Source organism: Callionymus lyra, chromosome 12 (assembly GCF_982586985.1).
Source record: "Callionymus lyra chromosome 12, fCalLyr1.hap1.1, whole genome shotgun sequence".
In the NCBI taxonomy this organism is placed as follows: Eukaryota; Metazoa; Chordata; class Actinopteri; order Syngnathiformes; family Callionymidae; genus Callionymus; species Callionymus lyra.
Genome location: NC_141829.1, coordinates 24,141,234 through 24,194,131, shown reverse-complemented (window position 1 = coordinate 24,194,131; position 52,898 = coordinate 24,141,234). Strand labels below are relative to the sequence as shown.

Sequence of the window (52,898 nt, the reverse complement as noted above, 5' to 3'; positions counted from 1 at the left end):
CTTCCTGCCACAGCAGAGACAGATCAGTGATGAGCCATGTTGATTAGAATAGTTGTATTGGTTAGGAGGCCATTTTAAATATGGGCATCTTAAAAGTAAATTCCAGTTTAATTTCAAGATGGTAGACGCCGAGTTCAATTACTCACTACTTGTGAGTCCTCTTGTTAATACATCTTGCACGAGATTAATTCATACTTCCTGGCAAGATTGCACCAGTTTTAGAAGAAACTGGAAGTAGTGCTGTACTCAACACTGTCGACAATTACGCAACTTGTAAAACCTGTGAAAACTGCAGCTACATAAAGGAGCTCCAATGTTTAATGCAGGAGGGAACCAGCACTGGAGGGTTGAGTAATTGTTTGACTCTAAATTATTAATCGTCGTTATGAAATTTAACATGGGCCAAGAAATCTTTTTGATGAATAATGGAGCTTTGGGAGAAAAGGTGTGTGTTCAACTCCCGCCTCAGCTTAGAAGTGGAGATGAAGCCATCATCTATAAAACGATGTGATTCTTTAGTCAGTAAATATATATTGTAGCTATTACTATGATTTAAAAAAAAAGCATTGAATTAGAAATGAGATCTTCTTCAGCCATCAATGTTGAAATGGATAATAAGAGTTCCATGTCCTGTGAAGGAATCAGAGGTAGAGACAGTGACGTGTGGTGAGGTTCATGGTAAGTGAGGCACTGACTCCTTTGGTGTCAGTTTTACAAGGATATGAACCCAAAAGGAAAACGTATTCCATTGGCTACATTGGTTATTTCATATGTCAACAGCATTCTTCACACATGCATGCACACACACGCATGGTCTTGGGTGAAATCTTTAAATTACGATTTCTATGATTTAATTAGACTGATGTCCTCACCTCTATGCCAGTTATAGCATAAATCTGTCATCTTGATATCATATGACGATGGTTCGGAAAAATATGATTTAACTAATCATTTCTTCAATCTAGTTTGTCCATATTGAATTATCGTGATATTTTTTGTTGTGATGTTAGTCTACATCCTCTAGATCTATGGCAGTCATCGATTGTGGATAAATATTGATTTATAGCTTCATAAACTTGACAACCTGGACATTGACATAAGAGTCATAGCTGAAATATTACATTTATCAATTTATAAAAAATGCTATATTAAAAATCTTTAACCTGCCATATGTAATGATCTGAGACCTTTCAATTGGCTGAACACCTAAATCTAAATTTGTTAATAAATAAATAATAAAAAAAAAAGGATAAGCAAACATGGATTTAAACAGTATAGAATAATATGACCGTGATAATAAAGGATTACAAGGAAGGCGCCGCTGATTCAATGACACTTAATTTGAAAGCCGAACATTTATTTTCTCCTACTGTGGGGAATTTACCGTACAGTTTAGCGAGAACTCTCCAAATTGAATTTTAAAATGTTAAGTCACGATGACTCAATCACGTGTTGTTGTATCTTATACTGTAATGAACGATAGATCCGCCTTTTGTTGCTTCTGATTAGTTTATATTGCGTGATGACTTCTGTGATTGGCTAGATTTGCGTAAAAAGGACCAAAGTCTATTATCATGAAAAGATAAATATTGAGTATTTAATGGGTCAATATAAGCGGAAACAACTAACTATATTTTATTTAAGGCCAAAGTGTAGTTTTTAAATATTCTATTGTATTTTTCTTAGTCTTACCTCTTTTTTTATACGATTGAAATTAAAAACTGTTTCTGGTTACCTTTATCGCAGTCAAATGCTATTATGAGCTTTAATGGGTTCATCTAAATAATATCACACTTTAAATCAAATAGTTGGTTGACCAACAACAACAAAAAACAACAAATAAAACTACACAACTTACCACAACTTACGATAACACATATTCAAATACTTCTGACTTAATAACCGAACAAATGTTTAATCTGCTAATCAAATGGCACAAAATGTATTTCTCCTTTTATATGAAGGAGTCTTTAAACTAGAATGTGTGCAACTTGTCTGTCATGTTTATTTTTTCCCCCTTGTAAGTAAGCAAGTAATATTTATTTATATAGCGCTTTTCCAGAACAGGGTCACAAAGCGCTTAAACAAACAAAACAATACTCAAAAAAGTATATACACTTTAAAGATCAAGATAATACTGAGAACAACACAGGAGTTCCAGAAAATCAAGGAAAAGCCTGAACAAATAGAAACGTCTTAAGATGTTTCTTAAAGGAGTCAGTAGACTCCATCAAGCGCAAAGAGAGAGGAAGATTGTTCCAAAGCTTAGGAGCAACAGCCTGAAAAGATTTCTCTCCTCTGGTCCTGAGTCGTGTGCGTGGAACTATAAGTAGATTCTGATCCACAGACCTCAGAGCCCGAGCTGGGGTGTAAGGCTGGATCAGATCAGTGATGTAAGGAGGAGCCTGACCATGAATAGCTCTGAAAGTAAGAACCAGAATTTTAAAGTTGATCCTGAAAGAAACTGGAAGCCAGTGAAGAGTTTTAAGGATCGGAGAAATGTGAGTTCTTCTACTTGAGCGGGTTAGAATTCTCGCTGCAGAGTTCTGAATCAACTGCAGGCGAGACAACTCCTTCTTGTTAAGACATGAAAACAAACTGTTACAATAGTCCAGACGAGAAGAAACAAACGCATGGATTACAAGATCAAGATCATGTTCCGACAACATTTTCCTAAGTTTAGAGATTTTTCTCAGTTGAAGGAAACAGTTTCTGGTCAGTTTTCTGCAGTGTCGAACAAGAGACATGTCTTTATCAAATACAACACCCAGGTTTCTCAGGCTCAGTTTGACAGACTGACCTAAGTCACCCAAGTACTGACCAGTGTTTCAGTTTTGTCCACATTTAGCTGTAGAGTGTTTTCACTCAGCCATTGTTTGATTTCTAGCAAACAATTGACTAAGCTGTTCAGCCTTTGGGGCTCAGTTGGATCAAAAGAGCAGTAGAGCTGGATGTCATCAGCAAAAATGTGATAAGAAACATCTGAATCTCTGAATGATTTTACCGAGGGGAATCAAGTACAGCAAAAACAATAAAGGACCCAGAACAGAACCTCGAGGGACTCCACACAACAGATCTGCCGATTCAGACCTCATTTGATTGGCAGATACACTAAAACTGCGCCCAGAAAGGTAAGATGAGAACCATTCTAACACAGACCCAGACAGTCCCACTTCATCCCTCAGTCTTTTCAGCAGGATCTTGTGATCAACTGTGTCAAAGGCTGAGGATAGATCCAAAATAACCAGAACAGTGAATTTACCAGAGTCAGCCGACATCATGATGTCACTGGACACTTTCAATAAAGCTGTCTCCGTAGAGTGATGTTTACGGAAGCCAGACTGAAACTTCTCATGGATGTCGCTCTGATCCAGGAACAAAGACAGCTGCTCAGACACCACCTTCTCCAAGATCTTGGACAAGAAAGGGAGCTTAGAAATAGGCCTGAAATTACTGAGGTCAGTCGGGTCTAAGCCTGGTTTTTTGAGCAGAGGCTCCACAATGGCATGTTTAAATGCATTGGGAAAAACCCCTGTGGAAAGGGAGAGATTCACCATATTGGTAACCCAGGGGCCAATTACATCAAATACTTTGATAAAAAGCCTACAAGGAAGGACGTCATCTGAGCAAGAGGAGGGTTTCATCTTGTTCACTAGTGCCGAAATATCACCCAAAGATACAGCAGTGAAGGAGGACCAAGAGGAGGCGAGGGGCTCAGAGACAGTAGGGGTTCCATACAAAGGGGGAGAGATTTTCTCTTTGATCAATTTAATTTTGTCAATGAAAAATCTCAACAATGCATTGCTGTCAGCTTCACAGAAGTCAGGCGTGATTTGAGGAGCAGGAGACACGAGAGAATTAATCGTGTCAAACAAAACTTTGGGATTTTTCCTATTTGCTGCTACCAGTTTTCTGATGTAATCAGATCTAGCAGTTTCTTCCATCTAATTGCTTTCACTTCCTGTTCTTTCTTGTCCTATTTCTCCTGATTTGACTAATGGCACATGGCTAGACCTCATTGACAATACATACATCTATTTTAACCTTCCCCAGAGTGTTTGTGTCAGATCCTAGGAGCAGCATCCTTACCAACACAGGATGCCTTTGAGTGCTTTAGTTAGTCACTTAATGTTCGAGAGTGCTGGTTTACATTTGTTCTGTTTTAAACTCTGTGGGAACCTGTCTGATTTAGATTGTTTCCCCTCCATAGTCTGAGTGATATCACTTAAACAAAAAACAGTGTTGTGTTATATAATACTGCAGGATGAACAATAATTATATATTTTATTCATAAAAAAATTTAGATTGGTACCAAGCATGATTCAATCATTAATTTTATTTTTATTTTTTTAACTACCAAGAACTCATGAAAGGGATACTAGAGACACTGATCCAGAATCAATGTTTTTTTTTCTCCATCAAATAAGTGTTCAATGGTTTGGGTTTATGGACACTATTTTGACAATTGCAGTAAAAAAGAAAAAAAAGAAGGCAAGTGATGTTTCAAAACGTTTATCTCTGTAATGACAAAATAACAAGAAAGTGTACACAGTGTTCATGTAATATACAGTAGATAACTTTCATCAACGGTGCAATAAGTTGTTTGAATATTTCTCTAAATAATATACATTTTATTGTGAACAAAGATGCTTTCAAACAGATGTAAAGTAAAACAACACATATATCGCTTTTATATTTTTGGCAGAGGGTAATATGCTCGTAGAGTCTTTATTATAATCTTCTCATAAATTCTTCCTTTACAAAATAAGCTATTGTGTACACAAGGCATTGTTTTCTCTCACTTTGCATTGTTTACACACAAACCTCTATAATATGGCTTTCAAATCAGTAACCCGAACCAGACTATTTACTGAGCATCTTTGTCACATAGTGAGTGAGTGTGTGTAGAATAGTGGACATGGTGGCTGAGTGACGCGTCAATGCGCTCACGCTCTGCTCGCTGGGTGAAACCACGGCAGCTTCTTCGGCAGCTCTCACCAGACACACGTAGTTCAGGATCACCTCGTCCACCATGGCGACCGCCTCCCGTCGCTCACTCTCCACATCCAGGCCTTCCAGAAGTGTCATGCAGGCTTGTGCAAGGCAGCAGAGCGTGTGGAAGCTGTGCGTCAGAGTGAGCAGCAACTCCTCCGGGCTTCGATACTCCACCGTCATCCGACTGCAGGAGTTGCTCAACATATTGGCCTGTGAGACGAGCAGCTCCGGAGCTTGAGCGCCGTCCTCATCGACCCCTGACCCCTCACCTCTGGGCACGTGGCCGACACTGCAGCGCACCAAGTTCATGATCTCTAAGGCATCACTCCGTGCAAGTGCAAATCCTGTCTGAAGGCTGTAGGTCTTTCCCTTCATTGAGCTAACACGTGATAACCTGTCTTCCAGACTCAAACCCGCCACCGCACCTTTTCCCAATGCGGCGCAGTTCTCCCCACAAGTCGATTTTTTCTCTCTGCTTTTGTCTTCTGTATTTTTTTTGCTCCATGTAAACCAGCTATTGAAAGGCCTGTGGCGCCTGCACTCAACTCTGTCCTGTCTCAACTCTGGAAGGGCAGTGGACTCCGCCAGCCTTGATGGGTCGAAGGTTATCGAAGCTTGGAATGAACTCTGGGCTAAAGCCTTGGCAGAGAATATCGTCTGAACTTTTAAGGGATCTTTAGCCGACACTTTCTGACCTTCTTCTCTTCCTGCTCGTGTAGCTTTGGTCTTATCTAACAGTGACTCGAGGCTCCTGGTTCCTGGTAAGATGGTGCTCCAAGTCCTCCTGAGAGTGCGGCTCTTGCACGGCCTTCTGAGGCTGCTGGCTGTGAGATCACAGGAAGATTTGCTTGCGGGAAAATCTATGCCGTGTCGGTCAGGCTCAGGTGTAGCCTCTATCTGCCTGCCAGGCTGTGTGCTACTTCTTGATGACAATGGTGGCATGATTGTGACGGTGGTCTCGTTACAGCGAGGTAAGGGTGACTCATCCCCAACTTTCTTGAGCTGTGTCGAAGCTACACTAGGGGCAGCAGGAAAACAAAGAACTGTTAAGCATCAATTGACAATCATTTACTTGGAGTAAAAGGAATCATATAAAAAGTGACTCTCAAGATGGGCATTGCCATTTCCTTCCTGGTATTTTTAGATTAAGATGACAAGTACAAAAGTCTATATCAGATGTGGTGTGTAGAATAAAAGATAAAGCTAATGAGGAAGTGATCCTGGTTCCTCTTTACACATTAACTTCTGCAGCATTCTTTTGTTTAACTCTACTTATTTTACTTTGTCTTTTGTTTGTGTAGATCAGATCAATGTGTTACAGACACAATCAGCCAAAAAGCATAAATATTTCAAACCCTGGGACAGGATTGTCATTAAGGGGTTCAGTAAATCCAAGGCTGCTCTTGCTTGAGTGTCACTTTTTAATTGAAGATGTCAACAGACATCTCCAATTTGGTTTTACCTGTGGTTTCCTTCATCTTCTTGTGCGTGCCCTCCCGTCCAATCGCCGGATCTGCACTGGAGGCTGCGTGGATCTTTCTCAACTTTGTGGGGTCTACAGTGTGGCTGGCCCTGCCTGCCTTTTCATCAGCCGTTGCATAACCTAGCCCCTGCAGTGATGACTCTGACAGCACATGCATGTTGTCCGTGGTACAGAGAGGCGAGTCCATTGGCGTGACGCAGCTACTGCTGCCTGTGCTACACCCGGCATCTATGGAGGAGCATTGCGAACTCTGGAGTGAATGCACACCCTCGCTTTGGATTGATGACATACGCTTATTCACATGATAGTCGTACAACCTTGTGGCCTCTTGCTCCGAGTGGGGGATCGTGACCTGCCTCGGCTCACTGCCCTGTTGCGAGGCGTCGTCTCGCTCGGCTGGAGGTTGTCCTTTGGCAGGAGATGGGAGATGTGTATGTAACTGCTGGCTTCCTTCCTCAGACTCCTGCTTCTCCCCCCGCACTGTCAACCTTTTTGTGTGGGAAGCCTGTGACTCATTCGCACACTCTGAAGCAGGATTCTCTTCCATTTTGTTGGCGGCTTTCTGTTGCCATTGTTGATTCCCTTCCTTAAAATGCGTTCGTCCTAAATCCAGCTGGTTCATGTAATAGGCGTCTCTCACTGTGAAGGCATTATACTTTCCAACCAGATGTGGCGGCTCCTCTCTAGGTGTGTCTTGACAAGTCGGATGTGGTCTGTCTGAGGAGTCTCGCTGAAACCTGCTCTCTGGCTCCCTCTGCTTTCCCCTCTGCCTGCTCATCATGGAGCTCATATGCATCTTTGTATAGAATTCACTGACTGATTTGATTTCCATCGTTTCTGGTTCCATCTCGCCACCGTCAGAGTGGCACAATTGGGAGGAGGCAACACCGCTCGATTTGGAATCCTCTTGATTCAGCTTGACATTTCTGGCGGCGCTATCGCACCTGACGTCGGACCTTTCTTCGTTTCCCTGGTATACCTCTGCCATACTTGCACTGAGCCTCAGGTGGTTATCGGAATGTCGATGGGCGGCAGCCAGCTCTGAGCTCTCCGTCATCTCGGATGAGTTTGTTTCATTCCCAGAATCTGACGACTCGGGACTAAATGCTCGTGATATTTCTACACCTGCGTATCACAAAGAACAAACACTCAGTTAGTATACGGTCATTGAGAGGGGGAAACAAAGGTCTAATGTACTTTAATGGTAGGGGTGTTAAACTAAATCATGTGAAGGGTCGAAAATGTTTAACACTATCATTAGGAGGCTAATTTTAACATTTGAACAATCAGAACAATTGTTAGTTAACATGTAGCTGGGTCATGAAGTCCTATTGCTAGTTTGCCTTCAATTAGCAATAAACTTCATTCTGTCCGAAGTATATATATCCAAAGCTCACATGAAATTATTTGACTACATTCGCCCCCGAAAACCTGGGTTTGACACGGTACTTTTTGAGTCATAAGGAATGAAAATGAGAGATAAAATGATGACCTACCCAAAAATTGACAACAACAACTAACTAACCCCTTGATTACATGGAAAAGCACCTCCTTTGTATTACTGAAAAATTGTTGTCTTTATTCTACTACTCTTTGTTTCTAACACGACGCTTCAGTAACGCGACACTTCAGTAAAGCGGCGCTCTAGTAAGGCTGCGCATCAGTAATGTAGGACTTCAGTAACACAATGCTTCAGTAGCATGATGTTTCAGTAACGCGGCGCTTCAGTAACGCAATGCTTCAGTAGCATGACGGTTCAGTAACGCGGCGCTTCAGTAACCCAACACTTCAGATTCAGTAACGTGTTGTTTCAGTAACGCGACGGTTCAGTAACACGAAGTTTCAGTAACACAAAGTTTCAGTAACACAAAGTTTCAGTAACACGAAGTTTCAGTAACACGAAGTTTCAGTAACACGAAGTTTCAGTAACATGACGTTTCAGTAACATGACGTTTCAGTAACACGACGTTTCAGTAACGCGACACTTCAGTAACGCGGCGCTCTAGTAATGTAGCGCTTCAGTAATGCGGCGCATCAGTAATGCAGGGCTTCAGTAACACAATGCGTCAGTAGCATTTCACAACCCTTTCATAATACGATTCTTCAGTAACACGATGCTTCATTACTGCAACTACAGTAACACGCCACACTTTCATAATATGACGCTTCAGTAACACCATGTTTTATCAACTCAATGCTTCAGTAACACAACACCAGTGCTTGTGATTAATTCGAGGGGTAAGTGTACGTCATCTAATTCTGGGGCAATGAAATGGAAAAACACAACAACAACAAAAAATGATAACTCAACAATTGGAATAACAAATGAAAGGAAATACACAAATGAAGAACAAAATGGGCTTTATTGCAAAACATGATCATGAAAAGTGGATGGCGGGACAATGTGTCAGTGAATGAACGTTACGATAGTGTAAGGAGAACCTGTGCTGCTCTCCGACTGTGCCGGACTTTGGTCCTCAGATGCGGCGAGAGCCTCTAGAGCCTGTAAGGTGGACACCATTGCAGTGTCCAGTGGTTCCACGTGTCCCTCAGCGCAGTGGGTGGGCACTGAATCTATGAGAGACACCGGGATATCGTTACAGGCGCCCTGTGGCCCTCGTTTACCGGCCCCTGGCTGTTCATCTTCATCTGAACTGTCCCTAAATCCAGGGGGAGGTGCAGCGATGGCCAGATTAAGAGAATCCAGGAGGACGTCATTGTCCTCCTCGTCTGCGCCCTCTGGAGGTGGGGGAAGGGAAGTCAAGTCAATAATGTCGTCACTGGACCCAGACAGTGACAACAAGGGTGGCTTATCAATGTCACTCATGAGGTCTTCCTCGCAGCTGATGTCGTCATCGTCCTCTGCGTCGTCTGTCGTCTCTGCATAGCAGATGTCGTGCAGAAGCGGCTCCTCAATGCACTCAGAGGGACCAAAGATTTTGGTGGAGTATGGATACCCGTCTTCTATGGCGTCCATCATCTTAAAGTCCTCCTCTAGACGTCGATACATGGGGCTGTGATTGTCAAGTATCTCCGAGCAGTCGTCTCTCAGTCTCTGATAGCCCAAATTCTGAGGGTTTACAGTGTCTAAAGAAGGATCTCCAAATATGAAGGAGACTTTTGCACTCGAGGAAAAGTCTTGGGTATTAGTTCTTGGAACATTGAGGTATGTTTGGGAACAGGCAGCCCGGCAGCACTCTGCTCTCTTTGCCATATGCATGGAGTGCTGAGGCTGGTGGAGCTCAGAGATGTATGCATGCTGGCCGTCGTATCGCCCAACGTCTGGATATTCTCCCTCCTGGTCTGAGTAATCCTGACTGCACCTCTGGATGTTTCTGTCTTCGTAGCCCTTGTGCGGGGTGCTGTATGTGCATTCGATGGGTTGGTAGTTCTGCTTTTGTTTTGTGGCTTGGCCTGGAAAGAGGAAGCAAAACTGAAAACAGGGTTTTGACGTGTAAACCCTTGTTTATTTACAGTGCAACTCCAGTACCATCTGTAGTCTTGGACATGTTGAATATGGATCGCCGTGAGTCCACCAATAATTTGTAGTAACCTGCGGTCAAGCACGCCAGGTTCATGGCGTCCACTGATTGCATAAGGAGAGTGATGGGCTGTGAAGGAGGCAGATGGCATTAAGCATAATATAATTAAAAAGTCGTTATGGTGGCTGCTTAAGAGACGGCGTATTCCACAACTTCTATCATAGCATAGTCATTTAGAATTTATGGCTGTAAATATATATAAAAAAGAAACATACATAGATTATGGATTCTACATTGCTGAGAGTTTTTGACCATGTTCAGGTGTTGAAACTAACTAGAATTTCTTTGTGCTGTTTTTAGACAGACTGAAATATGTGAAACAAACCAACTAGTCTCATAACTACTATAAAAAATACTTACAAACTCGCTTTCTGACTCAATCCTCACTCTACAACTCACTGCGTACTTGTATCACAACTCCTCTCACTCCCTCTTAGTGAACTCCCCTAAAATGTACTGATAATATGTACTGTATATACCACTGGGCCCCCCCTTTTTCAGGTATTGAACAAAACTATTTGAATTGTTTTAATTGCATGAACTATTAAAGTTATTTTCTAGGAAACAAAACACTAGCACAACTATTGCGTGTGCATGTGAACCCAGTCAGTGTTTTTGTGATGCTACTGCAATAGTGCTTGGTGCTACCATGATGATGGTGATATAAGCACCAAGCTCCAGTTCTCAGCCTTCAGACAGTGTTTGAATGGTCTAGTCCAGATAAAGCTTCGAGCAGTTATGACTCTTTCAAGAATTCACACAAAATCCTGTCCATGCATAAGGTATCGTCTGTAAAGGGTTAAAATATATTATTTATGAACCAAGGCAGTCTGTGATTCATCTTCTCTAACCTTCACATCGAGGACGTGCAGCTCCACTCGGACTCTGTTCTCGTCCTCCGTGTACATCTCAATCCTGTTCACGTGACTGAAGTCGGCCAGAAGGGCCACCAGGTTCGTCTTGGTGTTGATCACGTGACTGATGCCGTATCTGGGCCCGACAAGCAAGGTCACCTCTGTGTGCTTTTCTCCTTGCTGTGCAACAAAAAATACCTTTTATTAAGAATTCAGGTTTTATGGTGAATTAGAAAAAGAAAGAAAGATGAACTTACGATCAGTGTGGACTTGAAGACTCGGCCTCCGTAGAGCCTCAAGTCGCTAAGATACTTTAAATAATGGACTTTAGCCTGCAGGGCCGTCAGCTGTTAAAGTGAGAAGGAAATGTAATTTTAGGTGAGAAAGTCAATTCAACATCCCAGAGATTGAAATGTAGTCTGTTACATGAACTGGTCTATCTTTAAGACCTGACTAATGAAAAGCAACAACCCTATGACCCGTTATAATGGTATGACTAAGCTATCGGAAGCGACATACTTTCAAACCCTTTAGAAAAATAGATTCTGACCTTTTGATTTGAACACAAGCCACTTACATAGCAGGCAGATGTGTCACCAAGTGTGTCAGTATCACAATTCTTTTCATTGACTGTAGAGGCTTTTGGAGAGTATTTGTCTATTTTTATTGACATTATAAATTTTTCTGTTAGGATAAAATTAACTCCAAATTCTGGAGTAGCATGATTGGCTGAATATATCAAGTGGGTGACCGAACAGGAAGTAGCGCGGACCAATTTTGCACTTAAAATATTCACCTTCCAGATGTGTTGTTTTTCGGTCATTTCAAAATAGAAAAACATCTAGTTTGTCTTGGTAATGCCCACAATGCCCACTAGTTAAGAACCACTGGTCTGGTATCTTTACTCTCATTGAAATATAAAGCTGGATACAGATGAGAACATGAAGAGGCACGTGATCTACCTTTTTACCAGGTGGCACCAGGTTCTGGTTGGTTTTGAGGATGTGAGTCAGCGCTTTTTTGATGTTCTTCTCTTTCATGCTCGACAGCACTGCAGGAGGCAGGAACAAGGCCAGGCCCCACTCTTTCCTGCAGACAGATTCCACAATGTTGATCCTTGATTTTCAGAGCAGCGATGACCCCACACACGATTTGAAACTCAATCCACTTACTCAATATATTTGAGGGAAACCTTCTGGGAATGCTTGGTATTAATGGTGAGAATATACATTTGCAGGGCAGCCAGACGGAGAGCCGTGTCGTACTTCAGCTCCGACCCGAATCTCTCCAGCACCACATCGTTGCAACTCTAGTAAAGAGAAAAGACAGCGTCACTTTTCTCTCAGTTGCACTTTTAAAGTAGTGTGTTAAAATCAACATTTTCATTGGCTAAAGAATGACAACATGCCAACTTCTGCCTGTGTATATCCATGATGAGAACAATGTTCACCTGTTCTTACAATTCAGGCCATCACAGTTGGTCATATAAACATAAAATAATCAAATGTAAAATAAATGCGTGTTTACAACTGAATAAAAAAAACATCATGCAAACATTGTTTACTAAATAAATTATCATCAACTTTTATAAACACGATAAACAAGATATTTTTCATGTTATGTTTTCATGACTGAACATGCGTCTTGAGAAAAAGAAGACAATTTGGGATGTTTTTCCATTCTATTGGTTGGCTTTGTGTTATGATCGGGGGAAAAATCTGGCAACCCTTTTTGGGAAGGGAAAGCTCCTTTGGTCTTTTTATCGTTTGAGAACCTGTTTCTGCCAAATTTCACAGAAACAAAAAGTCTCGAATCTCTACTCCAATTGTTTTCTGCGATTAAAAAAAAACCTTATTGTGTGAACAAGAGACAGAGATATCTTTGTTTCCAACGTGGCAAAAATCTCAAATGTATCCAGAGGATTCACTAAACTAGACGATTGCGATCATGATGTCGGATTATTAAAAAAACATTTTGGAAACAATTTTCCAATAATACATCCATTAAAGATGAAATATAAAATAAGGTTTGCTCTTTAAAACTGAATCTTACCTGGACGTAGAGGTACTCGAACGCGACTGCGTCTCTCCTGAGCAGTTCTAAAGGATCCTTTGGGACAAAAGTAATTCTGAAAAAGCACTTCATCTTGTGAGAGCCGGGCCTCTGAGTCACCTGGAGAATGAAAGATGAATCACATTAAAATGACAAAAGCATCTATAATTTCATTTTTTCAGGCACATTTTAGGAGCGACTTGAGGGCAGCCTGTACAAACCATACATATTCCGTCAGGATAACTTTGGTCACTCAAGTGAAAGAAAAAGTTGCTAAATCTGGAGCTAGATGAGCAATATGATGGCAAGATGCTGAGTCTGAACAACAAACTTCTCCAAACAGCAGCACCGATGCCTCAATAATTCATGTGCTTTATCTCACTTTGACTCGCTGCTGACCCAAAAAACACAAACTCAAGCACTTTCTTGAGGAAGCATGTGTTGGCACAGAATAAAAGAGCAAGTCATCACTGAGGGAAGTCGAATACGACAGGAGAAGATTTTGATGAAACACCCTTGTTCTCAGTCACCATTATCATATCTGAGACTTGAGAGAGCTTCACCTGAGTTAACATTTCCTGTTCGTGCAGCAGCATGAGCTTGCTGGCCGATCCTTCGGCTCTGTGCTCCAGCATGAGAGAGAAGTGCTCGATGCTTTTAATGGACAGTTTTTCTTGCAAGGTCAAGATCACGTCCTGTAACAGACACACACACAGAGTTACTAAAAAAGAACACAAACATGCCCCTCGCACTTCGATATTGAGAACTCAATCTGCACATTTCATCAATAATTCAGATATTATCTGGTGCATGTCAGGAAAGGGACATCTAGTGGTGGGGTTGAATGTTGCAGTCAAGTGAACGACCTAACTACTGTAGTTACTCTGACATTAACCATTTTATATGCAGGTCGACAAACACCTCCTTTTGGTTGTAGAACTGTCAAAAATCTGCAATACTTTTTTCTAAGATATGTTACATTTTCAATATTTGTTATTCAGTGTCACTCGTCGTAACTTTCCTTCCTGGACTTATATTTCTTCATGATGGTTCTGAGTGAGACTCAATGATGTGACTGAACAACTGGTCTATTTAAATAAAATAACTTTTACACTCAATAAACACACTCACATTTGTAATACATCTCTCTTCACCTCATACCGCCTCATTGAACTCATCACTACCATAAATTAAGCCTCAAATTAATTCAACTTCCAAATTTTGGCGATTTGCAATACATGTACTGTATATGTCAATCAGATTTCTGTATTTTAAAAACAAACTTCCCACCTTAGGTCAGGTAGTGTTAGGTTCTGTGACATATGGCATCAGAGGTGGGATGGTAATGGGTGGGGTTTATATTTAAGTTTGACCCAAAACGTTTTAGGTTTGAGACATTCTCCACATGCTGTGACAAATGGCATCCCAAGTGGGATATATAAAGGTAGTTTGATGTCTTGCCATGGAATTGTTGAGGTTTTTCCATGAGCAACACTTGAGACCGGTGTCTTATATGTGAAGAATGGTGCCAAGAGTAGGATTGTAGTGTGAGCCCATTACAAGCGTGTATGCCTGATGCTTATAATAGGTGCACAAGAGGGCAGGTTAATTCAAAGATATTTAAAATGCAATTGCTCCTCTCTTTGACAGACGCTGTCAGGAGTGGGGAAAAAGCACTGTGTCAAATTGTTTGACCGGTTCACAAGAACCACTTCAATCCCTGTCAGAGGCTTGTTTTCAATTAAAAACTTGGCCTTGAAGTGAGTTTTTGTCAGGTAAATGGATCAACACATTCATTTTCTCACTTGTTTATCAAGAGTAATGTCTTCGGGATCGATCGTACCCCCTTAAGAATATTAACTTGGCCCCAGATAAGATTTAGTTCCACAATACTGGATCGCATCTCAACACAGTTTGCGAGTCAGGGTTCGTTCCAGCGCCTTACCTTAATGGATGTGTTGCTGTCAAACTTAAAAGATTTAGTCTGCCCGTTCTCCAGGTACACCTTCAGAACATTTGGCATGAAAAGCAGGGAGTTGTCCTTCACCGTGTCCTGCAGGCGGAGGTAGAAATAATATCTGAATAAATCATCCAAATAAATGAGTAAATGTTGCTTTCAAAATGTCTTTGTTATTCGCTGCCAAAGAGGTTATGTTAGCTTCATCCTCATCTGTATGTTAGCAAAATAACTTCAAAATTGACTTCAAAAAATTGATTAGATCATGGTGTTTCATTCGGATTAAAGATGTTTTTTTTTTAATTACTATTAACCTGTGTTGCTTCTAACTTCTGCTGAAGTGCATAGCTTTGTTTAGAACTAGCCAAAAACAGCAACAAAAACAAAACAAATGTATGTATTTAGTGGTTTCTTCACTTCCTGGTCTAGGACCAATATTTTTTTACATTTTTCCACCATGTTTAGCTGTATCAAATTATTGTAATTATATATATTAATATTTCTTCTGTTTGGATTATTTCTCTTTTCATTGTACATCTCACTGACTACTTTGGGAGCCACAGTGTCTCTAACAATATTAAGTAAGTAAGTAAGTAACAATAGTAAACAATTTCCCCGAAGGAGACCTCCTGAGGGATCAATAAAGTTCTAACTACCTAATGTCTTTAAGAGTCTAAAAGATTTTTCTTGAAGGAGTCAGTAGACATCAAACACAGAAAGATCGTTCCAATAAGTTCAATAGGTCACTAGGATGGACGTCTTAGTTACGTGAGCGCCAGAAGTCCCTAAAAAAGGGAATGAATCCTGACTGACTTACAGGGACTTGGCCGTTGATGATGACCTCCTCAGCGAAGCGGACTTTCACAGGGTTGGTCTTTAATTTGGCCTTTTTGGCCGCACTGATGAACGCCGATTTCGGCGACTGTTGAAGAGAAAGCAGGTGGAGTTAAAAAGAACATTTTGGATGAGTCATACTGTCCCAAAAGAGGAGCTTCTTTCCTCTGAATTGTGCTGAGACAAGTGTGTAACCGACACCGTCTCTGGGGTTGTAAAGAATGGCCTAATAAACAAAGCAATTACCGTCTGGATTAGAAGCGCCCTCAGTCCTCTGGGTTTTATTGAAAATCACACGCTCTTATTTCTGTTTTCAAGTTCAGTGGCTCGGTAAGTGGCTGTTTTCGCTGAACACAAGCGTGTGAAATGGGTTAATTGCAGATAATATTTGCCAAATCTTTTTGCATGAGGGGAAAGTGCTGCGATCGTGTCGAGCCTGATCGGCAAGGAACAGTGAGCCAACACTCTCACAGTGTTGGCTCACTGTTCCTTGCCGATCAGGACAAGCGGTGCGATCCAAGACGTCAGGTGCTCGATCATAAATGTTAATGTGGACGGCTCATGTGACAAGAAAGTCACGATTGCAGTGCAACTGTCATCTAAGGGTTAAATCAGGTCTCTAAGTTACTCTCCTTTGTCTGCAGGCGATGGAATGCATTGGTTTAAAACTAAGTACCATCTTAAATTAAAGTGTAACAAAGATTGAATCAACTATTGGTTGACATCTTTGCAATATGAAACAACAAATGCAGAAATTTCTCAAAAGCTGGAATTCGAACAAATAGAATTTGATGTACGGTTTGTTCTTCACAGAGCAAGTCAATGGATAATCTAATGCTAAAATAAGCTTCTAAAGCACGGCTGTCAAACACGCAATGGGCCAAAATGGCAGTCATGGGCCGAACAAATTTGTCTATTCTTTGATCGCCCCTCCTCTCACAGGAACCCTAAACAGTTGAGATAATCTAACCTGCTTTCACACAAACTCCAAACCTCAATACATGCAGTTTTCTCCTCTTTTTTTTGGATTTTTTCAACTGCATTAAGTTTACGGATTAACTTTGAGCAAGTCTTCAGCCGCTTGAACGGCAAAACTTTGAACAATCAGTTATGATATCACCATATTGGTGATCTATTTATTGGTGCAAAGCAATATTCATTCAATCTTTTTTACCAACTTTCCTCCTTCAGGCTGCATACAATTCATTGCCATGTTGAGCTCGGCCTCTTGGCCCCGAGTTCCACATATGTGCTCTGAGGATTCAAAGCGAAGACTTACTGGATACGGCTGGATCACGGTCAACAGAATGGACTCTTTGCAGCTCCTGGAGGGAAAAAGAAGATACTTTAAGACAGCAGTTTGAAAAATACTGTAGATAAGGCCGCAGGGTTAGTCAGTGTTTCTTTTTTCTTTTTCATTGCAAAAAGTTAACTTTCTTGGTAATAAAATGACTTCTAAACACTACTGAATATTTTTTCTTTTTTTACTGACTTTCAGTTTTTCTTGCATATTAAAGGTGATGTAGATGTTATCCAAGATGTTGTGAGCACGCCTTTTCTTTTTCAGTATTAGTTACTTTCTTCAGATTTATTGGCAGCATATTATTCCTCTCACTTGTTATCTAAAGTGATAATTCACCCCAAATTCTCACTTCTTCTTCTTCTCACTGCTTCCTGTCTGTGTTGGCTGTCCGGCTAGCAGCTGGCATAGCAGCGTCCTCTAGAAACGAGCCTAAATTTCTAATTGTCGAGGCTTCAATACAAGATGGATCTTACAGACGAGCAGTTTGGATCATTTAAGTATCTTGTTGGACAAAGATGAAGACGAGGACAACTGAGCTCTGGTCGCTACATTAAAATGAACAAACATTTTTGCCTATAACTGTAAAAAGGAACCCGATTACGATCCCAATAATCCCAACGTTTGGGTGAACTAACCCTTTAAGTCTTTTTTAGTGATGCTCTTTTCAAGTGTTACACCTGTTTCAGAAAAAGGATTAAATGGTGGGCAAATACCATCTGATCCAGCGTGATGTCGTACCTGACAAGGTCAATCACCCTCTCCCTGGGCGCCGAGCTGACCGGCTCATCATTAATCATGATGATCTCGTCCCCCGCGACCAGCTTACCTTCCGAGGGACCCCCTGCCGACAGCAACAACAACAGGCGGATTCAGAGGAGACGGAGCGGAGGAGTGAAGTGGCGCTCCACTCCAATGAGAGGAGATGACTCAAACTACAACCCGTCACGTTTATGCCGACAGTTTGAGTTGTGTTTGCGTGAGTCATGGTTTCTGGAGAGTCATCTTACCTGGCGTGACCGAACGCACCACCACTGGTTTCTCACTTCCCGCGACGAAGCCAAAGCCGAGCACAGGGTCTCGTCTCATCTCCACCTTCCGGGGTGCTGGGGGCACAAACTTGTCTCCATCGAGACGAACCTCCTCCAGGGAGTTGCTCTGAGAGACGTGACTGCAGAGGAGAGAAGAGAGAAACTCGTGTTCGGATCGCGTGCCATGGAGACGACATGTCTCCCTTTGAGTCCGCTTGTTGAATAACATCAGAGAGGAACAAATTGGCTCTTCTGTCGACTTGTTACTTTGAAAATCCATCTCATAAATGCATATCAATATATAAGAAATATATTATTTTATAGTTATAGATAGTTTAGACTAACACTAAAACTAACAAGTTTTCCAACTTAACCATTGACTGGCGGCGAAGAGGCTTCCTTAAAGCAACACTACGTAACATTTGGATCATTTTCATATTTTCCTGGGTTGATCCATGATTCATTTTGAACACTTGTGACACAATCAAACTTTCTAGTTGTATTGTTGCAACTTCACATCCACAAGGACGACGCTGCTTTACATCAGAAAATAGGGATGGTGATTACATTTATTTACATCATGGCTGAAGTACCCCAAAATAGTATTTTGAGACTTTTAGGGAGAGAAAGCATGAAGATGTTTTTTATGATCTTAAGTGGATTTATAAATCATGGATGTTGTTAAAATGTACACATAGCTTGTATTGACATAATAATTGTATTTCTTCACTTCCGTATTGAAATATACAGTATATTTATTTTTTGCATGTATTTAGTTTACCCTTAATCTGTCTACATTCATTCTGTTTATCTATATTTTATTTTATTCATCACATATTTACTTCCATATTGGTATCTGCATTACTTTTCTTAATTTCATGTGTCTTTTCTAACTAATTAACCAGAAAACTATACCTTAAGATAAACCATTTTGTTTTGGACCCGCAGCTAAGGGTAGTAACACATTTGTCAATGATTCTAACACAGATTTTAAGAGGATGAAATTATGAAACGGGTCCATCGGTGTGAGTTTGACATTTAATGTACTGTTTAATTGTTGACTAAATTAGCACCAATTCATCAGAGCAGAAGGAATAGTAATCTGTGATGAAGTTAGGCATAAACACAACAAATAGCTTTTGTCGTTGCTTATGTAATAAAGCTAATGTAGCTAAGCTATAAGTGAGTCTCCAATAGTTAAAAGGAAAATACTACTATAGGTTTTTGTGGAGTGGTACTGAACCAGCCTTGATAAGTTGTGAGCTGACATTTATACTCCACCAAAGAGATTAGCTGTTCGATAACGTTGTTCTATCCATCAAGTTGAATACGGACAAACTACATTTTTTGAAAATGCTGCTGTCCCATTGAGAACAATTGACTTTGACGATATCAAATGATCATAATTAAAAAAAAGTATTTAATTAGATTTGAAAATAAAACACTGGCGAGTATATCTCAATCCGTCTGTTAAATGAACAGTTTTAGTTCGGAACATTTTCTTTTGATTAATTCTTACATTCCTGCTGGCTGTGTTGTGGCCCAATAAGGCCACACTTCAACATTCGCCAAAGGGACAATTTAGTGAATTAGTTCCTATAATTAAAGCTTTTTTCGAAATTGCTGTTGCGTAGAATTGCTAATATCGCAAAACAAATGTGTTCTGATGTAGTACTCCATATACAGTACGAGTCCACTAGCTAATCAGATGTCGGATTCAGTCCATGCATTCTTAAATGTGCGCCAGTAAACAGGAGACAAGCTCTCTCATGCTGTGAAGAAGGTTATTAAAAAGCTTCATGACATTTAAAAAGCAGCTTTGGAATTATCAGTACGAATCAAATAATATGTGAAGATGAAAGATTTCTGTGACAGATAATGAAAAAAAAACCTCATCTTTAATTAAAATTACTATTATTTTCTTCATTGTTTTATTTGTAAAGGGGGAAAAACTCATTAAACAAAAATATTTCATGAGGTATATTTAGCACAGAAACACAGTGGTCACAACAAAAGCTGGTCACTACAGGTGAGAGTAGGAAAGAAGCTGAACTGATGGATCAAGTCATTTTATCCCATCACAGACCGATGAAAATGAAAAGCATTATTCAGAAAAAAAATCATTGTTGGTTATTTTAAACCATCTCATAAATCTCCTCCCAACATGGAGCTGGTGCAGCATCCAAGAGATTGTGCAGTTGACAGTGAGAGCGGCTGCACTGCTTCTCCGTATGGTGCCGACACTGTTGGTTAATTAAAGCTGTGGGCTCCGGCAGACAGTGTGTAATTCACAGTTAGTCTTGACACGTGTGCTTTTCCACCACCAAATAATAACAATTAATCTCTCACGGCACAAAGACGCCGTCAGACGTGTCACTCGTCGCCTCACACAACAGCACCACTGACTCCATTCAGAGCTGCTCGGAGGAAACACAATGGAACATTGGTGTGTTGGCTCCCTCCATCTTGATTTATGTGGCTGTTATATTATAATAAGTATGAACGCTGTTGTGTTGTAAAATTAACCTCTTGAATAGAATGTCCTGACACGTTTTACCTGCAGTTACAGTGACTACGGTTATTTTAGAAATAAATCATTGCAAGATGTAAGTAATATATATTAATATATATATAAATTACAAGTGATAGTCCCGTAGAATAAAATAGTTATTTTCTATCCTTAATCCTTGTGTTGTCTCTGGGTCAAGATGAACAACCTCCCTGGCTTCCATAAATACATATGCAGTGGTGGAGGTCGTTCATCTTGACCAAGAGGCAACACAAGGGATACCACAAACACATTTGTTTTCAGGCCTCCGGGTCACCTTGACCCTGACACAACACAAGGATTAAGTAAGCTTGTTAATTGAAAGTACAGAAAAACAAATTTGCTCTGTAGAATAGAAATGTGGCAGTATTTTTACTAATTCAAGCTATAATTTCAATTATTCATTTTGATTATTATTATAGACAATTATTATTATTTTTTTTATATACATTAATTACTAGTCAATTTATTCCAACAATTATTACCTCAGTTTTCCTAAAAATAAATGTAATTCTGTTCAGTGACTCTGTCCATACATTGGAAATACTGTAAATAGGTGTTGAATTAAATTGTGACCCAACAATTAAAATATAAAGCTCCCATGGGAGAAAAAAAAGATTTGTCTCGCCAGATTCCTTGGGTTTGTCTTGTTTTACTCGGCTCTAAAGTGAGAGAAGAGACAAAATGGAGGATCTAAATGCAGAAATATATCATTACCTAATGTCATCATAATCGAGGCTCCTTTTCTTTCATTTATACTGACGCTCAACATTTTTCATCTGTTTATGAATCCTATTAAAGTGATTAATTGTAAACAACATTGTTTATAAACTCTGATATGTAAAGAACATAATCTTATAATCATCCAGGAGAAGTCCTAGTTTGAGAGAACAACAGTGGTTGCAGATCCTTCACACTTACTGAATTATATCAACACATAAAACAGCTGGATTCTCTCAGAAGTATTTTTTGTCTCTGCCTTCAGCTCATCTTTCATCCTGTGTTGGTGCAGCCCGTTAGAATCCCGTCACTACAGCGTCTGCAGCACCAAAAGTCTAAGCAATTAAAAATAATGATCTCAGATGTGTTGTTTCTTTTCCCAGGATGGGGTCCAACAACCAGCTCAACCACCGACACACCAGGACCTCAGGCAACACACGGAGGATAGAGAGGACGAAAAAAAGGGGAACAAATAACAATAGCTGACGTGTAAACTATTTTTATACTTGATAATAACGGCAATATTTTGGAAGATAAAAACTGCTGCCGACAAATCTGGAATTTTAGGTGTCTTGAGATGATCCTCATCTTTTATTTTCACATTGGGATTGAAAAAAAAAGAATATGAAATGAAAAGTTCTGCAGTCGTAGCTCCCTCGTCTGCCTTTTTATTTATTTATTTAATTTTTACTTTATCCACACTTTGAGTGCTGCAACACATACGATTTAAACTATGTATTTGCCTCCCTCTTTTATAAAAATATTATAACTGCAAATCAATCATCAATCTTCCTTGTAAGTTGAAAAAGTCTCTGAGTACGTGATATAAAATCTCGGTCCGTGATCCACTTCTACGTTTTGGTGCAGTTTGGGGGTCACATGACACTCACAGACTCTCCAGTCGACCGTCCAGGAAAGGAACGTACTGAATAGCATCAATAAAATAATAGCTAGAGTTTTACTGCATCAATCATTAAAAAATAAATTGAAAAAAACCCTTAATTATTTAATCCGTGGTGCTGATTTATTTCAATTTGGCCAAATTTGTTTGGTTTCATTTCAGAAAAAAAAAAATGATAAAAACCCTTGTGATGTCCTTGAAGGCAGCGCAGCCATTTAAATACTCAAGGAAGGAAAAACAACAACAAATAAGCTATTAAAGAAAAAAATCAATATCAAAACAATATCTTGACGGCCAAACTAAATCATTTTCTAAAACGTTATATTTGTGCAAAGGATAACAATGTGCTTGATTATTCCTTTGTAATAACCACTTGTTAAATACAGATACATTTATTGTTCTTTTTTTTCCCACGGAAGGACATTTTTTATTGACTAAAAAAAATAGTAATAAAAAAGTGATCACCCTAAAACGTCCTTGTTTTTTGAGAAAACATGTGTCTTTCATCTTTTTAACCCTCTCACGCGCTATCTCTCCCTCACGGTCCTCAGTATGAAGATGTTACTGCGACAGAGCAGAGATGTGCTCGTAGGCGTGCAGTGCATGACGTCATGACATCATATGCAGTCTGGGCTCCTAAAATAGGGCGCACGTTGGCCTCGACCTCGGAAGCCTTTAGGAGGAATTCTTCTACTCAAGACGCTTCTTAACGTGATGCGTGTTTATGCTTCCTGCACATTTTATAAACTGTCAACATCAAGGCCAGGGAGACAAGGCATTTATTTTGCAGTAGCTTTTTAACACATATTGTTTGCCTGTTTAAGTGCCTCAGAAACTAGATCCCTTCCAATGCATTCTTCAACAAGCTTCTCTAAGTGAAGTGGAGATAATACATGTTCATAATAAATGTAAACATTACATTAAAATGAATGATTCATGCAGATCAAATGATAGTAGTTGAATGTTGGCATTTGACATCTGACCCTTGATGGTGTCAAGCGAAAAGGCATCTGTAATGTACATTTTAGGTTTATGTTATTTGCCGCTCTTTTCTTTTCTCTTCTTTTTTTTATTACCATTTAAACACTTCAGGGAACAATGTTATTGCTTTAAAGAGTTGGTTTGATTATTTCTTAAAATGATATTGGACTATATTGCATCATCAGTATGTGTTTGTTTGTACAAAACTCCATTTTCATCGAAATATTTACATTAGAAAATGTGCTTAAGCCCCGCCCACTGAAAAGTCTCCATTTTTCTGGAGATGCACTATTGTTTACCATAACCACACCCACTCTGCTCTGATTGTTTTTCACCGCATGTCATTATTCCTGGAAGTCTCCACCTCCAAGGGACTAGTTATATAAACAAGGGGTGTGATTACAGCTGGCTGGAGGAGGAGTGAAGACTATTATTACGTCATAATTGACTTCGCTCCCGTAACCTCTCGTTCGCTGAGATTTCCGACAGGGGAGAAATTTATAAAGTAACAACTTAAAAACATGGTCATGATGAGAGACTTACTGCATCTTGGAGAGAAATACTTTTGAAACATGTGAGTGACTTAAGAACTCCTGTGGTTCTGAAGTAGTTCACAAAGACAAGCATAATGAATGTTACGTTATTTTAATGATGGCTTTATACTCAAGTGTTCCTGGTCAGCTGCATCCATGTTACAACACTTGTCTTGCTGTGCTACGTGGAAAAACTCACACAAATGTGGACCATATGGAGCTTTGTGTTGAGGACAAGCACAAGTCGTCCTCAGAACAGCCACCTGCTCAACGTGGCATGAATCCCATTGTGCAACAGGAATGATTCTAAATGCCCCGTAATCAGAGTCTTCATGAGTCGCTCTAATGCCACGCAGAGAAGTCTTGAGGCAGCATGATGGACGGCAGGACTGAGGCTTCTCTCATGCTAATGCTTTAAAATGTATCTCAATTGGATTTAGAGGAGCAGTGATGAGGTTCAAGTATCGTGAGGTCTCTTAAGAGGGTTATCCCCTCCTTCCCTTCAGATGTAAATAGGTTAGGTTGGAGTGGAAGAAGTACAATCAAAGAGACCACCATTGTACAATGAAGCCAGCTCAGCTCTACTGTAAGGTTTTGAAAGGTTAGTCAACTGAAACATTCTCTCTCGAACGTCCAGCAGCACGTCATCCATTTAGCCCTTTGCATCACCAGATAAAATACAACACTCTGACCTAAGAAGGTCGTGTCAGGGTTGTTTACCGAGTGTTTATTCAACAACTTCTTTTTTTTGCCCATTTAGAATTTCAAAAGAGTCTCAGTCTTTATCCTTCCCTCACTCTTGAGCAAGAACAAACTTATATAGTTATTTTTATTATTATTCTACCATTATTTCCATTGTGCGGCATTTTGGTCTTTTTCTTTGCCAAATCAAAAATGATAGATTTGAACAGTAGTTTAAATTCTTATTCAACTTTTTATAACAATTTCTCTTAAATTGATCTTGGACTCTATTGTACTCACCAGTATGTCTGTTGGTACAACATTTTTTTATTTAAATATTTACATTAGAAAATATGCTTAAGCCCCGCCCACTGAAAAACCAAATGAAATCTTGTTCATCATAACCACACCCACTCTGCTGTGATTGGTCAACCATTGCGGTGTGTCACTGCGTGTCATCAATCCTGGAAGTTCCCAACTCCAAGGGAAAAAGCGGGCTGGAGGAGGAGTAAAGCCCATTTTTTACTTTCTAGTGGACTTCGCTCTCGTAACCTATTGTTCGCCAAGATTTCAGACGGGGGAGAACTTTATAAAGTAATAAGTTCAAAACTGCATCTTGGAGAAGAAGACTTCAACATTTGAAACTGTTCATATAATAATACTCATAATTATAAATATTCAATAAAAATAATCTTTAAAAAGTAGTTTGACACATCATAAGTATTTTTCTTTTATTATTTTTGAGGTCTAGGATCGATCAATAAAGAGTGGAAAAATGTTCCTGGTAACCGTTGAAACAACTTGCCGGATTAATACAAATGAATACAGCTGCATCAGAAACTCGGAAAGCCTATCAGTGAGTCACCTCTTTTCTGGGTTTATCTGAGAAGTGTGAGAATATAATTATATTGCGTCGTAAGACATGTGTGCATGACAGAAGAGCTGCCTAACAAGGTCCTTACATTAGAAATCACGTGGCCGTCTACACGATGAGCGTTACATCACTGATGTTAATATTAATCAGCTGCTGTCTTATTCATGCGTCGCTCTCACGCAGACCTCATGACAATTACACAAGTCCGATGACCAGCGGCACGGACGAAGCGTTTGTCTTGCTTCTCGTACACAAAAAAAAAACAAAGGATAAAAAAACAAAGTTGCTGATTCCAGAGAAGCCTCAGTGGTGATGAGTCTCATCCCGACACACTCTGCATCAGGCACTTTCACCGCTCCTTATTCTTATATAACTCCTCTGAGATCACGCTTCCCGTGCTCTTACCCATGTGTGACAAGTGTTCACCTTCGATTTGACGCATCACTCGACAACCTCCGAGACTCACAAACAACACGGAGGACAACCACAACTACAAAAAAGCAGCAGATCTGGACCGAGCGTGGATCAATCGTTCTCACACTCGCCAACAGATCTGGAGACAGCTTCTCATTACCTGCACCCTGATGTCCACAAGTGATGCCAAAGAAGTGTTAAATCCCGACTAGCATCCTCTCAAAACACAAATCCGAGCACAGGTACCATCTCCTCAGCAGCAGCTGCACAGTCATAAGTCCTTCTCCATGTGGAGGACTGCGTGAGGAGTGTTGTGGGTGTGAGGGAGAGTGAGGAGAAAGAGAGAGAGAGAAAAGAGAGGGAGAGCGAGAGAGCCTCGGAATCAGTATTCTAGATGCACAGATGGAGACACTGTGGAGGCAGGGACACGGCTGGAATAATCATAGGTCTGCAGGAACATCTGGGCTCTTCTCCACTCACTTAATGAAGCAGTCGCGCCCCTCTCTACTGGAGCACATGTCCCATCCGTTGGGGGGTCCCTGCGAGGCGTTCCAGGTCCCTGAAGGCGGCGGCCAACCCGACGATTTGGTCCTGTGGCTGTGGAGAGGAAAATTATAATCTTATAAAATTCAGTTTTGTAAAAGCATGAATTCATGCCACTACACTCTCGCAGAAGCTGAGGATCAGAGCCCCCACAGAGACGCACCCACGACTGCAGCAAACAGGTGGATGTTACACCAGAGACTCGTTCTCTACTCCGAACACTGAGATAAACGTACGTCGAGCGATGATTTAAGGAGCTATAAATACTAATGAGTCGTGAGGAGAGTAAACCGAACGACTGCCTGAGTGTTAAGACAACAACAACAACCTGTGATGAAAGATCTAAATCATTCTTTATTTTCCCTGTAAGCCCGATAAAGCTTCATGAACTTAAAGATGATATAATTTTAATGGAGTGGTAGGAAGCAGTTTTCTTTTTTAAACTTTCAGCCTGAACTCCATCAACGCCATTTGCCTGTATTCAAGTAGGCATCACAAACTCATGACATTTTATTATAATTTAACATTTCATTTAATTCTTGTACCTTAAAGTTATCAATTAAAACGATCCATCAATTATTCATTACTTTTCATTATGCCTGTTGTGTGTTCTGCGTAAGTTTGTTCATCTTAATAATGGACCAGATGTGTTTACAAAACAATACATTATAGCAGCAATGCAACTAATTATATACAATGTCACTACGGTGTTACTGCAATGTCCGGGAAATCGTAAAAAAAATTAAATATTGACAAATATTAGCCAGAGTTCAACTCCATAAACCTTTTCAGTTCCAAGTTAAACCAATCAATACAAACAATGTGTAAATGAAATGTTACATATTTTTGCTTTGAGGCAAACAATAGTCCCATTGTAATAGCATCCATAATGAGTAGACAAATGAACTCCAGCGTTAAACAAAAGGTGCTCAAATGTTTACTGTGATGTTTGACACCCAAAAACTAGTGATGGGTTGACGAGGCATCGTGAGGCAGCTGATGCTGTATCATGATACAGTTTGAATAGCTACTGAACGGAAAACTAAGTTAAAAAACGAAGCCAGGTTTTATTGTATTAGTAGATCACAGTACTGTATCATAATAAAACTGATGCCTTATCATGAGCCCTTGCCAACCCTTCACTCCCAAAAACCATTTATTTAGTCTCAAACTGTTTTATTCCTGTTTAACGAAAGGCCACATTTAAATAAATATAATATATATATTTACAACTTATGTGTTGATGAGGCCTCATGAAATATCTTAGTGAATGATACAGCGTCTTAATTCTGAAAGGCCACTAGATGGCACTATCAGTGAAATGATGCAACGTTTCATTGAATAATTAGTTTAGAGCCATATGTTATGAAACTAAGACACTGTATCATGATACACTGCTTTAACTACACTAATTATTATTACAAAGCATCCTACAAGACCCTATCAACCCATCTCTACTTAATTCCACGAGAAGATGTTTGGACACAAGTTCTCCTCCAGCCTAGAGCTGTCTCTGGCTGGATTCAAACCGTGCACCCTCTCGCCACGGTTAGTTCATGATCGATTTCATGCTTTGTCAGACACAGATAAATGTTGTTGTGTTCTAATGGACTCCATCTTTTGCCATTGCATTTTTCTAAACCGACACAGTGATGAATCGTTACTGGCTACCATGGCTGTGACTCTTTTGTGGATGGCATCCCAAAACCGTTGGTGAGTCACAGTCCCTCTGCCCAAAACGTCCGGCAAACGTAGGAATGGAACGTGTCCGCTGGATAATTAGATCAGTGGGCTGTAACAGAATCCCGGACATCAGCCCCTAATGAAGGCAAATGTGGGGATTCTGCCCGACTGATAAGAGATCAACAAAGTTCTATAAGCACTGTTCACTCTGCGAGTACAAATCAAATTAATTATGCAAGCTACAGGCAGCGTCATGCCTCACTCTCGTGCTTTGAGAGGCATGAAATCGGGTTTATTTCTAGATGTCAGCACATTTTTAAAGGGAGCCCAGAGCATTTTATTAGTTAAAACTTCGTTGGTTTTAATAGTGATGAAGGTTTTATGTTTGCTGCAATAAAGTATGGAATCTCCTCTTAAGTCAGAATCAAACAACGTCTTCATCCATCTGCCTGGATTGCGTTCATCTCTCTTTGCGGTGCCGCGAACGCAGAGGCAGTAAGTTGTGTTGCTTCAAAGGCTCGTCTGCTGTGAAACAGGCCTCTTCACATTATTTATTCAAAGCTGCTCCTTCTTTCCCTCTAAACGTTTTCCTCTCTAGTACACATCATAAACCGCCAGCCAAAATATCTGTTGCTTCTGAAAGATGTTGTTTTGTATCAAGCGTTTCATCATTCGCTGCGTTTGTTAGTTTCCACAGAGATATGGATTTATTTGACCTGCGCTAAATTAGCTGCGAGCAGGATGGAGGGAGTATATTTAGAACATACCCTGTGTCGGTCAAACATGTGCCGATACAACTGCTGCTGTCTGGAACTGTTGATGCAATTCTGGTCGGCTCTGAGCGTTTTGGTCTGCGCACTCAAATGTGTAGAACCTTTTCATCTGATTACATCAGAATTATGTAATATTTGCTGAGTAAAATGCATTTTATTACCTCAGCAAAAAGGTTGTGTGAGTTTCAACTTTATTCTTATAAATCAAAAATAGAGGAACACAACTTAAAATTGTGATTTTTATGTTTCAATTACCATCTGGTTCGACACCTTTTTGAAGTATTCGTCTTTATCTGTGTAAAGACAGTTGCTTTTTTTCTGTTGGAGCGAAGTTGAGGATTCTACTGCCACCTGCTGGCCCCATGAAGATCATTTTGTTTATACAACGAGTCCCTTGGAGGTGGAGACCTCCAGGATTGATGATGTGTGGTGACAAACCTTGATGCTTGATCAATCAAAGCAGAGTGGGTGTGGTCATGGTAAACAAAATGTATTCTCTAGTTTTGTACAAACAAACATACTGATGTGTACAATAGAGTCCAAGATCTATTTAAGAGACACTTAAATCAACACATTAGTTTCCCTTTAAACATTAAAAATTAAACATTACACAGGAAATATTTAACCATAAACAGTGCAATTGAACATTTTAAAAACATTTTAACAGATTCTACTGAGAATAAGAATCCGCTCCTCTAACTTTGAGACCATTGTTCCCAACTGAGAGTCAGATTCTTTCTTGAGTGGAGGATTATCTTGTGCCCTTGATCATGAGTTAGGTTAGGGTAGCGATTGAATAATGAATGATTCTCATTTTTACTCTCACCTGTGCTTGCCAACTTTGTAGTTACTTAAGAACAAGATCATCTCTGATACAATGGTTTTCTCAAGGGCTCCTGGATATAGAAGCTCAGTCATCCAGGGGAGACCCAAGTACAACATGTGTTCCTAAGAGAGAAGGATATTATGTCGAAATGCCTTTGGACTAGTGAGGAGCTTAACTGGGAGGAGGATCCGCGGAAGATCAAAGTTGCAATCTCTTAGTTTCTCTATTCAAATGGGAACACCACAGTATTCCCCAATGAGAGCTGGGGAAGGTCTGAGCTCCGTTACCCAGCAGCTGAAAAAACAGTAGAAAATATATGGATGCATTCAATTAATCTCTTTTAAAGATGTCTCATTCTCTGCTAAAGATGTATTTTCATTTAAAACCAAACAAAGAGGTCAAACACTCAAAGATTGAACTCAAAGAAAACACAAACTTAGGTAAACAGATTCTTTTAAGTCTATTTATTCACCATTTTATGAGCAGATAATAATAACTATTTTACTTTGTAATTCATAAAAATAAGATATAATTTAAAGCCTTTTAATACTTGGTACAATTAAATAGATACCATACACAAAAAAGGGTAAGTAAGTAAGTAAGTAAGTAATTTTTATTTATACAACGCTTTTCCAGACCAGGGTCACAAAGCGCTTAAACAATCAAAACAATATTCAATAAAGCATATACTTTAAAGGGCAAGATAAAACTGATAACACAACAGGAGTAAGTAGGACATATTTGGCATGTTAAAGAAAAGGCATTCTTCTTTGTGACACAATAATAAAAGGTTTATTTATAGAATGTGTGTCTCACAAAAAAACCTCTTAAATCAAACACCTAGGCCAAATAATTTATAAGGGCAAATAAACGAGAACAATTATGATCAAGGGCTGGTCTATAATATTGTCAAGCACGATAGAGAAATGTACTCACATATTCTGTGGATTCCAAATATTTCACATCCCTCACAAAACCTTCCGTCGACTCCATTTCTCGCCTCGATCAAATACTGGACGACAACCCGACCTTGATCTTTGATTTTTTTCCGTATTATTTCAATAAAGCCTGAGAGACGCTGAAGCGGTCGGTCGGCTGGTGGACAGTGAAACTGATCTCCTGCTGCGAGCATTAATAAATGATGTGTGCACGGTCACATCGGACTAAGTAATTGAGCGCCAAGTGGCTCAGCCATGCTGCACAATTCATGAACAAGTTACCCAAGAGTCAGAGCGAAGACAATCCGATGAAGTTGGAATGCAAATTTAGCAGATGTGTCTTACTCCTTAAGGAGCCGTGTCAAAATAAAGTGCTCGCTCTCGTTTTTTTGGGGATTGTCTGCAGACGTCCATTTCTGAAAGAGCAATTGTTGTTTTAATCTGCGCCACCAATCCATTTAATCCGCCCAGAGCCACGGATATTTGTGGTAATCTGATTACCCAGAGTCAAGATCAACATAATATAAAAGTATTTTTTGATTCAAATGAGGTAGAACAGGGAGAAGAAGAGTTTGGCTTCTGAGAGACAGAGGGAAGATCACTTTACCAGCCTTATTAAAACTGCATGAACAAAGTGATTCTTGCTTCATCAAAGGAAAGTCACTTTCTCTTTTATCTTTCTTATGAGACCTGAGGATCTGGATGTGGATTGAAATTATGATCTTGAAGAATCCTGAAGATATTAATCATGTTCGTGAGGCGGGATGCAACCACGTGTTTCCTCCATCTCCTCCTGTCTTCAACCATATACAAACCCACAAATATCTCCACCAGAATATCACACCGCCGCCTTTGTGTTGTAATCTCAACCCTTTGTCTTTGGCCTCTCACATTCATCACACATAATAGGGTAAAGCCTGGGAACCGAACCCGGAGCTAGTATTACTCTCGGCTTTAGATATGCCGCCATGAATCACACATCATATTATTCTCTGCCGTGTCATGTGATATAACTCTCACGCTGCTGCAGACTTGCACCACAAATGCAAGAATATAGCAGCAAACCTTTCCCCTTAAAGGATATTTCTTAAAATGTTGGAGCACGAGTCCCCAACCTTCTTCGCAGCATTGACCGGTTAATCGTCAGATTTATTTTTACAGACTGACCTAAAATGAGGCATCTATAAATATAATTTCCAGCAGTAATACATATGTTAACTACATGAAAAATACATCTCATCATAACAGATATTATAACAATCATAACTGTGAATAAGCGAAAACCTTGGACTTGTTACTCCGCAGCAATTTGTTCCTTAAAGAGTTTGTGTTTTACTCATTTTTACTAGTTTACTAATACGCGTTCATTTTTTAGTTAATGTGGCAAAAAAAGAACTCTTGACATTTGAAAAGTCACAGACTAATGTTTCTTTTGAAAAAAAAGGGTAATTCTGTGAGGCTCAGTAACATTTACCTTACAGACCAAGCTAGTAGACCACTAAAGATTTAAGTGAGATATACTGTAAGAACTTGTTTTAGATGCTGCAGCCTAGATATTTTTGGGATATTTTTATTTAAAGAAGTCATATCATTCACGATTGTTTCACTTACTACGAGCAAAAATACTTTTTATGAACTTTTATAAGTATTTTTTGTCTCTTCTAGTGAGTGAGGAAGCTGCATTTTGAATTCAACAGCAACTTTTTTGAAGCCTAAATGTTTAACAGCAAGATTATTATTTTCTAAAGTATCATCATAACGATTATACAAAAACAAATTGAGTTTCTAGTGTAAGGAGAAAAATATATTTTCGTGTTAGAGCCTTTAACCCTTGTGCTATCTCAGGGTCAAGATGACCCGGTGGTCCGAAAACACCTTGACCTAGATACAACACAAGGGATACCACAAACACATTTATTTTTTGGGGGCCTTTTGGTCACCTTGATCGTTCGATAACACAAGGGTTAATTAACTAACATCACCTACCCTTTCTGTGAATCAGCTTAACCAATTCACAAGGTGCCCAATATTTTCAAATATTTTTTACCAACAGTTTATGTTTAGCTCAATCGTCGAGCCTAATGCGAAGTTGTTGCGATGCATTATGGGATTTATAGATCGTATTTCAAATGGACAAAGAGGTCAAGAATATAAGCAGCTATATCTTCTTTTTTTGCGTAAAGACTTCCAAGTATTTTCATAAGCTGTCCTACAGTTTGGGCAAGATGGATGTTATTCTGCGAGTTGCCAACAGGTGTCCAGGTTGTAAAAAGTGAGTAGCCCACAAAATGAACTCTCTCTTAGCTTATCAGTTGATATATTGTGCTCCAAATACACACGTGCTTCACTCTATGTTGTCTTTTAAAGTATGTATTTAACTGTGTTTTGTTTTTGATTGTTTAAGCACTTTCTGACCCTGGTCTTGAAAGGCTTTACAAATAATAATGACTTACTTATTTACTCAATGTGTTGTTAACAAGGCTTTTATCTTACGCTGGAAATGGAACAAATTAATTTCCGGCTCTTCACACACCAGTCCGTATTCAGGTTCATCAAAGACTTGGCCCTCGGTAACTGTCGAACTTAACAACACAGTTCTTAATATCAACCTTTAAGGTTTCGTTCAGCATCTCTATCTCTGTGTAAATTCAAAATTTCAACTAGATTTGAGCCACAAGATGTAGGAGATCTTTCCAGCAACAAGGAGCATATGAGCAAAATATACTGGTCTAAAGTTGCTTATTCTCTCTGCACTACTTCACACAGTCAGACGCTGACTTAACGTTCACCACCACCTTCACTTTGAAACCTCCCGCACCACGACACGGCCCACTCCGCTGATGCGTCACTGCTGAGGTGAAGCTTCCAAAGCATTTTTTCGCTGACTGTGCAGGTATCACCAATTGATATTCCACGCTTGTGTTTGTTCTCAGCTGGAGCCAAAATCAGCTTGAAGATTGTGTCTGTATCAGTAACGCCAACAACCATCTTATCGTCACATCTGCTCGAACACATTTAACACCGCTAAAGCAGCAGCCTCCGATATTGTTGCTACGGGCAACCACACTATTCTTAGTGGAACCGCAACATAGACTGTATGTTTTAGAGTGTGGTTCTGAGTGAAAAATAGACGTTTTGGAAGCCGACAGCCACTACGGCGCTGAGATGTTTTGCAGCTTTTTGCAGGCTTCCGAAAATATCCTGCAGCAGCTTGATGGAGGAATTATGCTCCACTGTAACTAATGATTCCGTACACCTGCTTAAAGACAGTTACTGCTTTAAATGCCAGAACGAACAGTCTTCCTTCTTCATTATTATTCCATTATAAGAGGCGCAGAGACTCCATTTTCAATCATTGTTCCATCCTCTGCTTTAATGCGTGTTTTAACAGAGCCGCCAGAGACTGGGTCCAGCTGGCACACACTCATGACCCTGAGCCATCCTTGCTGCGATCTCCCCGTCCAGATCCTGACGCGGTCAAGTCTTTGTGGCGGCTCTTTTCAGATGCCATCTGATTAACTCCAGAACAAAGATGACTGTCTCGCAGCACTCGCCGCTGACAAAAGAGAAACTTTGGCAAGCGTTTTGCATGTGAGCGGCGGGTAGTGATGAGCTTCATGTCTCCGGGCAGACGAGTCGTCCTCAGATTCCCTAACCCTGTATTCAGTTTATTTACTTAATTTAGGTGTTGTCTTTTAACTGCTTATCCGAGGATGGTTCCGGGGAGCAGTTGCCCAGACTTTCTCCTCAGCAAGCTCTCCCAGTTTAACTGTCTTCACTTGATCTGAACTGTATCGTCTTTTGGGTCACAATCCAAAGCTGGTGACCCTAGATAAGAGCAGATGAGCTTCGTCCACACCTGTCGATACAGAGACCTTGAGACTTGAAGACCATCTCACACTCCATCCCTCTCTCGTCTGGGAGCAAGATCACAACATACTTGAGGATCTAATCTCACTTCCAAAGTAAAAGCATGTCTCCCAGGTACCAGGGAAGCATTATATTCCTTGTTGTGTGCTTTTGTTGAGGTGTGGGGTAGGTGTTCCTCAGAATGTTGTGCTCAAGCCTCATTAGATACTTCAGTATCTTCCAGAAACCTGACCTTAAAGGTTGCTCAGAGTTTCAAATCAAATCAAGATGCCAATATTTTTCATTTTTCACATTAGGGCATTTGATTATTTGGCAGCTATAGATGTGTTTATTCATTTTGGGTTTGTAACTAGAAACTGAATTCAGGCTCTATATAAATAGTACTTACTTCTACTACTAGTACTTTTAAACCAATTTTTTTGGGGAAGTTTTCTCTTGATCAAATAAACCTTTGTGTTTTGAGATGAAAGACAAATACTGTGGTAATGAAGTGGGTCAAAAGAACACGATTTGGAGCTCAAGTGAGTCAGTCTTCTCAAGAAAAAAAAGAAGATTCTGCGTATTCTGCCCGTCCAAGGTTCTTCATCTTACTTCACTTGTTTCAACAGAATATATTTTTAAAAGCTCTGTAGCAGCGGCGTGTGAAACTCACAAGCCTCCATCTTCCCTCCAACAGCCTGCTCAGCAGTAGAGAGATGGTTTTAATCTCAGCATGCAGACGCGCACTGCAATTACATTTACTTATCTTCACCCAAGCAGGTAATCATTGCCATGGACGATGATTGACACTTACTTCATAAACATGGGAGGATCGCTCTCTGCCTTTTCGCTGCTAATTATGGACTCCACATCAGAGTTTACTGGCCAGGAAAGTGTCCGCAGCTCTTCTAGATTCAGGTACTTTATTCAGCCTTTCATGTCGCTGACCCCTGTGACACTTTAGGTTGGTGAGGTCTGCACCATCCAGGTTCTGATGTCATGGTGGCACACAAAGTAAGAGATGATCATAAAAGTTTTGTTGAGACCAACCAGGATTTGATAATCCAATTGATTAATCATCTAATCATCTAAACAATCTATTGATTTGAATTGCTGGTATCAGAATATTTTGGGACTTAGATGAATGGGCTTTACTTTATCTGTCCATACATCCATCCATTTCATGATTATCTATCTTTCCATCCATCCATTTATTGCTTATCTATCAATCACACCATATATCCATTTGATAACCATCCATCCATCCATCCATCCATCCATCCATCCATCCATCCATCCATCCATCCATCCATCCATCCATCCATCCATCCATCCATCCATCCATCCATCCATCCATCCATCCATCCATCCATCCATCCATCCATCCATCCATCCATCCATCCATCCATTAACCAACCAACCCACCCACCGATCCATCGATCAATTTAATGATTATCTATCCATCTATCAATTCATCAATCCATTTAAGGATTATCTATCCATCCATGCATCCATGCATCCATCCATCCATGCATCCATCCATCAATCCATCCATCCATCCATCCATCCATCCATCCATCCATCCATCCATCCATCCATCCATCCATCCATCCATCCATCCATCCATCCATCCATCCATCCATCCATCCATCCATCCATCCATCCATCCATCCATCCATCCATCCATTAACCAACCAACCCACCCACCGATCCATCGATCAATTTAATGATTATCTATCCATCTATCAATTCATCAATCCATTTAAGGATTATCTATCCATCCATGCATCCATGCATCCATCCATCCATGCATCCATCCATCAATCCATCCATCCATCCATCCATCCATCCATCCATCCATCCATCCATCCATCCATCCATCCATCCATCCATCCATCCATCCATCCATCCATCCATCCATCCATCCATCCATCCATCCATCCATCCATCCAAGTATATTATTACAGTCTTCTGTTTAAAATATAAATACTATAGAAAATATGAATACATTTTAACGTACAGTATTGTTATTAATTTGACCTTGTTTTACTTACAAGGACAGTCAAATCATTGTCTGATTTTAGGTCTGTGTAATTTTCCAGCCTTCGTTTGAAGAGCATAAATATATAATAATATACAAATAATATAAATACTGTACATGATTATTGCTTAAAAAAAGAGGGTAATGTTTGTTTTTTTCAATCGTTGTTTAACTATTCTGTATTATTGGATAATTACCATATGGTCTCTTCTCTGTATTCTACAATAAAAAACTTGATTTAAGTCTGTAAATGTCGTATCAATGTAGTAGTATCCAAACTGCCACTTAAGAAAAGCCATTTTGCAAGACTTTGGTCCTTCCAGCTCAGCAGTTTTTCCTCCCCATAATGTGATGTAAGCGGACAAGAGCTATTGCTCCTGATGCTGTTTCTTCTATTGCACATTTCTACCTCTGATACTTTTGCCTTTGAATCATCCGGACCACGGTTGTCTTATTCAATAAAAAGTTAAAGTCACAGACTAAATGTTATATTTTCTTTTGCCAGCTAGACTCTTTTATAACAATTCTTAGCGGATAATATTAGCATGATAATCTCTATGTTTTTCCTACTTGATCTTTTTTTGTATACTCAATATGATTATACTTTAACAAATAATTATCTTAACCTAAATCAAGCAATAATTAAGCTTTAAACAGCCCAATATTTGGAATGTTGAGGCTTTTATTTCAGCTTTTAATGGTTTCAAGATTTAAAAATAATAATCATTAAACCAGTTTAATGGATGTCCAGAAGTTCCTACAGCAGATTTAAATAAGCTGATGTTTGTGAGGATTCTCACAGGTGCTTCAACTGTCAGACAGGAGAGATCAACAGAGCATAGAACACAACTTTTCAAACGTCAACTTCACCGGAGCAGCTTCCTGCTGATTTTAATTCTTCCTGGCATCTAAGAGAGAGGAGAAAAAGCCGCCACTGTATCAGGGCTCTTAATCAAGGGATAGTTGTGTGTGCCGTTATTATCGGTGACAGCGTGTGGTGACATGTGACTCCACAGGGAGCTCAATCATAAATGCTGCCAGGAACAGAGACCGACTTACTCGGAGGCCCCCTCGACTCTGCACCTCCAGCCGGAGCAATGAAAAGCACTGGTGGGAGGAGGAAGCAGTAAATATAAAGACTGTTTTATTCCTCAGGGTCTGTGCAGGAGCAGATTGAATCTTCCATGTATTCTCTGTGTATGATCAGCTCTTTCCATCAATGTGGCCGGTCAGAAGCAAATCCCCTCTGGAGGATTAGTCCCCTGGGCCAGATCAACTCAGTCTAGTAGATCCGCGGGTGCATAAGGTGAGGTATTTGACCTAGAATTGACTGGACTGCTCTTGACTGCTGCTGGAAAGTATTAGGTGGTATTGTCAGATCCTCTGTTGCGCCTCATGTCTCTGCCAGCTGTGATTTTATCCTCAATGTCCTCTCATAGTTACACAAATGACTACCTTCATTACACTTCCTTCATTGAAGAAGATTCATGTTCATGTTTGTGTGAAACACAGTATAAAATTATTCTTGAAACAGCAAGAATATTTAATTTATAAAGGACAGCAATAATTAAATCAGGATCTCTGGACAATAACTTTCTGAGTGAACCACCACATTTTCAAGGACTAAAAAAGACAACAAAAAAGAAAAATTCCGGATTAAAAATGAGATAGAATGGAGTATTTTAATTTACTTTTAAAGTTTATGAGATAACTAATTGATTATAATTATAGATCTAAATATGAATGTTATAAGTTAATGCATATATGGTATTATTTATTTTACCTACATTTTGAACTCTGCATTCATATTTATTTATGTTTTGTACTTGATAGTTCTTATAAAGAATGCTTAGCAATCTTTTTACCATCTTGTCCCTAAAAAAATAATTCTTTATTCTAATTCACTACATTTGTGTCAAATATAATATAAATAATCAATTTTCATACTTTTTTCAAATTACATTTAAACATCAGCGCCAAGCACACTAAATTGGCTTTCTGTAAAATAGATTTTCTAAATATAGAGATGCTATTGATCTATGGAGCCCTGTTTTAATTTTTTCTTCTATTTTTTTAACGTGAAATGAATCCAGAAACGAATGAAAATTGTTGAAGGTGAGCTTGTGAGTTATGTGGGCATTAAATCAACCGAGAAAACAATTTAATGTTGTGAAATGTTTCTGTCATTGTCACTCCACTGGTACAACAAAACCATAACTTATCAACAGTACGCCTCAGAAGAAATAACCAATAGAAATAATATGTATAGGCTTTAACAAAACATGTGCACACGATCGTTTTCTAACTAAACTGCACCATCCCTGCATCCACCCCCACCAGCCTCCCTTGTCCATTCAATCCACACATGACTGCACAAGTTTCCATCTCCCTTTATGAACTCTGTAGTTGTGAGCCCGGGCTACATATTGTTCCTGAAACACCACCCACTGTGGGAACACAGACGCATGCACGGCAGCCGTTCGACTCACCCTGACAGCTTTGGCATCTTCACAAAGCTGAAGACGTCCATGTGTGCTGCCGACTCAACGCAACAATTTTTTAACTTCACTCCATTCTCCCGCAAGAAGAATATGTTTTTTTGGAGAGCGAGGGCTTCCACAAGTCAGGTGGAGAGATTAGTCCTGTTGTCTGGGCTCCGGCATGGCTGAGTGATTGCTGTGTCCTTGCCTCAGCACCACAAATCCACAGCCTGCAGGGAGAGGATCTGGCAGCGCAGCTTTCCCTGGTTACATCCTTCAAAGCATGCCTCTGTTTGCGGCGTTAAGCCACCTTCATTTAATTTCCATCGCGGTGGAATGATGTGCAAGAGCCGCACTGTAACAACAGCTTGGGAGAGAGGCAGGGGCGCGACAGGCGGGGAGGAAGGGTGGGAGATGCGAGAGACAGGGAGGGATGTCAGTTGTGTGTGTGTGTGTGTGTGTGTGTGTGTGTGTGTGTGTGTGTGTTTGTGTGTGCGCCGAAGAGACGCAGGAATTATGGACGCCACCACCTTTCTTGAATCCCTCAAAGGCTGGTGTCTCATCAGTCCTCCACGTGTAATAAACAGCTGGAGATGAAGGATGTTGCCAAACGGCTTCACGAGCAACTGGTCTTCCACGGAAGGTTTGAGTTATGCTCCTCTCATAACTGCAATTCTTTTTTCAGGATTACGCGTTGATTAATTCATGTGCAGTGGCGAGGCGGTGCTCAGGAACACACCGAGGACAAATGTTTAAATGGCAAACGCACACTTAGCTGCAGCTGTTCGTCACTTCATGGCACAAAAAGATCAAGTCTAGATTGAGCTCCATCCCATCTCGCCGGTGACATCTTTCTGACCCTGCGACCCTGAACATAAATCACATGCTGCCAGGAGCGAGTGTCTCATTAGCACGGCAGAGCGTGATGACAACACACACAATTTGTGTGTCTGTGAGATTAGTTGTGCTTGCTTTTATTTCGCTTGCCTCCTCTTCCTGTCTGAACTCTGGCAAAGCCCCATATGCATGCAACTGTATCTCCTCCTCCTCAGTCACCACTGGGATTCTATTGGATTTTCAGCTGCAGAGGATGTTATGACTGCTCATGTTAATTGTAAATATAAAAATGTAATTATTGATCACACACTGAATCAAAATACAATCATTAAAGAATTATATATGAAATATTGTTTGTATTTCATTTTTGGAAAGTTTGTATGTTTTATAATTTAAGCACCATTAAAGAAGTACTGCTAATATAAAATATAGTAACATATAAAACCTTAAAAATACAAAAGATGGGCACTCAAGTCGCACCTGTCCCAGAACCGACTTGGACTCATGATTTGTGACTTGAGACTCGGCTCAGACTGGTCGTCTTTGAAGATTGTATGTTTACATTTTGATCTCCTGGCCGCTGCTACAGTGTTAAATGGAAGCGTAGGCATGTGCACACCAGAGCCAGCTGCCAATTACATTACAGTATGTGCCTAACACTTTGTTTTCCTGGGGATTAAATCTAACCCATAACCACACCCACTCTGCTGTAATTGGTCAAGCATTGAGGTTTGTCCACCTCCAAGGGACTCGTTGTATAAACAAAGCGGGTGTGATTAGAGGTGCAGGAGGAGTAAAGACCATTATTACATCATAATGGTCTCGTAACCACTCATTCGCCGAGATTTCAGACTGGGGAGATTTAAAAAAATAATAAGTTCAAAACATGGTCATGATGAGGGACTTACTGCATCTTAGAGAGGAAGAGTTCAACATCTTAAAAAGATATGAATTGGTCAGAAGAGTTGGGTTTTTACATTGCATTTAAATTTAATTTAATTTTTGCATTTGTTGCAACTGCAGTTCTTACAAACTGCAAGTACACTGAGCCAGAAATATTCAAAGTAGTACTGTTTAATATGAAAAGCACTGTAAAAATAATTGTTGATTAGTTGTATCTTGTACAAATTACAAATCAAATAAACTAAAGTACTGTCCCTGATAATATTTACATTTCATGCTTTGATTCCCTTGGAAGTAGCGATGCAGTGTCCATTCTACTCGAAGGACTTGAGACTTGACTTGGACTTCCAAAAAATGATTTTGAGCACCTATGGACAATACACATTTCTACACAAAAACACACCTAAAGCATCCGTGGAACACCAGAATTCTGCTGTTTATGTCACAGTAATGTTTTTAACACATTTAGTAAAATGTCAAAGATAAAACAATTTAATAGCAGCGATTTTGTAATAAATCGGAACATGTCCTTCTTCGTGACTCTTCTGGTTGTGGTTTGCCTTTTGGCGTCGCTGTCTATTAAAAATGTATATCAAGTCAAATGAACGGTTCTGTGAGGGAACTGCAACTGTTGAAGTCTCCGAGCTGCTGCAGTCCTTCTCGAACTGATTTGCAATTACAGTCATTTACAGAGACGACAGTGACAAACGATGATGTGACGTGAAGTTCATAGTGATCAGAAAAGCAATAGAAAAATGCTGCCAGCGTCTCTGCAGAGAAAGTCAGTTCGGTGATTTCCACCTGAGTCACTTCCTCAAAGCTTCTCATTAGGATTCCGGTGCTCGTCCGAAACCTTTTGGAAGGCTCTTCAACACGAGTAGTCCTGTATTACAAGGGACATTCGTGGGTCGAGTCCTGTCCCTCTGATTTATGAATGTCAAGTGGTTAATATCATCAGGTTTTTTTAAAAGCACTCCTTGAAGTCGGGGGATCAAAGAGAGAAAATAGTTTGATGTCATAATACAGGGGAGTCAAACTAAGTCTTGTAGAAAACCAATCATATTCATTGAAGATCAAAAAACAATCACCAAAGGTGGAATATATTATCCACCTTTGGTGGTATCATCCACTTATAAAGGCCAGTAGGCTCCTAAAGTTACTTTTGAGTTACGTCATCAACGTTACATGCAAAACTTATGTTAGTACTAAAGATTGAGGTCAATTCTATCAAGTACTAGTCCACTGGCATGAATGATTTATACGACAAAATCGGATGTATGATGTTCTTTCCAAAAATATTAGTTGACAGGTAAGACCGGTCATTAACCAGTTATTTGTGTATAAGGAGCTGTATCGCATCCAATTAATACAAAGCTCTGCAGCGATAATTATAACATGCTCTGGTAGAAGAACTCACATTTTCCCAAACCTTGTAACTTGGCTGCCAGTTTCTTTCGGGATCAACTTTAAAATTCTGGTTCTTACTTTCAGAGATATTCATGGTCAGGCTCCTCCTTACATCAGTGATCTGATCCAGACTTACACCCCAGCTCGGGCTCTGAGGTCTGTGGATCAGAATCTACTGATAGTTCCTGAACACGCTTCAGGACCAGAAGAGAAAAATCCTTCCAGGCTGTTGCTCCTAAGCTTTAAAACGATCTTCCTCTCCCTCTGTGTTTGATAGAGTCTACTGACTCTTTCAAGAAACATCTTAAGACTTTCTTATTGGTGCAGGCTTTTTCTTAACTTTCTTGAGGCTGATGTGTTTGTCACTGTGTTTTCTTGGCCTTGTATTTTAACAGTGTATTGTTCTGTTATTTAAGTGCTTTGTGACCCATGTCAGAGAAAGGCGCTTTACAAATATAAATGACTTACTTACTTATTCAATTGTTATTAAATTACATTTTCTCTCTTTATGGCTGCTTAAAATCACCTGTTCTGGTTTTGGTCTCTTGATAACCTCACAGACACAACAATAAAATCTAAACAGTGCACCCAATTTTTAAAAAATATATTTACTCTTTTTATTTTATTTTTTAAAGGAGATTTATGTGGACGAATATGTGTGAATCATCCTCAGCTGCTCCTGCTTTACAATCGATATCATTGATAGATGCGAGCGTACCTGAAACTCCACAGCCCATTTAAATTCCTCTACAGATAAGCACTACAAGCATCTGCTCCTGATGACAAATCACCGCCGCTCTTACTCCAAAAAGAACAAGGATCTGCCTTCATCCATCAAAGCTGCTGAAAACCACCGGGCCAATTAGATTTGTCTCTGATCAGAGGAGTTCCCTCGATTATTGATGCCTTACAGACTGTTGTGATCGATGGAACTGGATACAGAGGTTGTCACATCTCGCAACCACTCATTCAAGGATTTCCACCCTGTTTATTCCCAAACAAATAAACACGCCTCCGGCTGTCTGGGATTCTTACTGATGTCAGGTCAATATTTCCTGTTTCCACATCCTGTAAATCAGTTTTTTTTTTAAATCCACATCCAATAATGTTTTGTTGCATTTTACCACAAATCTAGATCATCACAGTTCAACATTAGAAAACAGTGATGGGCTGATGAACCTTCATGAAACAGTGTCGTGTTGTTTAGAGGTCAGTAGGTGGTGCTATCAATTTTAAATGGTGTGTTGTTCATTAAAACAGTTGTTAAAACAATTGAAAATAGTGCATACATTGCCACCTAGTGGACTCTGAAAATCATGACACTGCTTCATGAAGCTTCATCAGACCATCACTAATAGAAACCAAAAACACTATTGTGTTGATCTACTAACACTATCTATATACCTTTTAAAACAATATTGTCAGAGCCGTATTACCAAACCATCAACACAGTTTTTTGGCCTAAAGAAACCCACATTCCAACATAATTTTAAAATATGAACAACAGTTGAATAAACAGTAATCAAAGTCAAAGATTTCAAGCTAACATCCTGATTAAACCTGGTCAAAGAATGGAGCAAGTCACTTGTACTGTGGCAGGAAGTTTCAAAAGGGATGCTAAACTCTGCTCTGCAAAGGACCAAATTCTCAAAAAAACAAAAAATCTTTGGTTATTCTGATGACATTATGATATCAGTCCTTCTTTTGAATAATGAAGTCACTGTTTAAGTTTAACATACATAGATTTATATCTATTTTGTTGATTCTAGTATTTGAACGGTTTGTTCAGTTTTTCTGTTCTATGAATAGAAACAGAAGATGAAAGATGATTTTCTTCAGTTTGTGTGAAGAACCAAAACACAGATTCCCTAGGACACACTTGGAATTGTCACCCAAAAAGTATAAGAGTCATAGACAAAAGAGAAGAGGTATGAATCCAGAATCATTATGAGCCATACTTTGATATAATAAATTACCTTTTTATGGGAAGAGAACAATTTGTGACATCCACCTTTTCTGTACAGCAGGTGGACGTTCCATTTTGGCATTAAAGCCATTTTTCATGATAGATAGTATTTGATACAGCTAATCGTCCTCTATGTTCTTCCTGACTGGTGTACCCGCATTACAGTCTATACTGTAAAATTAACATCCTGCTTTAAAAAGGGATCAAGTTGTTTGTAAGAAACTCTTGTGGGGCCCATATCAGGAATGGGTTTGTCTGTTTTGGCCCCGACTGTTGCAACTATGATTTCGAGTGTAATGTGATGCAGAAGTGAAACATTTGTCACACACAGGCAGGCGATGGAGTAAACAAGGAGAACATGTCCTACACTTTGCTTCAAAGGAACACTGCTGCTCTGCGGCGGGAGGATTGGGAGACTCAGCGTATTCTGGACAGTTATGTTCGGCCATTTGGGCTTGTGGCCCCGAGGCCGGCACGAGTGGCAGAGGATATTAGGGTCAGACAGCAGCGTGATCTGAACGGACTATAGCTGCAGCTTTGACTGATAAGATCCCGCTGCCCCACTGATCCGTGCCTGCTCTTTTCTCTGCTGCTTTTCAGCCTCTCGTGGCCGACAAAACCCACATTTGGATAATTAACGTCAGGCTAAGACGTCCACGGAGCTCTTCTGGAATCAGACGTCTCTCATGTCAGCGCAGCTAAACAGACATTACTCCTCTCTTCATGTATTCAGTTCCGAAAATTGTGTCTAATGTCTTCTTGGAATCTGAAAGGGTTTTAGAAATGCCTCGTTTTCTTTCTCACGACAAGAGGGGAAGCCAAGCAGGTGTGGATCACCTGGTGACTCACTTGTTAGTTCCACATGATCATTGAGGTTGTGAAGTTCTATATCCGTGCTCAAGGTCAAAAGGGTGGGGGTGGTGACTGGCGACTGTACTGACTACATGCTTTTAGGGCATTTCCTGTTAGTGCTGCAAAAGCATTGGTTTATCAGTCGTCGTATTTCCATTCATCTGACTCAACCTTTTGGCATTTTCCAGATTAATTGTTGACAATAATATTTGCTTTCTAGAAAGAAACTTATTTATTGGCAGTTGAGATAATCTTGTGGTTTTGCAGCTATTCTGTGCCACATTAAAAGTCAGTGGGTTTGGGTAGTGACTATTACTGTCCTCCAAATATAACAATTTAACCATTACTTGGCCAGAGCTCAATAGATTATAAAATGTATGTGATCCATGTCTGGTTCAGTTTAACTTCATATCTATATTCTTGTGTACAAAATCATGTCAACACTTCTATTTCTCAGTGTCAAAGTATTGTACCTTTGTGCTGTATCAGGTTCAACGTGAATGCCTTTGGGTCATCTTGACCCAGAGATAACACATGGGTTAATAACCTTGATCATAAAATGAAATAAAATCTAATGATACAAATAAAAAATGAAATGAATACTACTTTTGATTCAGAGTGATCTTGATTTATAAAAAGAAAAAAATCTGTGTTTTTATTTCAACACAATTAAATGCACAATATTTTAACATAAAAAAGTCAATTATTATTATAAATACGCAATTTTAATACTTGTTTTTGAGTAAAACACGAATCAAAAAATAAAGACAGCAGATAATTATTTCTGTCACTTCTTTCAAGTTGTTTTTAGATTTTCATCACGAAGCCATGCTCCCCTAGTAATTGAAAATATGACACACACGCCAATGTGCCGAGTCGTTTCTTGATATTCAATTAAATTAAGAGGCTAATTAATGCACAATTGAATAATGAGTCGTTGGCGGCCGATGTGATTATAGCACGCCAGCGTCATATCTGAACACCAACAATATCAAACCATTAATTTGTTGGAATCTAAAGAACTTCTAACTGTGACGCACTCATTAGCCATCAGCGACGACCTTCAGTCTGCCCCCTCAGCGCTCCATCAAACCCGTCTCGGCATCAGTGAATCAATTATTCATCGTTTCAATTCATGCGCTGAGGCTGAAGCTCGTGGTTTGATGTTCGCGACGAGCCCTTTAAAAAAAAATTACTCCACCGTGACTCAACGACAAGACTCATCACTACTCACTGAATGACAGTGAAGACGCCGAGTTCGTTCTCGTCGGGATCCATCGTCTGTGGAAGTCAGTAGTACGACGCTTGTATTTCCTGCCCTGGCATTTAAATCCCTCCTTGTTCAGTTGATGTCTGCGCTCCCTGCAGACTCCAAACTTTCTCCCTGCTTGGTTTCCGACTCACCATAGGAAACTGAGCTCGTGTGACTAAGCTATTCACTTATGATTACACAGAGCGGTCCTAGTGACTGTCCTGCGCCCTCGGGGAGGTAGAGCAACTCGACGCTTCTGCCTCAGTAATGAAATAACATCACGTTACGGGCCAGTGCGTCAGAAAACACAGAGGGATCGATGCCCAACAGCTGGACTCCAACGGGATTTTGGTCCGAGGTAAAGCGTGCTTTGGTACGGTCCCAGTGGTCACGGCCGGAATTATTCCTACACAGCTCAAACTTGATCTCTGTGTGAGGCATTTAGAGATGGCATGTGCTTTATCATCCATGAGAGCTTAAAAAATAAGCCTCAACCATAATCCAAACTCTATCAGACCCTGCCTGCCAACTGTCACCCCGAACCCGGCCAAGACCAAAGCCCATACAAAGCGGGGGAATTAGATCTTAACCTAAATGTTGCTGTCAGCGTCAGGAAGGTTGTTTTAAACTCTTGCTAATTACAAACAAGCGGCATATTAACCCACATTCTTCAATTGTAAGTGCCCGTCTTCTGGCTGGGTTGTGCTGCGTGGGGTCTTTCATGCATGACTGGCACAGTCTTCCATTAGATACGAACTCAGGCACGTGTCTGCCCCTGCAAGCCAATGCAAGTGCTTGCGTAACACGTCCCATTTAGTGTACACACAATGTTCTCCTGGGAGCCAAAGTTACATCTGAGACAACTGTTCATGCAGCACGTTGTGCACCGTTGCACTCGCTTAACTCATCTGTGAGAAGCTCTCGTGCTCGCCGTCACTGTTCCTGTTTGACCTCGCATAACTATTCCATCGCTGAACGGGATTTTTACTACTTTCAAATTATTTTGAGTGACAATTAAATCATTTTCTCTATGACAGTTTCCACTTCTTATCTGGACTTTCAACACATACTTGAACCTCATTGTCTTCCTCTCATTATCCAACACTCTTTCCTCTTCATCTGTTCTCCCTTTCCTTGTCTCTCTCTGGTTCCACCCTGCCTGCACTCTCTTCTTCATCTCCTTTTTAAATCTATCGATAAAATTCATTTATACGCCGGTGTATTGTTTTTAAATGTTAAAGCACTGTGTTTTACAAATAACCTTTACTTACTTACTCACTAGTGTCAACTTCAACACGATGGTTAACAAAAAACATGAACTTTGAAGACTCTGTACTTTGTGTTTGTCCGTTTTTTTATTTTTTTATCGTTGGCCTCTTTCTGGCATCATAGTCGCGGCATTGGTGTGACTCAATCTGCTTGAGGCTCTGTATCTGTCTTCTCTTCTCATATAAGTAAGGCTGAGGTTTCTTTACAAACAATTTAGATGCACCACAACAACTACACACTACACTTGTTATAGTATATATAGCATAAAAGCTTACATGAAAGCTATTATTCCTGGCAAATAACAAAATGATTTTCAAAACCTACCAGGACTATCTCTTTCTTTAAAGATAGAACAGATATTTTGCATCTTAAAACTGGCAACGTTAAGTTTATCCTCCATGTTTAATGTTCCCTCCATGCAAACATCACTGTTTAGTCTGAGTTTTGATTGACCAATGTGCCATGAATTGATGCTGAAGTTTAGATTTTAAAACTGTGTCCACTGCTGGAAACTAAAAAATCATTGACTTTACATTTGCTCGATGGGTTTGGTGTAAACCTTCCTTTAATCTCTATCATATTGCTTTATCATCAGCAAACAGCATAAGCCTTAAACACTTGACCTAAACAGAAGGTTCTCAACTTCAAACATCATATGTCAATCTCATTTGGTCCGTTTCAGTATATATTATGTGTGTTTTCATACGATCCTAAATTGAAAATTAGACGCAATTTTTGTTTTCAATACATCATACACGTACAATCAATCACCATTTTTATTTTATGACATATATGACAGTCACAATTAAGTCATTAGAAGGTAAAGACCCACTTGAAAGTGTCTTGCCTTGGATTTAAGGTCCAGGTTTGGAAAAGTCTGAATTATTTGCGGTAAATAACATTATTATCAGGCAATCTCTAAATAAGGAACAACCTTTATTCACTTAAATCCATGATTTATCCATGAACTGTTTTACAGCATATAGACATTAATAAACAAATAAAAACTTTTTCGCCAAGATTCGCTTTTGGGCAATTTGATACTGATTCTTAAAAAAGTCCATCATCAGAATGTACGTTGAGATCAAGCATTTAAATGTGATGCTATTTGCTGATGATGCAGTTATTATTTTGCTCAGTGTCATCAATTTAAGTCCTGTGACTGAGAGTTTACTGGTTTGATCGATTTGGGTACATGTGTCCTTGAACAAGACACTTTACCCTTAGTGACTTAGTAAAAAAGCATTTTAAGGGCTGAAAACTGCAGAAAATGTTATTAGAGTAAGATAACACTCTTCTCTATAAGTACAGATTATTGTTTTTGTATTTTAATGAGAGCAAAGTGAAGTTAATCAAAGGATATCTTGTTCTTCTCACAATGGATTCATGTCATTCAGAACAAGATTCTGATTGGATGTGATGACCTGGGATGTTGAGACAGGATGATTCACTTCATGAGTCACTCTGGGAAAGTTGGAACTCCAGAAAGTGATAATGTGATTTCCAGAAGTGGGCCTGGGGGTGAGAGACCTCAGCCAACATTACCTTAAGTCAGTTTGAATAAAAGCGTTGGGTGCACTGTAAATAGTTATTTAGGTCACTGAGACACGGCAAGATGGTTTGTGATGAAGCTTCACAGCACGACATCCAGCGTGGTCCGGGTCAGACGAGAGTCTGCTTTAGTAAAATTTCCCAGCTCTTAAATATGGTTTCCTCTCATAGTGGGACTGCTTATTTGGCGGTTTGGAATTCCCCGTCAGAGTGTACTCTGTCTGTCTATTGTCAAAACTTGGCAGAATGACCGACTTCAATTCATGGTGACAAAACCCCAACTCAGGAGGTTCAGATGTAAGTAAGTACATAATCATTCGCCTTTCTCAGACCAGGGTCACAAAGCGCTTAAACAACAAAACAATACACAGTTAAAAAAAACATACAAATAAAAAAATAATTCAAAAGATCAAGACAACATAGAGATAAACACAGCAGCCCCAAGAAAGTTAAGGAAAAGCCTGCATAAATAAGAATGTCTTAAGATGTTTCTTGAAGGAGTCAGTACGCAACTCCATCAAAACGCAAAGAGAGAGGAAGATCGTTCCAAAGCTTAGGAGCAACAGCCTGGAAGGATTTCTCTCCTCTGGTCTTGAACCGTGTGAGCGGAACCATCAGTAGATTCTGATCCACAGACCTCACAGCCCGAGCTGGGGTGTAAGGCTGGATCATATCACTGATGTAAGGAGGAGTAAGAACCAGAATTGATCCTGAAAGAAACTGGCAGCCAATGCAGAGTTGTTAGGATTGGGAAATGTGAGTTCTCCTACTAGAGGAGGTCAGAGAAGTCTATTTTTAATGCTTCATTTTAGAATCAAGAAAAAGCCTCTCACCCCCAACTGATAAGCCCCATAATGCAGTGCAACAGTAGTTTCTTACACTTATAAGAGCGTATATGCATCAAGATAAGACATGCTCCTACCCTGTGTATTCCTATATATTCCAACAAGCATCTTTGAATTTGTACAGTATTTTATACCGAGCCACCACACAGAAGTGATGTCCAAGATGAAAGCACACAAAAAAAGACCTTTGTGTGAGAAATAAATAGCTGCCCATGCACCGTCCAATCCACACGCTCGCCCCTCGGCCAAAACAGCCTCGCTTCAGTGGCCTGTTTCTCCGTGACACATAGTGCTGTGCCGTTCAAAGCAAAAGGTTCAGAGAGCGATAACTGGACACAGGAGACTCACGTTCGGCCTGTTGTCTCGGGTCACAGCTGCGATGATTCCAGAGTTTGACAACAGGATGAGCGTGATCCAAGAGGCATCTGCTCTAATGTGCTGCCCAGTGTGGGAGGCTCGTTTCTGGTTCCATCAGGACCACGTGATGCTGCAAGATTCCGCTTCTGACCGACGGTTAAACATAATCCTGATTTCTTTACAACTCATTTCTTTCTGAGACGAGCTTGTTAATAGCTGCTGAAAATAACTCAGCGGAAAAAAAGAGAAAAGAACAGGAAGGTGCCAGGAAAGCAAAAAGCAAAGATGCAGTAAATTGACTTTGGGCTTCACATAATGACATGGAAGTGACTCTTACATTACTTGATGGAGCAAAACAAACACTCATTTGCATAAAATGATGAGAGTCACTTTGTGTAGCAGTGGAAATATGAATTCAGAGTAGAGAGCGGGATGTTGCTAAAGGTTAAAGATGCCTTAATAAAGGCAGTTGGTGAGATAACGTGATTTTACAGGAGGTGGAAACAAATTCAGTTACGGTAATCGGCGCCCAGAATTTCCAATCAGGTCGTCAATCATAATTAAGGCTATTAGTGGAGTCGGCGGCGACTCGTGAGTGTTTTAGTGCCGCTCAAACATTTGTTTGTTTTATGGACTGTTAAACATAATTGGATTTCTTTTCCTGTATACACAACTATAATGTTGAGAGGTTAAACTGATTGTTAGACACATCTTCATTTTATGCAGCCAACAGTTCAGCTTCCTGATTATTAAATTAGCTTTCTTTAGGTTGTATTTTGTTTCACAACATGGGTTGCCATAGCAACCTAGCTCCATCATCCTCTTGCCAAACCTTAATTCCCTCATATATCTTATGTACCTCATTGGTGGTCTCTCCTCTCCCGTCAGAATCTCTGTCAAACCAGGGGCCACAATTTTCACCATCAAAAGCAGCAACAGACAAATACCTCAAGCGAGTAAGACAACTCCTTAAAAGTCAGCTCAATGAGAGAAAAAAGGTCCAGGCAACAGCTTTTCTGAAAGAATAAGCTGGCTAGAGAAGGGCATTCAGGCCAATTATGTTAAAACTCTGAAGTTGCTCACCATGCAAGGGTGGTTCCAACCTAAGTCCAGACTAAGCTCTAAGGGCAAAGAACGAGGCCAAGGGTTATTGAGCATCATAGCTACTTTCTAAGATGAAACATCCAAGCTCCATGATGGCGTCAAGAAGATAGCCTAAAGAGTTGAAACGTTAAGTAAATGTCTCATACAATGGAAACCGACAGAGGAGGAAGTGAGTGATATAACGTATCTTACTAATAGCAAGATGGGGCCACCAGAGAGATAAGAATGTCTTAAGATGCTTGTTGAAGTCGGTAGTCTCCATCAAACACAGAGAGAGAGGAGGATCGTTCCAAAACTTAGGAGCAACAGTCTGGAAGGATGTCTCTCCTCTGCTCATGAACTGTGTGCGAGGAACCATCAGTAGATTCTGATCCACAGATCTTAGAGCCCAAGTTGGGGTGTAAGGCTGGATCAGATCAGTGATGTCAGGAGGAGCCTGACAATGAATAGCTCTGCAAGTAAGAACCAGAATTTTAAAGTTGATCCTGAAAGAAACTGGCAGTTATTTTAAGGATCGGAGAAATGTGAGTTCTTCTACTAGAGCGGTCAGAATCTTCCTGCAGAGTTTTGTATTAACTGAAGGCGAGACAGCTCCTTCTTGTTTAGACATGAAAATAAACTGTTGCAATAGTCTAAACGAGAAGACACAAACGCATGGATTACAAGCTCCAGATCGTGTTGTGACATCATTTTCACAACTTTACAGATTTTCCTCAGTTGAAGGAAAAAGTTTCTGGTCAGTTTTCTGCAGTGTTGAAATAACATTGAGACATGTATTTGTCAAATACAACACCCAGGTTTCTCAGGCTCAGTTTGACTGACTGACCCAGGTCACCCAAGTATTGACTCAACCCTGGAATCTTATCATCAGGAGCAATAACCAGAGTTTCAGTTTTGTCCACATTTAGCTGCAAAGTGTTTTCACTCAGCCATTGTTTGATTTCAAGCGAACAATTGACTAAGCTGTTTGGCCTCTGAGGCTCTATTGGATCAAATGAGCAGTAGAGCTGGATTAAAGGCCCAGATCTACCACATCAGGCAGGCCCAGGCGAGGCCCCTGAAACAGTCTAGCACTTAATAGCAGGGTGGATGACGCTAGCCGGAAAAGCATGCATAATATGCCATGACCACTTAGCCAGAAGAGTGTACACTGTACAAGAACATCTATGCAGACTATGAACTCCAGACGCCTAGGTCAAGATGGGAAACACCTCCCAGGTTGATGGAGCAAGGATCCTGTTGGTTATCAAGATACAGGCCGACAAAATGGTAATGGCCAACCAACCGGACATTGTGATCATAGATTAGCAGCGGATGAAAGCCGCCGTGATAGATGCAGCCATCCAAGTGATTGCAAGATTGTAAGAAAAAGAAACACGAATAGAAGCTAAAAAAAACCTCAGGGGCTCAAAGAAGAGCTAGAGAAAGCCTGGGAGGTAAAGACAACCTTAGTGCAGTGACCCTCACACCGGAAGAGGCTACGACAGTTCCCTGGAGGAAAATATTGTTCAGGACCCTTGAGCTCCACGGCCTCTGGTTGAGGACCTGAGCCGAAAGATACCCACCCCACTTATAAGAAATGGGGGTGGGAGAGTGAATGTATGAACATTACCTCCAAAATAAAGTCCTTGGTGAAGGTTTTAATGTTGGACTCTCGGCCTAGATGTGATATTATAAAAGAGAATAGCACACAAAGCAGTTCAACACGTGTTTTCCTTGAAA

General features: G+C 40.1%; 1 protein-coding gene across 2 annotated transcripts; it reads right to left on the bottom strand.

The window, feature by feature from the left end:
- Window positions 1-4,496: 4,496 nt before the first annotated feature.
- LOC148068741 (FERM and PDZ domain-containing protein 4-like) lies at window positions 4,497-38,986 on the bottom strand. Of its 2 annotated transcripts, XM_087803646.1 has the most exons (17): window positions 38,843-38,986; window positions 26,181-26,297; window positions 18,028-18,188; window positions 17,759-17,861; window positions 16,997-17,042; window positions 15,701-15,805; window positions 14,872-14,979; window positions 13,490-13,621; window positions 12,927-13,046; window positions 12,047-12,183; window positions 11,837-11,963; window positions 11,132-11,221; window positions 10,872-11,054; window positions 9,969-10,089; window positions 8,921-9,892; window positions 6,458-7,603; window positions 4,497-6,008 (listed from the first exon to the last, which is right to left on the bottom strand). In XM_087803646.1, exons 1-17 carry the CDS (start codon window positions 38,881-38,883, stop codon window positions 4,864-4,866), a joined length of 4,854 nt encoding a protein of 1,617 aa, XP_087659772.1. In that variant the 5' UTR covers window positions 38,884-38,986; the 3' UTR covers window positions 4,497-4,863. The 2 variants fall into 2 exon arrangements, with proteins under 2 accessions (XP_087659772.1, XP_087659773.1); XM_087803647.1 differs by lacking the exons at window positions 26,181-26,297; window positions 38,843-38,986 and adding an exon at window positions 25,861-25,947.
- Window positions 38,987-52,898: the final 13,912 nt, after the last annotated feature.

What these genes read in the sequence shown, in the direction of transcription:
- LOC148068741 (XM_087803646.1), bottom strand. Translation starts at nt 38,883, where the DNA reads ATGGACGTCTTCAGCTTTGTGAAGATGCCAAAGCTGTCAGG. An exon ending in CATGTCCAAGACTACAGATG is followed by an intron (nt 9,893 to 9,968) that starts GTACTGGAGTTG and finishes TCCTCTTTCCAG; the next exon opens with GCCAAGCCACAAAACAAAAG. An exon ending in GAAGATGAAGGAAACCACAG is followed by an intron (nt 6,009 to 6,457) that starts GTAAAACCAAAT and finishes CCCCTAGTGTAG; the next exon opens with CTTCGACACAGCTCAAGAAA.